We start from the raw sequence: 72,089 nt of genomic DNA on the forward strand, positions 1-72,089 counted from the left end.
CACTGTGCATCCAAACATTCTGTCACCCATGAGATGCCAATTATTTTCGTAAAAAAATAACGATCATATCTGCCTTGCAAAATGAAACGATTCATTCACGCTCTAAAGAAAGGGTGGCGAACACGGTCGCGGTACAGTCGACGCGTCCAGAGTAAAAACGCAATTCGTTGCGGCAATGGAATTATTGAACGGCGAGCTACGACCACTGCAATAACGGGGCCGGCCGCGTCCTATAGTTGCAGCACCGTGCCTGTGGGAGCAGAAGAGCGTTTGATGCGACTGGGCCCCGGAAAACCCCACTCACAGACCACCAAATCACGACCGTGGCGCGGCACACAAATACGTCTCTCGGATCCCCGCACCCCCACCGCTCCCGGAACCAAACTCGAACCCCCCCAAAACCTCCACACTTCCCTTCCTGCCCCCCTCGCCTATCCTCCTGCATCTACTCCGTACTACACTCCCGGGCACCAGGCCTCGAATGACGTCGCGCTAGTTTAAATACTATTTAAAACTGCTTCGCACACCCCCCGGGGTGGGTTCAGAGAGAATGACGACGCGTGCCAGGTGTTGGGTGCCAAGTGACGTTTGGGTGACGTCAGACGCCAATCTGTCAGAGCCTGCAGTGTCCACGTTTCTCCCCTTTGAGAAAGGCACTCTGGTGTTAAGCGATAGATAGAGTTTGTGATCGATCGCGCAGTTTGAGAAGGCCAAGGCATGCTGCGAACGTTCGTCTCTATCGCTACACGGTTTACTTGAAGAAGGAAAAGGAAGATATATGGTTCTCTCTCTTGTAGTGACAGATGGCATACTTCTTTATTCTAGGATGATTAAGAAACTTTAACATTGCTTTTCTTCTTTATCAAGTATCATTTTCATCGCGAGGCCTTATTCTGATTTGTCCTTCCTTCATCTTTATTGCAGGCCTCAAGGTTTTGCTTTCGTCGAGCGAAAAACGCGCCCTATACGCTCACTAACTTATAGTTTGCGCTTCTGTGGCCGTTATAGCCGTCGTCGTTTCTGTACAGTGAGTTCCTCTTTTTTTCTGTTTCCGAACTGTGGGCCCACTGCAGGATACAGTGACTACTACATCAACAGTGCTCTAGGTTTTTATATTTCGCGGTCCAATATAGATAATATCATCAGCTTCTTTTTTATTTCTCCAAGCGACATTTTCTTTCTTGTTTATTTGTTTTCACTCAGGAGACAACCACAATATTACCGCTGCCAAACATTGCCTTGCACTGGCTATTTACTTTTCCTCTCGGCATGACGTTTTGCATACAAAATTTTCCAGACGCCTAAAGCATTATATAGAAAAAGCACCTGGAACGACGACGTTACCGAATGTCTGCGCTTTTCTTGCTCCAGGACGGCCCAAACGGGAATGCGCCCTCTTTCCCGAGCACAAAACGCTAATGTCAGCCCTCTTTCCCGTTACCCTCACCTCAATTGGCGTCACCTGACCACCTCGCCGAAACACTGCGAAGTAATGGCGCTCCGCGCGTCTCTCCTTCATCTCCGACAGAGGGAGAACACCCGAGACCTTCTTCGATCGCTGCTCACTCGAAGAGATCCCTTGCTCCCCCCCTGCCCCCCATTCCACTCATCGCTTTCCCGAATGCACCGGGAAAGGGGGACGGAAGGGGGTCCCACATCTGATGCGAAAAACGAGCCACTCCCGGGACGGGTCGGCCGACACGAGGGGCGGGATCGCCTCGACCGATATCACTTCCCTCGCTGGAGCTACAAGGAGCCCGGCCAAGACTCCGCCCGCCGCTCCCGAGGAATAAAGGGATCCCGCGGGAGGCGTGGGCATTCCCCATTGGTTCGAGAAGGAGGCGTCCAGAAAAAAAAGGGAATCGAGACTGGGACGGACGACGTGGTGGAGTGGGGAAGAGAGGCTAGGAAAGGAATGAAGACAGAGAGGGAGATGAGCAACACTGAAACGGAGAAATCGGGAATTCGGTCTCGCCCCCTCCACACACTGCTCCCGAAGCGTCTTTTCTCTCCTGGTCGCTCATCTATTTCAGCGATAACGACAGCGCGAAGTAGATAAAGAAAGGAGAGAGGAGCCTCCGGCTGAAGAAAAAGATCAATCGGTAGTTGCCGCGTCGGCGACAAGGGGGAGGTGGGGGATGGGGGGAGGTGTACAGGGGGAAGGATGAAAGGATAAGGGGAAAATGTCAAGGAAAGCGTTTTTATTCGGCATTCCCGAAAATGACGAGATGCGTGGCGAATGAGAAAGGAAGAGAAGTCTGGTAAAGATGCAGAGGAGAAGGAAGACTTACGTAGGGAAAGAGAGGAAATCATGGCTGCTTTTTTTTAGCTGTTTGGGCCAAGCGGACAAAGCTTCGTTCCTCGAAGAGATAACTACATTAGAGAGAAAAAGAAAGCCAGCTCTGTTTATTGTGCTGCTGTTAATCACTGCGAAGTAAAAGAGGAAAAACAGACTGAGTGGGGGAAGAGCTTAGTGCTCTGTTGTCGAAGATGATCGGGGACGGTGATGAGTACCAGTGTCTTCGCAACGAAAATCCTCTAAGCCTGCCGTTCAGAAGGTCTAAATGCCGGTGCAAGTACTGTGTTGCATGCACGACTAGGCCATAAGAAACCCATATATTATTTGAAATGAAGGTACTTATCCTGATGCATCAGGACTTGGTATAATTACTACATATAGACTTATCAAACAAGGGAAGTAGTAACGTGGCAATGAACTAATGAACCGATAATAGCGCGATCTGCGTTGTGGATGGTGGCGCTCACTACACGTGTAATAACAGCACAACCACGCACTTTTACGACTAAAAAAAATGAAGCAATAAATTAGCGCACCCATCGTGAAGCCCTTGAAAAACAAGCTCCAGAGAGCACATGAGCAGCAAAATAAGAATGCCTCTTGAATGCAAATTAATAACGGCAAGTGCACATAAATGAGAATCGGAAGAGGAGAGGGCTCATCAGCCACGCTGTAGCAAATAAGGTTTTACTCTATGGGACATGGTCGGGAGTAGGGGGATCGGGAAAGAGAGTCTTAGTAAGCATGGATGAAAGGAACGCGAAAGCTATACAGAAAGAGAAGGTGAAGAGGACGCTGCTGCGTTACACAGCAGCGAAGTCAGAACAGCCTCAAAGGCAGAGACGAAGGAAAGGGAGTAGAAGCGATCATAAGTGAAACAAAAAGAAATATGAACGCGGCCGGACAGGGCTGGAAAGGGGGAGATGGAGGTTGTGCAGGATGAAGAGATAAATAACAGAAGAAAAACTGGGGGAAGGAGGGGTACAAGGGTGCACTTGCGGGGAGGTGTCAATCGGTGGGCCAGCGGCGAGGGGTTGGATCGCCCACCCCACGCCCTCTCCCCCCCCTCTCCCTCGGCTTTCCAGAGGATCCCCCAAAACTTGCCTGGTTTGCTGCTCCCGGAAAGCGCCCTTCCCAGCAGCTCCTGCGTGTTCAGTGGCGAAGTGTGAGCGACGTCGAGCTGACGTAGCGTCGCGCGGGGGCGCTGTGGTCGCGATGCCCGTGGTGAAGTGACCGGACACTTGCGACGTCGATCCTGCTGCGCGGTTTGTTTGTTAGTTTGCCGACTCGTTCTCTGCATCTTTCTTTTCGTTTTTCTTCTTCTTTGTCTTAGCGTGGTGTAAAGTGTCCCTGGATGCGGGAACAATTCAGGTTTTTAAACGATAAACGGGACAATGAGGGAAGCCCTTTTCTCTGTGCTTGAGACATCGCATCAAAGAACGACCGCGGCCACTTAGCTCCCGGTAATGAGGCGCATCATCAATAAGTGCGACGACGCCCCGTGAAGATCGCGTCATGGATCCGGCATCGAACGCCCTTGAAGTCATCCAGTTGCTTCTTGTTGTGACTGCGATACCGTGATTGAATCGATGGACTCGGCTGGTGTGCGGCTACTTCAGGAAGCTAAGCAAGACATCGAAAACAAAGCGTTCTTCCGCGATACGAGGATTTCTAGAGTGCGCCTGACAGTGTCCCGCAGCTCTTGGCCCTAGAGATTGACGACTGGTAAGTCAATTACTCATATATTTATACCGTGATTATTGTATGCGGCCTGGCGAAATCAGATAGGTAATTGTCTTAAGGATACCAGATGTTGTAGTCAAATCTTGCTAAGAGGACTTAAACCATAATTTTATCAACGTGGTTAGATTTCTTTCTTTCGAAGCCTTGGCTTCGAGCATGCTTGAAAGCAAAATGCGGTGCAAGACGATACGCAGTGCGTTTGAAAGCAGAGCTGCGGTAATAGCTTGTACAAGAAAACTTCCGTATTGAGAAGATAATCTAATCGGAAGCTGTCAAAAGCTCACTTTACTTCATGCCGAAATATTATGCTTTCTGTCATTTTACTTCAATGAGTTGTCTGCAAAACACTGCACAATGAGCTTAAAATTCTACAGTCGTTATTGTGAGAGTTTGTCTTGAAGCATAACCAGGCCTTGAAACCTAACTCACCGATGTCTAGCATTCTGTACGCACTGTATAAGTACATAAAACTGGTGTGACCTAGCAATTGACAATAAGAAGTAGTGATCTTGCTATGCGGAATGTACTTATACGCCTTGTAATGCCTTGCAGATTGACTAATCTACCTGCATCTGCAACCAGCCACGGGGACGGAAGTAGACGCTCGGCTACTTTTTCGTGATTACCACGTCTTTCCAGCAACGTAAACAACACTTCTCACAAAACACATGGTCTTTACAGTGGTTGACGCTTCGTCACAGCATCAAGTGAGGCTGAAGATGAGACGCCTATTTATGAAACAAGATATGGCTAAATGAACGGGACGGGTAAATTGTATAATGTTCGCAAGCCCAACGATGTCACGTTGTTTCCCACTGAAACCGGACTTACAAGCGAGGCCACCGGTGAAGTATGAGACAAGTACAAGCGCTACCATTGGTACACTCATGAAACCACGGTACACGTAGATGGAAGAGCAAAGGTCGAGAGCAGCCGAAGTAATTCACTGGCTGTAGTGAAACGCTGCGATCGCTGCGAGCTTGACAACAGTGTCTCGTCAGCAGTTGTCATTGAAAGGAAATGACAGGTCACATCTTGCTGGTACTTAGAAACTTCTAGGAGAGTGTGAACCTTCTGAACAAGTCTCAAATAGAAAAAAAAGAAGATTGTGGGAAATTGGTTGAGAAAATCCCTCAGATTGCAAGAAGTAGCTCAGCAATAAGAATAGTCAAAATAGCACAAGGAAGTATTCGAGACAAGTATTCTCCCCGCATAGGTATTTATTCGTCCTCACAGTTGTACTGCTTTACTGGAGCAGCAACCTTAGCGTATACTTCTACTCGGTTCAGATACTGCACGAAAAATATTGTCCTGTCTCGTTGAACGTATGATTCTAATCATTGCTGGCAGTATTTCGAAGAAGATACGTTCAGATAAACAAGAGTTATGCGGGTCGTGAAGCTGTGTTGACGTAAGTCAGTTCGGGGCTAAGTAACGATTGCTAAGATTAGAGAGGTCCTGAGAACTATTGTGGGTGCTGCGCGCTATATTTATTGTTGGCGAACCATCGTGCTTCATGTAAATTTGCAGTCAGCACCAACGCTGAATAAAAAGTCTTAACAAACAAAAATCAGTACGACTATCTCTGAACTTAGAGCGCCTGAAGAAACTGTCAACGTTCTGCAAATTATTTGCTCTTGTGTCTTGTTGAGCATCGGAAGCAACTGTAAAGACTAAACGAGGGAAGGCCAAGGCTACGAAAGTACGCGCCAGAGTACTCCCATATCCTTGCAGAGGTTGCGCCAAAGATGTTTCATTTCATTTCTTCAAGTCGTTTGAAAATTTGGGGCACACGCCGTCACTTTTTGAAAACGCTTTCTTCCTCTCATTTTTGCCGCCGTTGGTAAAGTAAATTCAAGATTTTGTCACCTCACGGTTATGCTGTAAATTTCATTGCTGCTTGTGAAAGCACGCTCGTTAGATCGTCTTCATCTATATTTTGTATACTGCGGTGGCCGTATAGATCCTGTGCGCAAAAGAACTTATCAAGTTATCGGCAACCTGATAACTTAGAGCTCATTGTTTCGTTGATCATAGACAAAACTGCTGACAATTCTGTGGTATCTTGTCAGCTTATCTTAACATATCGGCAGTCACTACTTAAGGTTTCAAATAAATGTCGTGCTCTTAACGAACTGAAAACGCCTCCAGCTTGACTCAAACACTAAATAGAACTCACTTTAGCTTTGCCATAATTACGAAGATTTGTTCAACCCATCCATACAAGTGGACATGTCGACAGTTTCGTGAAAGAAGCGTGGAATGTAAGATGACCTCCCAGCTGTGAGAAGCGTCGTCGCGAGACCATGGCCTAAGCATCGTGACCGCACAAGTGAACCTTGCTACCTGTCAATTTGTGATGCTTACAGGCATAAAACTCCGCTTCCATCGTTTCTGTCAGTCCTCTTCATCTAGGAGATCGACGGTCAGCAGATAGGTTCGTGACAACTTAGTTTGCCCAAGTGTCGCGCTTGCCAGGTAATTCTTCGATCGAAGCGACTGCAAACAGAACGCCTGCTTCGAAGAAGGCGCCGTACAGTAAAGCGCATTTAGGAACGTGTAACGTAACAACACCTTTCGCAACAACGTACTCTAAGTCTGCTGCACAAGAGAAATCCTGAGTGGTTGCACATCGGCACACAGACCGGGCTCACAGAGAGCCGGTTTTCGGACCATCGCTTCTGCCGGCAAATCTTTGGGACTGAGGTCGGTGGAGAAACAGAACCACCTGCTGCTCTTCCAGCTTCACGTCAGTTCGAACATCTTCACCGGAAGTCTACAATAGAAGACTGTCTCAAGAGCACGCGGAAGTGGCACCAGAGTTCGAAGACGTCTCGCCACAACGCCACATGGAAGCGAGCGCTGGCTTTCGCATCGGCTTCCCGTACGCCCTGCACGCTCCGGGACTTTACGGCCCGTCGTCCTTCGGCAGCCCTCTGTCCGCGGACTCCGCGACCGCCGCCGTTCTTCGAGGCAGCGGCGGTCGTGGCGGCGCCTCCCCTCCGGCCAGCGGAACGACGCGGGCCGAGGTGGCGGACCTCGGTGGGGGCGAGGATCTGCGCAGCGACGACGAGTCTCCGGGACCCGTCCACAGGATGGGTCTGCCACCGACCAGTTCCTCGTGCTTCGGCGGTGAGTGTGAAGACGTGCGCTCACGATGTTGGTCTGCCCACAGATGACGAACAAACAAAGAAAAAGTGGAGCGAGCAGCCTCAGATTGGAGTTGGAGCTGCGGCAAGGGCAGTAGTCTTGGTCAAGCACTCGTGTCCGTTGAGGGCCCTGACGAGACGTTGGAGTCAGCTTGAGGCTTCGCTCGTTCGACTACTGTCTATTAGTTCGTCTTCATCTCCCTATAGACCGTATGTGTCTTGTTGTTGAGTTCAAAAAAAAAAGATTAGCGCATGGAGGAAAAACAGAGGAAAAGAAGCAAAGACAGGAGTACGATGTCATGCATGTTTTTTGTTTGTCCGTGACATGTCGAGGTAAAATTATCATAAGAAGCCCTTGCAGCAAATGGACTTGTTGATTGGACACAATTGACTGCCTTTTTATATCATGCAGAAGGTGGAGAATTCGGTGTGGGTTCACAGTGGATTTATATTACTTGGCATCTTTCCATGTGTGAAACCTGTCAATCTTTCGAAGGTTTAAAGAAATCTTAGTGAGTCACGTAGGTACACTTTTGTGTCCATGCAAATTACCATACCAACCAATGCACTACTACCGTTGTTCCGAAAGAACCACTAGGAAATTTTCATTTTTCGTTCATATCAGCGCCGACATAACAAACTTCAATGGTGCAATTGGTGATTTTTACCGCTCATTCTCGGAAAAGCACGGTAGTGTTGAAGTGCAAGTACCACCGTGTCTCGCTTTTGTAACAACGTCAAACTCGTGCGACAAAGTTTTGATTTGTTACTGAGACAGTCACAAACATAGTAGGGTGATGTTCAATTCGAACGTCGCTTGCAAGCTTTTATATTGAGCGTCTAAGACGTGTCTCTTTCTGGCGTAGTGTCTGTACACCCATCTGCCTTGGCCGCAGAGATGTCGCCCACGCAAGGCCACCACACGCTGCAGAGGCAAATGCACCCGCACTCTCAACACCACTTGCACCCAGGTAAGTTTAAAACAGCCAGAGGTGATAGGAGAGTAGGTGTTTCGCAGATGCGCGTTTTGCTGGCGATCACAAGGTATATACATCCTACTATCTGCTCTGGTTTGTGCCAGTTTGTCTGAAGCTCCTTGTGTGTCAAATTTCTAGTTATGTAGAACACATAAATACGGAAGAAGAATTACGCAAAGTCAGTTACAGCCCTCATTCGTCAAGTACACTAAGTAAACTTTGTTAAAACAACACCTTAACAAAAAAAGAAAATGAAAAACACGTTTGCCCCACATGCCCTATACCAATTACCTTATATGATAATACGGTGATTCATTACGAAAACCCGCATGATACCACAGAAACCCACATGCCCATACGGAATCGTGGTACGGGGCACGTGAGTATTTTTTTTCATAAGGCGACAGTTACCTATTTTTAGGTTAAATGGTAAAAAATTCAGAAAATTCGGCTTGACCGGGCAGGTGGCAGTTCACGGCGTTGCCGTGCTGTTGCGGTTTCCCAGCGCATGCACCGCCCGCGCGCCGACTGCTGGAGGTCACGTGATTTGCAGCTGGTACGAGGCCGATTCGAGAAGGTTGATTACATTGACACGAGCTGCGCTCTCCCGCACCCAGTCATGAGGGTCAGACAACCTGCTGAGTACAGGAGGCACGGCACAGTGAAATCGCAAGGAAATCGACACCACGGGGTTTTAGCTTCGGTACTAACACGCGCGGTTGTCGCTGCCGGCACTCCCAATCACGGCAGCGTTGTGACCACGGTTGTCGAGTGAACTCTAGTTACACAGGCCCGCGCATAAATTGTCGATGTTTTCAGTGACCGTATTTTCACGAGCCAATCTCTGTTACCACATTATTGCTCAGCACCTGACTCGCCTTTCTGTATCGGAAGTTTCTCGAATGGTACCGCTAGTACTCACTGTTGTCTGTTGTCACCGAAGATTGCGTAATCAGACTGTGTACGTGACCCGAATTGTGTAGCACTATCTGGGAGGCACGGGGGCACAAGAGATTACAAGTGGTACCGTCGATTGGCCACGTATAAAAACCGACGCGCTTGACCCGGCGATCATATTTTCGAGGACCGACGAGTATGGCCACCGCTATCGTTGCGATAAGTGTATGGCCACCGACGAGTATGGCCACCGCTATCGTTGCGATAAGTGTCGTCCAACAGATAGTTATTTTTGTGACTTGCATATAGTGCCACTGTGCTTCTTTACTGTCAATACGACGTGACAATGTCTTCGGGCTGGGCATGGCACCACGCATGTGTACTTGGCAAACGAATGTTTATAATCATCATACTTTGGTTGTCAAGCAGTGCATTGACAAGGACAAGACGACGACACACAAGAACACACGACACTCGCTGCACTCGCAACTGTTGCGAGTGCGGCGACTAGCCCAACTTTCCCAACTATCCAACTTCCAATCCAACTAAACCCGATCACCAACTAGACCACATTTGCCACATTAGTGAATGTTTATACTGAAAGTTATTCTGCCCCTTACACTATGCGAGCGTTGCGTCTTGTGACACTCATGTGTGGGCCATTTCGGCAAAACTGCATCCGGTTCGGGGGTTGGGGTACCCGTTTCTGTTCGCAGGCTCCGTCGTCTCCGTCGGAGCACGACCCTCCCTCGCAGCCGTCACAGCGGCCGTATCGGCGGCCCCGCCCCAGCCGGCGCCCAGCCTGGCCAGTCTGCCGGGCCACCACGGTGAGCCGCAGCGGCACCACCACCCGCCGCGTGCCCCGGCGACCCCCGAGCCTCCGGCGCCGCCCGCGAGCCAGGCGGCCATGATGGCCGGGGGCCGCAAGCACCGGCACGCCAAGACCATGCGGCTGAGCATCAACGCGCGCGAGCGAAGGCGTATGCACGACTTGAACGACGCGCTCGACGAGCTGCGCTCCGTCATCCCGTACGCGCACAGCCCGTCCGTGCGCAAGCTCTCCAAGATCGCCACGCTCCTGCTCGCCAAGAACTACATTCTCATGCAGGCGAGTGTCAATGTCTGTCTGTCTGTCTGTTCGTCTGTCTGTCTGTCTGTTCGTCTGTCTGTCTGTCTGTTCGTCTGTCTGTCTGTTCATCTGTCTGTCTGTTCGTCTGTCCGTCTGTCCGTCTCTCTACTGGCACATCCGTCCATCAGTGCGTCCAAGCGTTTGCGCTTTGATGTTCTGACGCAGCGTCTATTCTCCCGTCGGCCGGGAGTATTTCCTGAAACGAATTTTTCCTGAAACGACTTTCTCCCGGAAGTCACAGCTCCTTATAGGCGCTCGGAAGTCACGTGACGAACTGTCGGTTAAAAACGTCCAGCCGGTGTGCCCGAGAGCCTGTAGGTGTCTCCCAAACCTAACCTTACCTTACCTTCCTAGAGCCAATAGGAGGGGAGTGTCGGCAGAAATTCGTTTCAGAAATTCTTGCGGCTGTCGGGAGAATAGTCACTGCTTTTTCCGTCGGTCGATCCACCCCTGTTCAGTTATTGTGATAGTTCCTCTGTGCGTTTGGTTTTCAGTCCATCCATCAGCGTCTAAATGCATCTGCTTAGTCTTGTGTGCTTTTCGGTATGCCTATTACTCCCTTGCTGAATTCGACTGGCCATTCATCTTGTTCCTATACATTGGTCAGCCTTACGGTTTGTTTGTCCGCCTGCCGGACCGTCCACCTGCATTTCCTTCATTTCCCGTTGCGTTGAATTCGGACCAATTCGGCATGCTGAACTACATTTGGAAATGTACTCGCTCAGTTGCACGGGTTCTGCAAGAATTAAGGGCGAATTAAGATTAGATTGTGCCGCAATGGCATAACATCTTTTAAATTTCACCCGCGTGTTCTAATCCAGATTCAAAACAAACACAGATCTGTGTATGTTTTGAACTTGTACATTCTAAAGAGAAACTACAAGTTTGATTCTTATTCTGCGATCCTTCGATCTGTACGTTGTTTTTGAGCCAGCCGTATGTATAAGCAGTCATTCTGCGCTTGTCACGCACGATGGCCCGTCCTCTGGTCGATCCTGGCAGTGGAGTGAGGATCTGCGCATCAGATTGCGCATTAATGAAGGGAGCGTTAAGAACGCTTGATATTTGACACAACCGAGAGAAGAAAGGAAGTAGCAGTACGCACAAATGGAGAATTGACAGTGTTAGCAAGGTAATTCTAATATCACACGAATAAATATCGAGATTCATGGGCAGCACATATTGAAGTAAGCATTTGCTTATTGATGAAATACGTGCAGTGCCACGCGTCCAAAAATGTCGAGCTTGCTCGATTACCGCGCCAGTAGCGGTAATCGAAAATGAGCGCCGACGGTTGCGAGGAGAGCACGTGCTTGTCCCAAAGCGAGCATTTTGCGTGGCCGCTCCTCGGATCACGTGACCCCAAACACGGTGTGCGGGAAGACACCGCAACGTGTCAGCCTTCTCGCCTGAACTTCCCGCTCCCGCAGGGGATCACGTGACCTCCGACACTGGGCGCGTGGACCGCTCTTGCGTCGTCGATACCAGGCCAGCATGGCGACGGAGCGAGTGCACTTCACGTGCCCGTGTAATTGCTATCTCAACGAAACGCTCCGTGGGATATCATTAAGTTATGGGGTTTTACTTGCGAAAACCACTTTCTGATTATGAGGCACGCCGTAGCGGAGGACTTCGGAAATTTTGACCACCTGGGGTTCTTTAACGTGCACCTAAATCGAAGTACACAGGTGTTTTCGCATTTCGCTTTCATCGAAATGCGGCCGCCATGGCCTGGATTTGATCCCGCGACCTCGTGCTCAGCGGCCCAACACCACAGCCACTGAGCAACGACGGCGGGTGAATATTAAAGTTAACAAAACTTATTGGAGTCTCGGGGAAGAAAGAACACTGCAAGTGGGAGCTGTTCCGATTGATCCTGCTCCGCAGGAGAGCCGCAGTTGCTGAACAGACACACCAAGTCCTGTGTCAACGCGCGGGCAGATGACTTCTGCTCAAACCCTTTCGATCATTCAATGGGAATGTCTCGCTTTAAGCAGCCTACGAGTATTTTTGTCTCTATTCATGGGAAGTGAATAATTATTTCACCGCCCCCGCTATGTTGACCTCCCATTAAAACACTGTATGATAGTGTAGAATCACTTACCTCCTACGTGCACCCTAAATGTCATTGCCCTGATGCACCAGATGACTGACGGACACCCAATTATGAACGGCATTAAACGCATGTATGAAATAATACAAATAAGCCTTTGGAATTTGGCAAAACCCGAATTAACTGCACGGAGTCTTTAAATTTCGCTTTGTTTAGAAATACTAAAATATTAGATATTTGGTTACATGTTCGGAGGTTGTTCTGAGACATTTGATCCGATCAAGAGGCTTAAATATTCGAGCACACATATAATCAGAAAGGTAACTACTGTTATCTTCCCTTTGCCAGAAACCTTGACACCACAGATATATAGCAACAGGCAGCTTGTTATAACCACCCACGTTTTAACTCGCATATGTGGTGTTAATAGCGTGGCGGCCATGCCGCATTTCTGAATCTTGATATTACTTCCGGCGCTTGCAGTCAGCGCAAGCACAGCCTTCGGTATATGTTGTACAGTGAAGCTATTCGGCTTCAGTTGGTCGGGATATTTTTTCTGTGCCCACCCAAAAATAAACCGCAGCTTGAGCGGTCTGTGTTTGAATTTCCGCGTAACACAATTGCTTTCTCGTATATTCAAATTACAATGCGATGCTAGCAATTCTGCAATTTGTGTGCAAGTTGTACCTTGCGAATTTTCTGACGCATTTTACTTGGAGAAATACAACTAGTTCAACGACACACTTGCGCTAGAGGGAAGGCCTGCGAGAGAGAGAGAGAAGTGGTTCTTGAGGGGAAGGAGGAAAGGCTAGCGCTATTTTCTGCAACCCATGCGGGAGCACGGCTCAGCGCCAGCAGGGTGGAGGGGATGGGGTTAAAAGAGAGAGAGGGTAGGAGGGAGAAAGGTAGAGGGTCGTAGAGATGGAAGCGAAGTAGTGGCCGATTAGGAAGCCCGAGGGGGGAGGATGGCCATTAGGCCATCCGTCTTTGTAGAAATGTCCTTTAGTCTCGCCGAGAGCCCCGACGAGTCGAGATACTCGACGACACTTAGGAAGGCTGGTAGCTGATTACGACAGGGGAAGAGGATATCTTCCTGTCGTGAACATGGGAGCCCCAGGCGGTGGAACTCTTGCGAATGAGATGCATGCTACAATTCCACACACGTGCATACGCGCGTGACAAAAGTGTGCACGCGATGTATCCATCACGCGTGGGCGCTCTGCCCGTTGCAGCTGTCGACGAGCACGTGATTCGACCGTAATCGACATCTCGGCAAACACTGTCCAAAAACGGTACCGCCAACTAGAGGCGGTGGGCACTCAGACAGATCTCAAGCGGCAACAGGAAAAAGGCTTCGTCTGTCAGTTTCCGCGTAACATATTTATGTTTTCTCGTATATTCCAATAACAATCCGAAGCTACCATGTCTGCAGCTTGTGCTTTACGAATTTTGTGAGGCATTTTACTTTGAGAAATTGACTCAGTTCAATAACGCACTTGTGCCACACGGAGGGCCTACAATAATGAGGAAGTATGCTGCACTTCCGCACATGTGCATGAGCGCGTGAAGAACGTGTGCGCATGATGTACCTGTCCTTGAAGCTAGGGCGCTCTGCTCTCTGCATTTGTCGCACAGCGTGTGCTGCGACCGAGACAGACATCACGGCAAGCACTGTCCAAAATCTCAGTGCCCTTCCACGCTGTGAAGAAGGATGACCAGTGAAGCTGTGTATGTGAGCCCTTAACGGTGAACTGCACTTCTGCAGCGGGTCGGCCCGGCATTGCACCATCTTCGGGATCGGCCCACGTATGGAGAGTGCTTGACGGCTGCTTCACCTCCACCACGGGTCGGTCCGGCGTTGCATTATCTTTGGTTTCGGCCAACGTATGTATGGGGCAGACAGTCTTGTGACTACACGCGGACACGATCTTGAAAGAACTAGTCCTTAACAGCTTCGCTGTAAAATAGGTTACGTGTTTATGTTTCTTAATTAATTCATAATTAGGACGACCACGAACGCGGGAGCAGTGGCACGAGCGTGTTCGCGCGGTAGCGCCAGGGGGCGCCAACGAGCTGGCTGTGGAAGACGACAGTGCTGGAGCCAACCATGATGATGATAGTTTACTGTTAACATACGTACACGATCCCAGGGGAACTAGCCTTAATGGCTTCGTTGTAAAATTTACAGTGAAGTTTCACTTCGCGAACGCTGATTACACGTAAGCGTGCGGACGCCGCTGGCACGCGCAGCGATCACACCGCAGCGTCGATGCACGTGTGTAAGAAGAACTGTATTGAATCATACATCTGAGTGGTGCGTATGGGCTCAACCCTTACGCCCGGGCCCCACTGGCCTCTGCGGCTCACCGGGCCTAGTCGAGAGTCGCCAGGCAGCTTCCCAAGTCCAGATCAGTGAGTCGCGCCTCCCACGACCAGTTAACGAGTGAGTCCGTAATTAGTGGCGAGACGGCATGTACCGGCCGCCTCGGGCATTCTTATGCGATGTGCTGGAGTGTCGATATATCTTCACAGCAGGGACAGTTGTCCTTGTGTCTGTCGGGGTACATCTTGTGTAACCTGTAGGAGTTACGAAAGGTGTTCGTCTGTAGTCGGTGCCAGTCTCTTGCCTGGGCCCTTTTGAGCTTGGGATGGGGAGGAAGCATTTGTTCGTCGGCCGTGTCTTTGCATCCCCGGTATGGAAAGGGCGTGGACGCGGTCGCGAGCGCAGTCGCAAACGCTACATTGATCTCGACGGTGTGACGCCTGGTGTGCCGCAGGTTAAGCGAATATTGCTACACATGCAAATGATACATATGCACAGCGTGGCACCATGGCGCCGAAGCGCAAACGGAAAGGGTGCGAACGCGGTGATTTACTTCTTCACCTTCAGGCGCCTTCCTCCTCTGGTGATCGCTTCCCTCGCGATTACAGACACAATTTCGTCGATTTCACACACCGGGGTCACCCGCCGTGGTTGCTCAGTGGCTATGGTGTTAGGCTGCTGAGCACGAGGTCGCGGGATCGAATCCCGGCCACGGCGGCTGATTTTCGATAGGGGCGAAAACACCCGTTTACTTAGATTTAGGTGCACGTTAAAGAACCCCAGGTGGTCGAAATTTCCGGAGTCCTCCACTACGGCGTGCCTCATAATCAGAAAGTGGTTTTGGCACGTGAAACCCCATAATTTAATTTTTAACACCGGGGTATCTACGCTTGCGCGTAAAGAGGGTACCGCCACCTAGTGGCCGCGGCCACTCTGACAGACCTCAAACGACAGCGGGAAAAGGGCTTTGTCTTTCAGTTTCCGCGTAAGAGATTTAGGTTGCCTCGTACATTTGGTCAACAATGCGAAACTATCATGTATGCAGCTCGTGTGGAAGTCGTACATAACGGATTTTCTGACGCGATTAAAACTTAAACGTTCATTTAGTTCAATAAGACCCGTGAGCTTGGCGAAGGGCCTAGAATAAGGACGTATGCTGCACTTTTTCAAACGTGTGTGCGCAAGTGATGTGTGTCGTTTGTTTAGGTGCTTGGCTTGTGTAGCTCCCTCAAGCCACGAAATCCAATGATTTTTCTCGTGACCTGGACGTGTATGTCCTGGATGGTGTCACGTGGTTCTTGTTGGGGATTTTAACTGCGTTTTAGACACACGAGCAGATGTGCAAGGCCCGGGCTGGGTTCACCCTAATTGGAACACACGGGAGTTGCGTCGCCTCGTCCAGCAGTTTTCGTTGATGGATACATATCGACTTTTTCATGGTTCTTTATTTGTCTGGACATGGCGACGCGGCACCGTCGTCAAGCAGGTTAGACCGTGCCTATGTGCCATGCAATTTAGCTCAGTATGTCTCCCAATCTGATGTCATAACTTTGCCTTCATCTCCTGTACATGTTTCCGATCACAGACCAGTTATGCTTGAAGTTTGCTTCCCGTTTCTTCATCTGCAAAACCTTGGCGCCTTGACATCCACGTTCTACACGACGCGCACTCGCGCTCTTGTTTGTCAAGAGTCTTGCGCGCTTCTCTTTCTAGATCTCACCCAGAGTCATGGGACGCGCTCAAAGTCCGGTGGCGTCTGCATTGTTCAGTTGAAGGTCGTGCACTCAGACGACGCACGTCAGAAGAACTGGCGGATACTGCCATGAAGCCCCGTATTGCCCTTCGGGTCAATCAACTGACTCCGCTGATGCAGTCATGGCAGCGTGAGCTACGGAGGCGTTTACAACGCCTCATCGCAGCGTCGTCTTTGTCAGCTGCTGCTTGGCGATGCAGACGTAATCCCACACCCTGAAGTTCTGTGCTTTGCAAGAAACTCTCTTTTTAGACAGCCGAATGTACTCGGTTCTGTGGCCCCAAGAGCACTTCCTGTTAGGTCGCCTCCCACGCGTGATTGTTCGCTCGTTGTATCGCATTCTGAAAACATGGCGCATGCGAATACGCGAACGGATCGTGATAACGTCGAAATGCTTTGTGAGTTGCTTCAAGTTCCACGTGAAATCGCTGAACGTCTTTGTGCACGAGCGTCAGCTGACGAAGTGAAAGCATCATTATCTTCCATGAAGCGCGGCTCGGCCCCAGGACCAGACGGGCTACCCGTAAAGTTTTATATAACATTCTGGGAAGATATTGGTGCCACTTTCGTGTCGTTATCAGCCGCTGCTTTGAGAACCTTGAACTCCCGTCTAGTTTTCACGATGGTCGTATTGTGCTGATACCTAAGCACGATCCATCTTCAGTTCGTCCTGAGTAATGGAGGTCAATAACGCTTCTCGACGTTGACTACAAATTTTTCACAGATGTTCTCACCCGACACTTGGGAAGCCTGATGCCTTCCTTAATAGGACACCATCAGGCATGCTCAATCCCTGACAGAGAGATACAAAATCTTTCTTTCGTTTCGCGTGACATAATGACATACACGCTGACCAGCTCAGCACGTGGTCTCCTAGTTTTCCTAGATCGTGAAAAGGCATTCGATCGCCTTGAACACGGCTACATATTTAATGTACTGACCTCGTTCGCCTTTTCATCAAATTTTGTTGAACTTATTAGGACTGCCTATTAAAGTATCCGAAGTACATTGTTTCTTGATGGTCCGGAGAGTGCGCCATTTCCCGTTACACATGGTGTTCGTCAAGGGTGCCCTCTATCCCCAGTACTCTTTGTGCTCAGCCTTGAGCCATTTCTACGCTCAGTACTGAGAGACCCTTACGTGTGTGGTCTCCCTCTGCCTGGTAGCGGCGTTGTGAAGGTTACAGCCTTCGCCAATGACACCACATTGTATGTCAAGAATGAAGATAGCTTATCCAGCGGCCTTCGAATATTCACTGTGTGCGGAAATATCTCAGGTGCTGCGCTAAACTTTTCAAAATGTCGTTATTTATTTTTATTTATTTATTTATTCCGTACTGCCAGCCTGCTTTAGAGGCCCTAGGCAGGAGTGGGATATATATATATAGGCTTTAAGAGTCAATAACATGTGAAACACAAGAAAGAAAAAAAAGAGAAAAAGAAAAAAAAGGTGGAAACAAGCAAAGCGTCATCTTGGTACAATGCAAAAGAAAGAAATAACAATAAAAAGGAAGGAAGATATCAAAGAATTCTGCAATACAGCACATGTTTACACAATGGCTTATACACACACACACAAAGAAATTAACGGTGCCCTTAACATGATATAATCTATATCACATAGTGTATGGATTAGGATAGAAATGGTGGGAAACGTTTTGGTTCATACATTAATGAGTGCGTGCATGAAGAACGATATGGTGGAGCTTTGAAGAACGTTTTCAGGCAGGGCGTTCCAGTCATGGATGGTTCGGGGGAAAAAGGACTGCTTAAATAATGTGGTATGGTGCGAATACTCGTCTAACCTGAATGAATGTGTTCATTGGTTCACCACAGACACGCCTAAGTCCCGTTTTCCGGGTTCAAAAGAGCGACTCTATTCGTATGTTAGCTCATGATTACACATATGATGGCATATAAGACTCTGTGTGGCTCTCAATTCTTGAATATGTAAGACGAAATATTCAAGATGTTCAAGGGTATGATTTGCCCGTATTAGAAAGAAGGTACTTAGCACAGCCTGTACTTTGCTGCCGAGTGTGGTACGTTTGTCACGTTGTACAGCCACCATTACGGGTTACTATAGGCCCTTGCAGTCCCTTCTTGGTTCCTTCTTCTGGTCGGGCAGTACAGAACTGGTCTGTCGTGCGCCGCTTGGGCAACCACATTCTCGCGGTGGGTTCGCGTTCCCATCCGTGTCTGACCGCTGCCGGCTGCTTACCCTGCGATTTCTGCTCCGTCTGTTACAGCATGATCAGTTTCCTGCGCGTGAACTCGCCTGCTATTTCCCTGGCACAAAAATTCGTTGTATGTTACCAGGCGTGCACTTAAATCGCGGACTACAAGTGTTAAACGCACACACATTTTACTCTACGGCCATGGCATATTATCGCCTCATACAACATGTATGTCCTGATGTAGACGGTCTCGAAAACCGTGTTGTGGATACAATGTCAGCATTAATGCTTCCTCTAGTTCCTCCAGCGCGCCTCGTACGTTCCAATAATGTGTCGTGGGATGCGATATCGGCGTCATTTTTGACTGGCCACCTACGCGACTTCATGTGGCGTCTAGGGTGGCAAATGCTTCCAACTCGGGACAGGCTTGAGCGGTGGTGCGTTGTCCCATCTTCGCTGTGTCCATATTGCCCCCTTCAGGAATCCAATAAACATATGCTGCTGCAATGCGTCGTTGCCAGGTATTTTGGATGGCCGTGCATACTGGTTTCGGTGGCCTTGGAATTAACCACTTTATCACATCTGGTCGCTGTTCACGTGGCTGCTTTGAGCGGCCACGGGGCCCTTTTGTCTATGGCGTAACCGGTGCGAGGCAGTTGCTGCGGGGCATCGTCGCCATGCTCTGTTTCCACTTCTGGGGAGGCTCTACTCTGAGCTACTATCGTTTCTGTCATAGGAGTTGTTATTCCTTCGGGAAGAAGAGTTCCTTCGACATTGGTATGCCGTTTCCTGTCGGTTGCTGATGGACGCATACTGCTTAGTATTATACCAGTCTGGTTCTCGTAGCCAGGACGTCAGAAGTGTTCACTGAATGTGCGCAGATTGTAAATGCCTGTAACTTCTGTGTGTGCGCGTTCTCTTATACATGATCCCTTTTGCATATACACATCTCATAGCATCAGTTCAAAATTATGTGAAGTGTCTGTGTCATATCACCATTGTACATCTCTCGAAGCATTTCTTTTTTTCACGTTTTCGCGCTTTGTGCCGTCGGCCATTTTCGGTACCACAATTTGATCACGCCGCCAACTAGGACGCATTTTCGTATAATGGTGTCATATGATGCTCTCGCACTAAATTAGATCCGTTCGCTCCGCCGTAGGAAATAGCAGCTGGTGCGTCTGTGAAAAGAGGAACATCATTGGAGTAAGCAGGTGCTCTCGCTTGCTGTTGCGCAGGCAAAGTGTTTGTGAAGAAATTTATTCGCCCGTTGGCCCACGTACAACAATCGCGTGTATCAATTCAGGTGCATATACACTAGGAAGTTTGGTAAGTCTCCATACCGTTTCGTTCGAGCCAGGGTGTTCGCTCAGTACTACGTATTTGCCATCTCACACATCCTACCTAGTTTCCCTAAGCGTGCGCAATAACTTTTTCTTCATCAATCGCCAAGAATTTGCACGACATCATTGCGCGAAATCACATAGTCAATAAATTCGGTGGCTACGTGTGCCTTTTATTCTAATGTCTCGAAGACGAGTTTCGTACTAAGACAAAGTGAGCTCCTGCGCTTCCAGTTCCACACCGCAGTTAGGAAAGAGGTGGCATAAACGAAGAAGGGCGTCGTTTGACGCAAAAGAAGCACGGTACCCAGCTAAAAGTCGCCACGTAGACATTGTTCGTGCTCGAAAGCGTCGATATCGAAATCGGTGAACAGTTAAAAACACGTTTTCCCGCTGATTATTGCCGTGACCAAAAACAAATTGAAATGCTAAACAGGCAGTGTTACAAAAAGCTCTGAATATGATTGTCGAAGTAGCAATAATTACATTTTCTTCCGGTTATTCGACACGCCAAAGACATGAACTAGCAATCACACCTTTTCGTTCTCATAATGACTCTTTCAAGTATTCATTTTTTTCACGAACAGCCAGACTGGAATAATCTCAACAGCTGTATCGTTCAAGCAGACTCTTTGTCAGCTTTCGCATCCCTTCTTGATGGCTGAAATATAATTGGTTATATTATAGTGACTGTCTATATGATTTATGCGTTGAGTGTTCGTTTATTTCATTTGCACATTTGATAAATGTTTTGCTTAATTTTTCTTTTATTCTTTCTTGACTGTGACCTAAGCATGTACATATATTTCGTTTGCCATTATGTTGTATTTTCTCTCATGTATTGTAACCCACCCTGCTAAAATCCCGGTGGGGATCACAGTATCAATAAATAAATAAATAAATAAATAAATAAATAAATAAATAAATAAATAAATAAATAAATATGCACCGCTTGGTGTCGGTAACGGTGCCTGACGCTCGGTACACAAATTGATCAACATGGTTTGGCGCGCGGCATGACAAATTGGCCAAGACGGATCGACAAAAACGAAATCGCAACCGCGTGACGACGACGATGACATGATAGCTGCGGGCCTGCGTTTTACACGCAAGGGTAGATGCTCTGTCTGTCAAATCATCGAGAGAGAGGGACAACTAAACTTTATCGGAGGCGTACATTAGTAGTCGAGACTCATGGCAGAGGAGCTAGCGTGGAGGTCATGTGCCCGAGACGCGGTTAGCCCACTCTTCCAGCACGACTTCGCATTCTGGGTCATCTGTCTTGATCGCCCGCTCCTAGATCTCGAGCGTGGGTGCTTGCCCAAGAACTGCCCTTGGCGTGAAGTTGGATGGGCACCCCCAAAGTACGTGATCTTGATCTGCGGTTAGTGCTTCGCAGTACCTGCAGTTATAGACGACCGCACGCCAAGTTTCATCCTAGACGCCAGCGCTCGTTTCTCCCCTGGCGGCGCGATTTCATCTCCAACGGGTGTAGGTTTCCGTCGCCGCTTCCCTTCACGGTCGCGCCCACGTCCAGTTCGCGCTGCGCGCGAAACGTCTCTTGTTTGCGACGGCGCCTCTTCGGATGACCGGAAATTATTATTGTTTTGCTAACTGTCACGACAGCAATGTAAACATGAAAAGGTTGATGCCACCAGTGAAATTCTGCCGATTCACAAGAAAATGGTACGAAAGAAGCAGACGACAGACATGGATTACTGCGGTGCGCCGAGCGAAGTAAACATCTGGCAAACGAAGCGAGCTCGTTCATTGATCACTCCTGAGTGTATGACGGTTTCTATATGTAACCCACGTGAAATTAATAATTACTCGGTACATAATCCTTTTATTCATATAAAAACTTTAAGTTCAACGAGCGCTTGTCCTGGCTTCTTTCTCGTGTTTCGTTTGTGTGTGCGCTGTCTAAGAATGGAAACCACGTCTGTTGTATGCGCTAGCAGTGGCCGAAGTTCACGCGTGCCGAGAAATTGAATATGTGCATGATGCATTGAACATGACCGGAGTTCATTCCCGCTTCACCACTGCACCGATCGATCGGGTTACTGGATGATACACACCCGCGTCTTGGTCGCGCCGGCATTGCTGAAGCAGGAATGATTAATAATACTTTCAACTTCCGTCTCTTGAGTACTGTTAAAAAATGACCAAGCTGTCTACATTGCTGCCTCTATTTCATATTGTAGGGGACGTACTAGTTAAAGTTGTGTGCGCATGTCGTACTTGTGCTATGCAGCGATATATCTTGTTTATTTCCGCACAGTGTCGATAGAAGTCCGTTGTCGCCATCAGAGACAACACGGATTTGTAGCAAACATAATGTGAGAAAGTGCAAAAATGACTTTAGCTCGTAGGTGCCGTATGTATGTGCTGACGATTTTTCCGGCAGAACATACGATGTCGTTTCCAATTACCTGCTCATGCAGCGTCCCTTCGTGGTTAAGCAGACGCTGCCCTTTCGCCGCATTGCAGCCATAAAAATAATCGTCAAGCGTACCGATCTTTTCACACTAAGGGGAAAACTCGGAACGTATTGCGTCGCGAAGCGGTAAGCAATGGAGTCGTGCGGCGGCAGCAGCTCGAGCAGGCGCACACGCTTGAGGGGCGGTGTCGTGATCTGCGTCGTTACAGTGTACTGCGTCGTTCTAGTACACTGTAGCGTCGTCTGCTACGGCGGCGCGCGCTGGCCGCATTTTCGGGAAGCGTGGTACTGTCAGGGGCAGTGCACCGATTTCATCGGTACTGCGGGAACTGAGCTGATATTCTTTACTAAACATTGTGCGTAGCCACACTCTGATCCTTCATTGGCGATAATGGAGTTCCACAAACTTCTTTTGACAACATGGTTCACTTGTTCTTTCGAAAGGCCGGAGTACTGAGCGTGTGCACGTATATTTCTTCACTGTGTGTGCTACCGTAATGAGCAGCGAGAAAACGCACCAAGATGTGCGCGCAACGTGCTCAGTCTTTGTTTGACTCGAAAGGAAAACAAAGAACTCAACAATGGGAGTCGAACACGGTGAAACAAACGGACACGATTAAATGAACGTTTTAGGTTCAGACAATGAGCTGGAAGTGATTTTTCTCGACAATCATTCGCTACACCAGACAGACCCTGCCCGCCGGTGGGGAATTGGACACGTCACGCTCGGAACTTCAGTTAGTATCTCGTCATGTTCCCAGCGGCAGCGATGACAGAGCTCATCCTGGAAGGCAGTGAAGTGTAGAATGACTTGATCAGGGATGTGTTCATTCGCTGCACGTCTCAGTCGCTGACGGTGGTGGATCGAAGCCTATCCTCGGGCGACTGATAGAGGGGATGTTGCGCCAGCGATAATTTCAACGAGCCCCAGACATTTTAAATGATGTTGGCGCCCGGGGATTGAGGCGGCCGCTCCAAGAGAGTGACTGCGCGCTCTTCTAGCAGTTCTTGCACAGCACGAGCAGTGTGGATCGGCGTCCTATCGCGTTAGAATATATAGTCGCCTTCCAAAAACGGGCCGTCAAGAATGTATGGAATCAGTACGTCGTCTATGCCATGCAGCGATGAACTTACATTCGAGGTGTATCAGTGGGCGTCGCGCAACGCTTAGCAAAGAATACCGGCTCATTTCACGTAGTAACGATGTGATCGGCGCCCTGCACCTGACAGTAGAGCGTTTCTCGACAATGCGGCCAGCGCGCGCCGCCGTAGCAGACGACGCCGTTCAAGATCCCGCCCCTCGAGCATCTGCGCGAGCTGCTGCCGCCGCCTGACTCAAGCGCTCGCCGCATCGCGATGCAATGCGCTTCGAGTTTTCCCCTGAATGTGAAACAGACTGTACACCGCCCTTCGAAGGAAATGTCCACGCGCACACACCGCGCGCGGCGCGAAACGTGCCCAAACGCGCGCAGTGCAGGAGGCAATCAAGGCGGCGCGAACGAGAGATGGGAGAGGGGTAGCACCGGCTAATAGAATTTTGCTTCGCATGCGGCGCTCTCAACGCCGGCGCAGCAGCGCCGCTCTCGGTGCCGTTCTTGTCTATAAGTTTGAACTCTTGCTTGGAAATTTCAGCCAACCTTTTGGGGCTTAGCCCGAATCGTGTCTGCACTCGCCGCTGAGTCGTGACGTGCTACCGGGGGAAAGTCGTTCTCGCGAACGGATACACGCTCTGCGCCAATCCTTGTAGAGTAGCGCGAATTCGCGATGTGTGAGGATGGCTTCAAGCCGGCCATCCGGGTCTGGCGATCCCACCTCCCGGTTATCTGCTGCTCAAGTAAAACTCTTGCTTGGGCTAGTTGGTTCAAGTTTGAAGTAGGTAAAGGCAAGGCGCAGAAGACCAGGACTTAGGAAGAAGAACACAAACCCGTCTTGTCGTTTGTGTTCTTCTTCCTAAGTCCTGGTCTTCTGCGCCTTGCCTTTACCTACTTCATATCTGCTGCTCGGGTGGCTTGGCGAGCTGCTTCGTTATCCGGGTTGCCGGCATGACCTAGTACCCACACTAGATGGATAGTGTCCTGGGGTTGGAGAAGTCTGCTTGCAAAGAGGCTGATTGCCCCGATAGAGTAGCTTCTTATGGTTGGTTTAGAGTCTGACGCAACAAATTCAATGACCAGCTTATGTTTGTCGCCGCGGTGGAAGCGAGCGTCGGAGGAGGAAGGCGCCTGGAGGTAGAGGAAAAAACGGCCGCGTTCGCGCGCTCTTTCCGTTTGCGTATCGACGTCGCGGAGCTCGTTGTACGTGTTCGCGGCGTCCATACGCTTTCGCGTAACCCGTGATCAAGAAGTGGAACGCCACTGTGACTTTTCACCTCTCTCGTTGGACCCAGTTAGCCAGCCTCTATCTATCATTCCACTAAAATATATATCTAGGGTTTTGAGGTACTACCATGCCAGACTAAGTTTCTGCTCGTGCTTTTTATGCGAAGCATATTACGAGAGCTCAACCCAGCTCCTCAGGCGCGGCGGTGTCGCCTTGAAACCACGTGACACCGTGACGTCACGACAGAGGAGAAGTGGCTTTGGCTCAACTCTTGCAAGACGGGCTGGGTGGGAATCGAACCAGGGTCTCCGGAGTGTGGGACGGAGACGCTACCACTGAGCCACGAGTACGATGCTTCAAAGCGGTACAAAAGCGCCTCTAGTGAATGCGGTGTTGCCTTAGAAACGAGCTGTTTCTAAGGCGTGCGTCTCTTGCTCAGGCGCACATTTCGTTGCCGCGCCGAACGCTGCTTTGCTCGACGCTCACCGCGTCCAATGCGGGGCGCGTAGTCGCTGCCCTGTAGCCCATTGTCTTACACCCCTTGGCGGGTCGACGGGAACGCTGTCGCGTTCCACTCTTGAAGGCGAAGCAGTAATGCATGAGTTGTTTCTTCGTCTAGCCGAACCAAATATAGCCAAGCAACAGCAGTTCACCAGGCTAAACAGTGGTTCAACAACTAAAATAAAGGCTAGTATGCTTCGCATCCTGGGCTTAACCTTACCTAAGCCACAGCCATTTTTTTTTAGTGCCTGTTTGACGGCTTCAATTTTCCCAACTTTCGCTCCGAACCTGTCCTTCCTCGCAGGCCAACGCCCTGGAGGAACTGCGTCGCATCATCGCGTACATGAACCAGGCCGGAGGCGTGGCCATCCCAGCCGCGGCGGCGGGTCCCCTGGCGGCTTGCTGCCCCATGCCAACACAGGTGGCCTCGGTCCAGAACCACGGCGGGGAAACCGGAAGAGGAAGCAAGTTCCAGGGAACCCCTAGTTCCGGTCTCTTCTCGCCATTCGCCCCCGCGCTGAACGGCGGAAGCCCAACGGACTCCGGAGGCGGGACGAGTGACGGCAAACCGTGACGTAGGCGGACGCGTCAGCGACCTTGACTGAGCCATTTGTGCGTGCGCCTCACGTGGTGGGATTCGCCGCGGCTCACGTGACGTGGTACATGCGAAGAAGAACAGTGACGCCGCCCACGGCCAAGTTCCCCGGTGGGCTCGTTGACGACTGCGCATGCGTCATTCCTCGATGCGTGTAGTATTCCAGGAGGACAAGCGTGCTTAAAGAACAGATGCTGGGACATTGGACGTTTGAGCCGTGGTATTGTTTTCCTTGGCTCACGTGACCAGTGAAAAACATGTGCGTGCAGCGTTCTTCGAAGCCGTCTTCGCAAAAATGACAGTGTTTCGCGGAGCACAGACCGGAGCTAGACAAGGCCCTTGCCGAGAAATGTACTTGTCCCGGTGTTGTTCGAAACGCGTTTCCGTCACGTTAGGGCAAGGTGTGTGGGCGCTGGAGGGCTTAGGCTTAACTATAACCGAGATGCACACAAACACACATGCACAAAAAGAACAGGCGGTTCGGCAGTGCTCTTACGACGTTCCTCGTCACGCTGTATGAGCCATGCGAGAAATATTTAAGGGCTTCTGTTTCGGATGCTATTATTCTATGAGAGCGGCTTCAAGCACGCAGCACAAAAAAATTGGTTACTGGTTGTCCTAACAAACTTCTACGTTAGTGGCCCTCTTTTCAATGCGCGAGCGGTGAGTCAGTCGCGCAAATGAACCGTCACGAAAGCGGCAATCTTTAGCCTATACTTTCGCCGACAGTGAAGTGTTTCGTGTTACTCTGTTCAGTTACATCCATTGGTAAATGCAAGTGTAACAAATGCAAGCAGTTGTTGATTTAAGCACATTGAGTAGACGAACATAGAAGAACGAGTGCATAAAATTAACGTACATGAAAATAAAATTCTAACGTGCACCAATGGCGACGTATATTATATAACGAGCGTTTGGGTTAAATGTTGGTTAAATTAGGACGTCTGCTTTAAGTAAAACGCTGAAACCATTTTATAGCCGCACATATTCTGCTCCACAACACCTGATCATAGCTTTAAGCCCGAAGCAACGTAATATGGCAAGTACATCCGCATTTTTATTGATATGTAAGCTCAGTGCGCAAAGCCAAAAAACGTCGCCATTGATTAGCACAACGTGAACGCCGTCGTACAAATTAAGCCCGGATTGCGAGGAGGTTGGCATAGATATTTCAATCGGCTTCTAATTTCCTTGACATATGTTATGTACTATTGAATGCAGGGATCGTGTTCGCGTAACCTGCCCTAAAAAGGCAGGAACATATTTTGCTAACCTGATCTCATAATGTGGTTTCGAATTCCCCGTGGTGATCCATGCAGGCAGCCTTAGCCAGATTAGAGGAGTCCACACGTCTCATTTGATAGAAGCGTGATTAATTGTCTTCTATCATAAAACTTCATCCGGTTGCAAAATCGCCGGAACAGATTACGATCAAAGAAAGCTTACTGAAGAGTTCGAGTTACACTCCCGTAACTGCTGTAGCGAAAATATCGACGGAATAATAGACGTCACGCGTAACTATTAGTGCGTTTCAATTGGTGAATGCACTAAATTAACGCGATTTGAAGGTTCCTTAAAAATCTTGTTCGTCCATTTTCCTAGCAATCACTTTCTCATCTTGTGCCAAGACTGCGATGTTTACTTTTTTTTCCATTCTTCTTCCTCGCAACCTGCCTGCTTGTATATATACGAGCCAGGGTGCCGCTTGATTCTCTTTTTTTTTCCTCGAGTGTTCATCATCGCCTAACTATTCTGAGAATAAAACTCCGCGAATGGACTTTTTTTGACACGCGGCGATCGCGATATGAGCGCGAGCGCGCGAGATTTGTGCATAAAAGACTGGAACAGTCGACAGCAACTTATCTGTGTGGGACTCAGTTTTCTGTTGCAAGTGGACCTCGGAGCTACAACCACATTTGGGGAGGACACTATGCCGCTTGGCGCGGCCTGGCGAAGTCGCTAACGTCGTGGGCAACGCGAGACATAAGGCGCTGGAATTCTTCAGGTGAATCACCCCTCACCCCACATCACCCTCATCGCCTCACGAGTGTATCACCCCTCGTCACACCACACGTGATGGCGAAAATCACCCTTATAGGTGCAAATAAAGCAGGAGCGCAATGAGCTGGGCCCGCTATCACTGCCTCCAACCTTTCCTCACCGCATCATTGCTATTTGCGAGCCTATGCTCGGTTCAATGGTGCTGTGATTGGCAGATCAGCCAACTTGTGTAGGAGAACCTGATACACCAGATACGATAATACTGTAAAGAAAAAGCCTATTTCCAGTGTTTCGCGTACCTGCTATCAGTGGTGGCCAAATCCACGTCCCAGGAAAGGGTCCCTCCGAGTAAAAGACGCCGATCTCGATGGCAATGCTTTCGACAAATGCATGCGCTGAAAGCGATTGCTGGAGCCGGAAATCGCGTCATGGCGGCCACGTTGCGGACACCTATAGTAAACACTGTTTACGAGATCGCTTGCGCGTCAGCGTGTTGTCGGCGTTGAACTTCGTATTGTTTCGGTGACAAGCTAATCGTGAAATGGCAAATGCACCATGTGGAACTCAAAAGAGCTTGTATTGATGCGCCAGCCGTTCACTCATTAGCGTGACACTATGGCGGATGCGAACTTCCTTGAATATGGTCGCCTCCCTGGGGACTACGTTGTGCAGCGCGGAGGCTAGGAAAACAAGTTCACAGCGGTTTCTCCGGTGGAGCTTGGCCTAAGGTCTCTTGCATGCAAAAAATTAATTGAATTTTATTCTTCAACAAAGTTTGCGGGGATGACCAGGCGAAAAATCTACAGGTTGCATCTTGAGTGGAACCTGACGAAGTCATGCACAGGGCAGCTTCATAGCGGTAGACAGAAAGCGTGCGTTTCACATAACGTAGCTAACAAAAACGAAATAAAAAGAAAACCATACGGAAAAAACAAGAACTGTTATCAGATTGGATAAACAAAATTTATTGTGGCAATATTTGCCAAATTATCGTGTAAAGACCACACAGGTCTACTGCACTTCTTGAAGGTGACTTAACACTACGAGCGCTGGTGACTGCGATCATGAGTGTGCGAGTGTGTCCACACTGACTCCCTATTTAGTTCTATTTTTCATTTTATTATCTATCTGTTCCCCTCTGCAAGTTTAGTGTAGCCAACCGGGCACGTCCTTGCACTGTAAAAGAGTTTACACCCTTAAAAGTTAAGAAGGGTGTAAGTGTGTCTATACCTCACCACCTTAGGGCGTGATTTATATAACTGACACCCTAGGAGTGTGAGTTATAATCACATTTTTCACCCTTGTTCGGTTTTAAGGATGTAAATTCTTTTAGTGCGGCTTACCTCCCTGGATTTACCTCCTGGTTTCTCTCCCTCTTTTGGGGGAGCTGGTACTGAATTTTTTAGGTTGTTAGCTGCTATAGGGCTGGGAACAGGACAAGACAAAGAAGCGAGTTCATGCAAACGCGGTCACGTCGGGCTTGGTCAGCTCGACTTCGGACTCGTCCCGCTCGAATCGGGTTCACGTAAACGTAGCCGTACAAAAAAGTGGTGGTGTCTAAAACACGGAGGCTATGATGTGATTCCGGTTCCGCCGTCCTTCTGGCGCATGCAGCACGCAAAAGCATTGCCTTCAAGGTCAGCATCCATTATTCAGAAGCAACCTTCGCTGGCCATGGGTTTGGACTGAAGCCTCAGTGCGTTTTCTCAACGGAGCCGTGCCACATAAGTAAAATTAAAAAAAACCCCATGCTAGCCATAATTCCCGAACTGGCCGAATGATTGCAGCAGCGGATTTCACTGGAGTGATCTTATTAAGACATTCTAATGATCGGGACTGCGCTGGATGCTCGGAAGCCCCGAATGAAATAACCACTCTTCCAAACTGACCCGTGCATTAGTGGACAGCCAAAGAAGCTTTCATTACGTTCCACCTGCTGCCGCAAACTATTGAAAAGGAACTGAAAACGTATCGATGTCAGCGTCGCCATCAAATTGGTAACTCTCCGACTCAGAAAGAGCTGATTTGTTGCCGTGTCGGGACACCTAATAATCTCCATATCGAGCTGCCTGGCTCGAAATGAAGGTTTTATTGGTTACTGTTATCACCAAGGATGACAGTTCAGCGTGTGACGGTGATTAGGCAAAAGAAAGCAACAACAAGCAAGAACAATAAAGAATGCCTTCCACCACGAGCTTCCACAAAGAGAAAGATAAAACGCCGAACAGATTACACTCAACAAATGCGCGCGCGCGCGCGTGCATTTGCTGAGCATTTGTGTGTGTGTGTGTGTGTGTGTGTGTACACACACACACACACACACACACACACACACACACACACACACACACACACACACACACACACACACACACACACACACACACACACACGCACACGCACACGCACACGCGCGCGCAGGATCATGCACGTATTTGCGCCTAATTCTGACTGCGCCTAGCTACTCGCGGTGCGACAGGCATTTCCGCAATGAAGGGCCCAGTAGAAGGTGACACGTGTTCTTGCCTGGCTTAGTCGCATCCTGCAGAAGATCGTAACTTTGTCCTTTCGTTTTCTTCGGCAACGTTCACCAATAAGTGTGGTTTGAATATACTGGTCTAAAAATGATTTTGATTGCTTGATCTTGATTGAACCTCTGTGATTTAATGGCCCGAAGCAAAGCTGGGACTACCAAAGACGTCATAATTGAGGACTCCGGAGTAGTTTTAAACATCTGTGTTCTTTTTTTTTTTTGCACGCACACAGAGAACGGTACACGAGCGTTCTTGTATATCCCATCCGAAGGCTTCCGCCGCGGCGAGAAATCGAACCTGTGGCGTCGCGCTTGGCAGCAAAACGCTACAGGGAGTATTGACATGACGTCACGCATGCAGTTTTTTTGTGCTATTCGCACACAGAGTTTGCTGTAATAATTATTAGAGGGAATTCTAGCGCTGCGATGGTTCCGCCGTAATGGGAATGACCGTTAGTACATCGATTTGTCTGATCTTCGTACTACTGGATTCAGACGTTCTTGTGGCTTTGTTATGGTACGCAGTATCTACATTGGCGTACATTTCAACGCAATTACCTTTTTCATCCGCGATGTGGCAGCAGTGCGTTCATGACCCCACAGAACTTCCGGTCAGCCATTTTCGACTGTCCAGTTAGCGAAGAAAAAAAAAAGGAGTGTTTTGTCGCGTTGTATACTGTAGGCACATATTCTTGATGTTTTCAGATATAAAACACGTGCGCCGTATGTCGAGCTCGTGTACAGGCATTTTTGTTGCATTGAATACTGCAATTCACTTGTCAAACACTCCTTCCTACTCTGCAGCAAAACTGGTGCCAGATCTAGGGTCCTATAAATTTTTAGGTTATTGTAACTTGTGCTGCTTCGGAGTGTTTAACCGAAAGTCTTCTGGGAACTATGTTTCTGGAAGTGCAGAAGGCAAGAAGATTCCTAGCACATGCATAATCGCTACTAATTGCGGCTGCGTCTCAATTAGTAGACACTATAGCGCCGCAGTTCCCTCTAGTAATTGTGATAGGAAACTGCGCTACTTACAGCTTCCACTGTGCTGCCGAAGGTAAGATGATCGAGTAAACGCGCAGCTCTTCACCATTTTGGCTGATCGGTTTTGCGATGTTTCGTTGAACGCAATGGTAACTTTCGGTCACGAAAATGTCCTCTCTTCGTCTCACCTACGACCCAGGAATGGTACAACTAACGCAGCCCGAGATATTCTCATTAGGAGGGGCTTCTTATGAAGGAAGGACAGAGCCTGGGGCGCGTCACTTCGCAGGGCACTTTTTTTTTTTATAAGTGCGACTCCGAGTACGCTTTTCCGAGACGCACGTCTGGTTTGCTACTCTACGCAGAGGTAAGGGGTAAAAAAAGATAGAAAGGAGAGGGAGGGAGGAACGATGGTACACTATCAAAGCGAACCAAGTGCGGTTCTTCATCACATCACGCTTGTACAATCGACGCCTGCAGGGGGACCATGGTTCAAGAATCCTTGGGTCTGAAAACGGTCCGCCACCTAGTCGGTTTAACACAGTTCGAAGAACGTGGCGTTCTCACAAAAAAACACGCTTTTCCGCGTTACCGCGTTTCCTGCTCATGTATGAGGCCTTATTTAGAAGTGCGAGCAGCAAGAAACAGTAGGCCCGAGCGCGCAGTTGGCGGTAGAATAAAAGCTACAACGCGAGCGCCTTTGTTTCGCGCACATCATTTTATTTTGACGTATTCGACAAGCTTTTACGCATCAATAGTGCAAAGCGAAAGACATACGAATGCGACTGTTCTATACCCGCACGTGTTTCCATCGTCTCCAGAATGCGTACGATTTAGTAAACCGCGAAGCAAAAGTTTGCCGTTTCGTTATTGGCTATTCTGTATATGAACTTGTTTTCATGTGTCGCCACGGCGTAGTTTCTGTGCGTGCTAGCCCCCAATCGTAGCGATCGCGCTGACGTGCGTGTGCCATATGATCGCCTGTGCGCATTGTCTTGCTTCTCGGAGGTGATCGCATTTCCCCCAATCATCACTGTTATCGATTCGTTATCGGCGCAAGGCGCTCCTGTCCTGCTGTCACGTTATCTCTTTACACGGCTCGCGAGGTGCCAGTAGCCGCTGCGGCTCAGGGGTAGGGCACTGCTCTTGTAAATCAGAGATCGCGCCCCATTCTACTACCCTAAGATAGCGGGAATGATGACGTCAATGCAATATATCCACATATCCAATTAAATGTCCTCTTATAGCCGATAAAGTTTTAAAGTATAAAGATAAATCAAGAATCTGACTTTTTTGCTTGTTCTCACCTTCTCCGCAATAATTCTCCAGCCATCTTTTACTTTTGTCCACCACCTGCTTCATTCATCTCTCCCCCCATCGCTCAAACCCAAGGCAACGAGCCGGATTATTGAACTTATTATGCCAGCATTTGGAGGAACATTATGCTACAGGCATTTTATTTTCTTCTAGAAGTTTGCCGATTGGAGCAGATGCTTACCACATCTAGTCTAACGTGTTTTTTTTCGGCGTATTCTACACGGGTGCTGTATAATTACTGATCCCGTGAAGTCTTCTGTTTTCATGACATCTTTATGGTGTGAAATAATTTTTTTTCTTGGGTAGCATTCATATTTTTACGCCAGCACTAACGACACTAGCACAAGCGCGCAAGCACGCACTGGAACATATTTATGTATTGAGGTCTGGCTGTTCCTTTGTTCGTTCATAGGGCAGCGTTGGCAAAGAAATACACTAAAGCAAAAATTGCAATATTCGGACAATTGCAATATTTTCATGCGTTCAGAATTAGAGGAATCCACTGCAGATGCACGCGTAGAAAATGAAACGAAGTAGTTTGCAGTTCGGCTGTGTAAGCATCCCGACGTTGAAAGAATTCGACGCGACCGGAGCATGACGACGGTGGCATTGGTCTCGAATGTCGACTGTTTTCATATACGTCACAAAAGAAGACAAAAAGGACGACAACGAAACAAAACTTGTAGGGCAACGCGGTTGGTTCTCCTGATCAAATTAGCTAAATGGACGCTTTCCCATCGCCACTGCCGCATACGCAATCGATAGCTGTAAGCCGGGAGATCATCGCCCAGCTTATCGGTAACCCCTCTTGATGGACGATGCTCGCTCTAGGGGGCCGAATTAAGTGGCGGGGTCGCGCGTCTGCTCTACAGAGCCTGGCATATAGCCGGATTCACGAGCTGTAAAGATGCCGCAATGAGAGTAACAATGCCGCAGGTATTTGCGGACTCCGATAGAAAACAGGCGCGTGAGTGCGTCTGGTATCCGAAGCTATGGTGTTCCCGTTCTCTTTATTTTTTTGCCGCTTGTTTTGTTAAATGTCTATATGACGGGAGAATATGGGACTATATACTTCAGCTGAACCCGATTAAAGCCCAACAGGCTCGTGCACTAAAGATGCACAATGGGGTATACAAAGTAATTCGATATAACTAAAATCGCTTATAGCGACATTTAAAAGAAAGTGCTATGTTGCGTTAGCTATATACGGATTGATTATCTCCAGTGGAGGAAAGAAGAAAATAGACAATTGTTGCTTATTGAAAGCAAAACTACGCGCACTGGGTAGTTATTCTTGCCTGCGCCTTGAACCGTCTCTCACCCTGCCTAAGAACCAAGTTCTCGACGCGCGAGATTGCGCAGGCCGGCTCCAGTCAACTCAAGAAAGAAAATGTGACAAAACACGAAACAAAAACAGACCAATAACAATAACTCCCCAGAACGCTGCGTTCGCTGTATGCAAGCAAGTGTGCAGCGCTCTCAGAGCTTATGCCGCATTACTAAGTACTTATGGATGTATTACTAAGTACTTATGCATGTATTGCTAGTACTTATGTAAGTACTTATGCCGAATGTGCCCTTCGTTATGAGGGAGTTATTTTACCCGAGTGTCGGTCAACAAAGCTGCGCGTGCTCGATATGAGAAATCGTTTTATCCGAGTTCGTTATATCCGGGATCGACTGCACGGGCAAGCGCAGTTAGAAGCTCGCAACTGAGTTTTGATAAGCCTGTCTATCCATTCCTTTAAGCCGTCGATCGTCATCCTCAAGTTTTCCTTGACCATAGGGCGACGAGAAAGGTTATTCCGTGATTGGCAACAGGAAGCACGGCACCTACCTGTCTAATCCTCAGCACATACCCGCGAGTTGCCTATACTGTTGGGCCTATAAGCTTTGTTGCACCGTGTTCGAACTATTCTTATTGTTTAAAGTGAAGCTGTCCTAGCATCTCCCTCGCTCTCCCGCACCCCTGGCTTGTCGGCTATCACGTAGCACTGTACAGTACGAGGACTCAAGTTCGATTGCAGGCCATGGCGGCCGCATAAAGGGGGGGGGGGGGTAGTGGAAATAAATCAAATAAAACATTATGTTATCGGTGGTCAAAATTAATCTTCAGTCCCCCATATACGGCTTAACCCATTATGATATCGTGGTTTCGGCACCTGAGAATGCCGCGTACGCAGAACCCGAGAAGTCGCAGGTTCGAGTTTCAGCCACATCCGCCTCGTTGAAATGGGCTAGGTATGTTTTAAAAGCCTAGAAGCGCGTCGACGAAAACACACCGGTCGAGATTTGTCCTGAACACATCCCTCGATCTTGGAAAACTTTGGAAGCAAAATACAATAGCTTCCTCAAAGAAAGTTTGTTGAATACTATAGAAACTCGAAAGGAAATCATCCATGTTTCAACGAAGGGTTTTTGTGAGCCGCGACCCTTACGAACAACGTGAGTTGGTTCGGGACAGCTGTGTACCCAGCAAGAGGCGCTACAGACGGAGTTATTGCCAGCCTCATCTGCTAGGCTAAAACTATCTAACATTCTCAGCACCACCACCGCAATAACTTCCCTCAGGAAATTCATTTCGCACCCGTTCATAGTAGCCTTGGGGCGCTGTCTGTGGAACCCGGATAAGGGGAGAGAGGGAGAGAGAGATAAAAAGCTTTTTAACGAAGAGCAAAGATTCCTGCCAGCTTGTGTTTAGTCGCCTACGTGCTGCTCTGTATTGAAAGGAGATGAAGGATTGAAAGGGCCCTAAGAGAGAGAGAGAGAGAGAGGAGCAATTTAAAAGGGGGGGGGGGAGCTTGAGAATGGCTGACTTGGTGGCCTCATAAAATAAAATTCATTGCATTAGATTCAAAATGAATGCGATGTAAAAACGAAGTTCAGTCATGCTAATAGCATTTCCTAAAGCTTGCCAAGCGAGCTCACGAAAGTAAGAAAACAGCAATTTCAAAGCTTGCCGCTAGCCAGGAGGACAACGTACTGGACCTGATGTGCCTCTCAGTGTCAGTGGCGCCCGACTAAATTTGTGCATCTGGCTTTCATTAAAGGTTTTTCCTTTTTTCTATAGACTGGTGCATTGTAAGAAGCTGTAGATAACTTGCAAGCATAATCTCGTATGTGGGACATATTCCTTTCACTTAAGCAATGCTTCTTGTTAATGGAATCCGCAATCAAGCAAGCCTAGTCTATCGAAAGGCTGCCATCACCGATTCCGGCAGCTATAACGAACACCCAGCTCTACATGCGAGGCTTCGCGAGCTTTAGCCAACCAGTGCCGCACACGTCGTCGTCGAAGCCACTTAAACACTCCTCAGCAATAATAATAAAAAAAGCTCGGTTAATCTCCCTGCGGAAACCACAAGAGAATGAATCGGTCACCATGTTTTACAAGGGAGCAGCTACACTGCGATAACACGAACATTAACCGGGCCAGCTGAAGAGAGTTCGGAGAGAACAGGGTGCTAATACACCGCAAGCAAAACACTGAAAAGGGTGGCACCGGGCATAGAATGTTGGAGGAAGTGGGGGGCTATACCACTTAAGAAAATGAGAGGCCCCCGAGATGCGAGGAGACGAAGAAGCAAAACGACGCGACATGCTAAAGCCAAGTAACGATCTGCAACGGAGAAGAAAACGTGGCTGAAAAAGGCACTGTCGTGCGCGGGAAAGAAAGTAACAACTGAAACGAACAGTGAAAGTACAACTATCGGCGAACAAGAAGAAGGGAGAAACGCCGCGGAATCCCAAGGGGGTGGGGGGGGGGAGTCAGTCATCGGGGTGCGTATATCAGGCAGCTTGCGAAGCACACCCCGAGGATGGCGCAGTAGGGGGGGGGGGTGGCGTACACTGGATGTGGGGTCGGGGGTACGAGGTGGTGTAGGAGCGGCGAAAAGACAGAGAGAGATGGAGTGATAAAAAAGCCGGAGAAGAAGTCATTTCGCGGCTTTGTACGCGGGAGGCATGCTCCGCTGGCGGGCGCAAAGTGATTCGACTAACGTTTATGATCAATAATGGACAAGTGGATTTTTGTTCCCACAGAATTCGCCCGCCCGCAGACGCCGTCTGTATGTGTGTTTCGTCTTTCTCTCTGTGTGTGGCGACGGAAGAATGGGTGTTGGAGTGCTCAGGAACATAGAGGAAAACGAAGTAAACAAAGAAAAAAAAGAAGGAGGAGTGAGTATCGCCGTCTTCGTCATCGGGAAGGGATTTTCCCATCATCGCTAGAGACGCCTCGGGCTTGACGCTGAACGGGAACGCAGAAAGGCTTTCGGGAAAATGGGGATGCCGTGGAGTAGGGGTCTCCGGGAAGAGGGTTTGTCGGCGAGAAATATAAGCTTGCCCGAGGGAAGGAAAGGAGGAAAAAAGGACTTTGAAGGGTGGATAAATAAATAGAGGGGGGAGGGGTCAGTGTCTTCTTTTCCGTCCCATTTTCGCCACTTCGATGGCACTAAATGAAGGGCGAGATCAGTTCTTTCTCCCTTTTCTCTTGAGCGTTCTGTTTGTAGTAATGCATGTGCTCAGCGGAAAGAAAAAGAAAACAAACAGTCGACCACCACGGTACTGCTCCACGCCCGTAGATTGTTTACCGCAAGCTGATAAGTCTCTGAATGGTTGTGGTTAGGGTTACTGACGCTGTCAATGGCATTCTGATGAGCGATTGAATTATCTTGCTAGCCAAGCAGTGTATCTGGAAATACGGAAGCCGGTGCCAGTGGGTTGATCCCGCATTTTAATATTATTCGGGAAAGAAAAATAACTTAAAAAAAAGATCGACCGTTATGAATCTGCTCAACACTGGTAGATTCTTTACCGCAAGCCTAAAAGTCTCCGAATAGTTGTGGTTAGGTTTACTAGTGCTGTCGCAGGTGTTCTGATAAACGAGTGAATTATCTTGCTCAGCCACGCAACGTACTTATACATACGGAAGTCAGTGCTACTGTGTTGATCCCGCGTTTTATATTGTGAGATGGATAAGACTGAAGAAATAAACGAAGTGAAAGGTACGTCAGTACACACATTAAGTGGCCGAAAAGTCCGGCACACGAGATAATTTCAGTGTGAAAGAGGACGTGTTCTGGACAGAACACGTCTGCTCGAGTGGCGCATTTTCAATTGAGGGAAAGGCTGAGTATTATACACGAGTCATTCCGCAAGACGCGTACGAGAGATATATCAGACTCTCGCAAACACCATTCAGGGAACCGGGGTTGCGTGTATGTGTGTGTGGTACGCAGGAATCTCGTGGTAAGCTGATTTTCGCGAACTGCCTGATCGTTCTGTAAAAGAAAAAAGATTTCCCCTTAGAAGCAAGAGAAGGTTACGTTGCCATTTGGCGCGTGAAAGCGAGCGCATACTGGCATTTTCGTATCGTTTGAAGAGTTGTTACAAGACGTGTCTGCATTTCGAGGGGAACTCTGTTCGTAGATTTATCATAATTTTGTACGTGCCTTTCTTGAGGGCGACTGGCCTGTGTGAACGCCTTTGACTCGCTCAGGCCCTTCGCGCGCGTGCGGGAGCTCACCGCTGCTTTCCTCCCCCTCCCCTCCCTCTCTTTCTATTCCCTCTTTCCCATACTTCAGAGTTGGGTACAGCCAACCAGAGGCATTTTTGGTTAACATTCCTGCCTTCTCTCTTTATCTCCTCCTCCACCTGCACGTGCGAAGGATCACTGACATTGTTTCGGTGATGTCAGCACTAATCAGTGGTTGGATGGGTGTAGCATATCCGAGTGCCACTATGTGCGTGCTGGACTTAGTCAATGATAATTTTCGGCAACCTAGATCTCATGATTTTAGCGAATAGCAGTACAAGTCCCATTCACACAATCACATTCGTTGTCGGTTTACATGCCTTTCTCACTGAGCGCTTGAGCACCTTCGATAATTTTAGTTAAAAATTTTACGAATTCCTTGTGCTGTCACCTGTCAAAGACGTAATTGAATAAATTTGGAGGAGGCAATCAGCCAATGACCCTCCAGTACACATTGGAACTGGATGAACATGAAGATGTCCGCAAAACACACTGTGGGGATGTGCATAAAAGAGACTGAAAAGTATGAGGCCTAGCGTGCCAGTCCTGACATTTCCCTGCAATTGTCATGATTTTCGCGTTGTGTTTTAGCACACGTGTGCTTTTCAGAAAAATTATTGCGCAGCTTCCGCAGCGCCGCGAAAGACAGCTTGCCAGGGTTGCACATACTGAAGAGCAAGCTCTTGGATTCTATTTAAACAGTGCACCCAAAAGGCAACGTGCACGTTTTTGCCTTGTCCTCTTTTTCTTAGAAAACTCTCCTGTTTACGTGCATCTCTTTTGCTTGCTGCAGCAATAGTTCCATTTTAGTAGCTTTTGGTCTCACATACGTTATTGGCTGAAAGGGCCGAGCTTGAATTACACTATGCCCGGGTCATAGCATACGCTGATGAAGCGAGAAAAATTCAGAGCATCGACAGGACCCGAACTTGTTACCCTCCATAGCGCAGTTGTTGTTGTTGTTGTTGTTGTTATTAACCGACAACCACCAAATGGCTGAGCTATATAGTGTCATTCAATGACAGCTCTTCAAGCTATCCTGTCAGCTGTGCGTCGAGGCCCAAATGAGCAAATGTTGTCAGAGTCTACAATTACATTACGATCAAGTGGTTGATAGAGGCTACAACATTATATTTCAGGGGCTACCGGGCCACTGCGACATCATCGGCAATGAAAGTGCTGACAAAGATGCTCGTGAGGCGCATGGAGAAACTTAAACCACCTTGATCTCACTGTCGAGAACGGACGCAGTGCGCCACCCCAGCCCCGGTTTCGCCAATATATCATCAAATTACTGAAATTGAATACAGCTGAGTTCATTAACCAGCGGCTATACTAGCCATGCATCCGTGTAGTACGATATTACAGCTTTTACCCGGTATCACCCGACTTCAAAGACGCCTTACTATGGCAGATGTGAGTACGCGAATTTTTTATGGACACCTAGTCATTCCAAGTTGGAATGGCGAACACTGACAATTATAACGCATACGACAAAAAAAAATACGAGAACACCTCAGCACATTTCATGAGTTGCGAATGCGAAAGCATTAATATCCAATTGAATGCCACTGATCTGACCTTCGAGTTCTGAACTCCTCGTGGGCAAGCGAGCGGGTCGAGACGCTTGGCGCGTTTTGATTTGGCGTTACCGAGGCGCAGTTATAACGCAGGCGAGAGCTTGGGCGGACAAGGAACGCGCGGATAACGCAAGCTTGCGAGAGCGAGGGTGACGTGGCGTCGCGGTGAGGCCCTCTCCCCTCACGTGACACCTGGAGCGCTACTCCAGCAATACGTGCTCCCTTTCGCCTGCTCTCCTCCGTGGAGGCGCCCCCGTGACGTGGCGTCGCAGCCAATGGGAATTTAGCTGCCGTTTCGCTGCTGCAGGCGCCGGACGCTGGCTTTCACATCAAAATTTAACACACCCCTTGTGCGGCTGCCGAGCGCACAAAGATGAGAGGCTTGCCCTTCGGCAAGCTTTGGGGTACTCGGACGGGCCTATTTCCGTACTGAAGAACCTGGGACGTGGCCCCGTGAGCGTGTGATATGCAAAACCACAGACGGCAGCTTCACGTTTTAAGTACTAACCTATGTGACTGCTTGTAATGAACTGAACGATGAAGGCTTCATTGCGTGTGTGTGCGAGCATACTGTGAACGTCCCTGCTCATACTTCACTCCCTTTTATCCCTACTACAGCGCACGGCAGCCAACGGGGATCAGCCTGGTTCACCTCGCTAACTTTCCCTTGCGGTTTCTCGTTCTCTCTCGCAGCAAGGAAATGTGTGGGTGAGAAGCAGACAGCCCCGACAAATCCCTATCTTCCGTGGTAGCTACACGACGACGTGAATTGGCTCTGTTACAAGCTGAAAAGGGGGAATGGCTGCAGAGTGTCAAGCGAGGAACGGGCACATTGCAGGTTTGCCAAAAGCCTTTGTTCCCCAGATAAAAGCTTGCGATTGCGGTAACCCGTTCTCGAAGCTCCTTTTGTGTCCTCTGAGAGGGGTTGGCGCCGCGGGAGCGTTGGAGACACGTTTCCATCGACACTCGAACAAAAAGGGTGTCGTCGAGAGATTTCCCCCGTCACAGGAATAAATAAGACAAAATGCAGGAGGAGATTGCGTTCCCCCTCTCTTCTGTAAGGAATCGAAAGGGTTGGGGAAAAAAGGGTTGTCGTTTGCGAATGGCATCGAGATCGAGAGATTCCTCTGTAATCACTCAGTACCGAGCGAAACGACAATCAAAAAGAAAGGTTGTGTCAGAATCTCGCAGTAATACTTGATTTTGGACAACTAAAGAACAAAAATCTAAATAAAGCGTTCAGAAGAAAGATCGGGCCTGCCTAATTACTATGGCGCTTTACTGCCACTATGTCTTTCGGTGACATTGGATTTCAATTTGAGCCAGCATGACGCGCCAACGACTGCGGGTTGGGCATGAACGGACCAAAAGAGTTGATGGAGTGTATTGACTGTGGAGACGAACGGCTATGTCATTTACGCCATCGTTTATTTGACGAGTACTGGCTGCTGAAAATTTTTCATTCAGTTTTCGCACATGGAATACGAGGCGTTGACAGGGCCAAACGGTGGCGTGTCAAAAGCCTTGGTACGTCACTTTCGTGTTCACCTGCCGAGATCGTACGACTACATGAGGTTCTGCATCGTCTAGCTATCTAAAAAAAAAAAAAAACCCGTGTGTTAACTGTGGCAAGCTTTGAACATATAAAGCGAGTGGGTCAAAACGAGAATCTGTTCGGTTAGACAGGGAGTAAGAAGGAACTACCAAGAACTGATTTTCAAGTGGGTCACAGTCATAAAAAAAAATCGAAGCCCCTTTTTTAAACAAATATGGTTAAACGTGAAGCCTTCCCCCAATGCAAATTGAATCAAACTGAAAGCCCAAAGCTATCGATCACGCAACGAACCTATGAAGTGCTGAGCGATCCGATGCTATGCATGTGATTATATTGCTTCTCTTGGAGTCTACTTGAATTAGGACACATTTCGTTAAATTACATAGCCTTTATTTTAGACCATGTAGCCGTTGATTATACGCACACACTCACACTTTCACGGACGACTGCACGCTTGCACAGTATTGTCTTGTGATCGATGTGGTAGACGGTCAGAGGCTCTGCCACCGTAACGTGCCACAGCCTGCTCGCAAACGTGAGATCAATGCAGGAACGGTGCTGTGTCGTGGGTCTTCAGTGTCTTCAGTTTCAACGAGTGGCGATCTAGCATGAAACTCTCGATCCATTTGCCATGCTCTTTCGTCATTTCTATGTTGAAGTAACCGCAAACGAGGATCGGCGTACTACTTGGCTTTAAGGTCTTCATCGTTTCTACCAGGAACGTTTCCGAATCACAGCGAGACGTGTTCGGTCTGATGTACACGCTGGCGATCACAAGACCAGTAGGCATCTCGAGCGCACAAGCGTCTGCAACATGGCTACTGCGTGCCATTACCGATACACGGGATCGACCTTACGGGTACGATCGCCCTTGCGTTTACGTTTGCGTACGGCAGCCTCTCTGCCATGCGCTGCACCCACGGCCTGCCCATGGTGATGGCCGGGAATGCATTGCGTGACGCGCGTAATGCAATGCATCTAATCCATCTAGTCCATCGCGCTTATCAAAGCTGAGGTCGAGTTTGCCAGGGCGAACGGGTGCCAGTGAACGACGTATGCCCGACCCGAACTATGATCACATTCCGTGAACTCGTCATATCTTTTATACACCCCCCCCCCCCCACCCCGCGCCATATCTCCTTGTATATAAGCGCGTTATTTAACAGTAATAAACAGTTGGTAGTTTGCACTACGTCCGTCCACGTCCTGTCCTTCCTTAATATCGTCTGTGTAAAACTGAGCGCAATATAACCATGATCAATGCATCTAAAAACAGGGTAGTGTGGCGTTCAACCATCTTTCTTTAAGGAAGGGGGCTCTGATATTTTTTTTCCAGATCCTAAGACGAACCCGTGTTCACGCGCACTGCCTGTCTCCGATAAGCAGGGAAGCTCGGGCAGTGGCGATATGGGTGTTGTCAAGCATAGCAGACGCAACTTGCGCTTTTTTATGAACTTGGCGCGCATGCGCTACTCTTGCTGAGTTCGTCGCTACGCGCCGCTATCAGTCACTAACTGGCCGGCCAGTCGACGCTGGCGCGGTATTGCGAATGTAAACTGTCTTGTTCTACGCAGAAGTGTAAGTTGGCTTTCCTGCAGTGCGTTTTTGGCGGCCCCCGGACGGATCAGTGAGAAACAGTAAGCTTCGCTTTAATACATTCTTGAGGCTGCTCACTTAAAAGCGGCCCGAACTCTCATTTCCCTCGTAACTAAGTTACACTCTTCACGCTGCTTCCGCTTGGCTCTTGACGTTATCAGAGATTCCGGCTCGAGAACCACGTCGTCATCGCCAGGTTTCGGACATAATCTATAAGTTAAACTTTCTCCGCATCTTACAACAAGCCCCGCATTCGTCAGAAAATCAAATCACCCTCGTCTGGATCCCAGCACAAGCCGGCGATGTTCACCGCAAGACCTCGACGCCTCATCGCCTCATCGTGGGAGGCCTACGCCCAGCCGACTAAACTTCTGGTTCACATTAAAGTTCACCCTTTCTCTGTCGATAGGAAAACATGGTTTCGTGGTGGGTAGACGTAGACCTATATACACGAGCTGCATAGGGCAGGCGCTTTACAACTGACTTTACTGCACCAGTGCTTACATGCACGAGTAGCGCACTCACATCGAAATATGGAGATTACACGCAATATTCTTCAAAATCGTCCCTCCTCCGCACGCATCACCCATGCTCTTGGCCAAGTAATCAATTTATTTAATGACGATAGCGATAGAAGGCGTGCTGACGCAGTCATCGGTTTCTTCGAATGCAATATACCTGGCATATCTTAGACAGAGGCGAGCCTTGATCCTCCGAAATTCGTATCACCGATTCGACTGCGCGGGATACGCGTCTCGTCGTTCGGCGGCTCGCAGCCTCGATAGCTGCGTGTGCACAACGACCTTATCACGTCAGCGGCTTAGACCAACAGCACCTAGATAGCACGAGGCCTGTTCACTCCGATCCATGACGCCATGCTACTGGCCCCACATTTCCATTGCCAAGGCTGGCGTGACGAAAGCGGTGACGCCAAAATCACCGCTGCTTACTCTGGAGTATATATATTTTATTTATTTATTTATTTATTTATTTATTTATTTACACATACTGCAGCCTTGGTGAGGCTATTGCAGGAGTGGGCAGTGAGGGAATGAAGAAAAAAAAAGCGAGAAAACAAAATACAGGCACAAAAAATATGAATATCAAGTAAATGGAATTGTTTTCACAAATTCTTGCATAGGTAAAGAGCGTATGCTACCAGGTAGTGAATTCCAGAGTTCAATGGCCAATGGAAAGAAGCTGTGCTTGAACAACTCCGTACGGCGAAATGAAAGGGGTGAGGTTGAGATTATGAGAACTCCTAGTGATAGAAGGTCGACTAAAGTTCAAATAATTACTTAGTGTAACAAATAATTGGTAGGGCAGTCGGGCCAGTAGCATGACGTCGTGGATGGGAGTGAACAGGCCTTGTGCTATCCAGTTGGTGCTGCTTAGACACTGCCAATAGTAACCCCATAAGAAAGTTATCTTGCTTGTCCTCGAAACGCTACTCCAATGAGACGAGTACCAGGACGTCAACAGGAAGATCGGGGCGCGGAAAGGAGGCGGCGGGGAGAGGCAAGCGTCCGAGGTGGCAGGGTAAGATTGATTGGAACGCTAAGGGGTGGAACATGCTGTCACGCGAGACCTCCCTACGCGTCACCAGCCCTCGCGGCTCGGCGTTTCCCTTCGTTGGCAACACTTCTCGATGAACCTAAGGCACAGTAGGAGACCAGAGTTGCATGCGGCATCAACGAGAAGTTTCGTCTGGGCGAAGTTTTTTGTTTTACTATGTGCGGTTTCTTCTAGTGTAGGTGTTCCGAAGTGGCAGATTCAAAATCGGCGGATGACATCGGCCCCGCGTGCAAGAATCTGGGTTCCACGTGTGGCGCAGCGTCGACGACGTTTGTTTGCGATAAGTTACCCGAGGCTGCGCAAGCTTCTTCCGACCGTCACGGAGCGGTCACGAACGCATGGATATTTTTATGTGTGGAAAATGGGTTATGTTATGTATAGCAACATGTTATAGACATTGTTGCATGGGCTTGTTTATATATGTCATCAGGAAGGCGTTCATTGTATCGCCGGCAGCACGCGTACACAAAAGAGAGAGAGAGAGAGAGGTAGAGAGAGAGAGAGAGAGAGAGAGAGAGAGAGGGGTAGAGGAAGCAGAGGGCACACACAAAGCGCTGTGGGCGCACCGTGTTCTTCCTCTGTCTCCACGTATACTACTGTCAACACATAGGACGCTACTGCCCTTTCTTTGGCTCTTTATCTGCACATTTTCGTTTTTTTGTATGCAGACATAGCACGGTTAGGCGTTGGTGGTATGCGTGGGCAAGGAAATACGTAGTTTTAAATCCATAACTGTGCATCGGGATAGCAGGCTTTAATGCAGCCTACCACGTACCCCTTTAGTTTGCAATGATTAAACAACAACAACAACAACAACAAACACCGAATGCCTTAGCGGTACAGTCAGACGGACACGCTGGCGCTCGTTATCTCGTGCCCTCATGCACACACTCTCATTCTCTCTCTCTCGAACACAGGCACATGCACACATGCACCGACACGTGCACACTTTTGTGCTGAACCGTCAACTTTCATTCCCCGTACCAAGGTCTACAGGGGCAGTCCTGGCAACTTAAAACGAGACCACGGGCGTCACACGATCCCGCAAGGCGTGTCGCAGCGCTTGCGGCGTCGAGCGGGAGTTTGCGCACGTGTTCGAGCTCTGTCACGTGCCGGAGCCATTCATTCGGCCATGGCGCCCGGTCTCCCTCCCTCCCCCTCAACGTCGCTGCTCGTTTCGACGCAGTTCCGTTCCCTGCCCGCCCTGGGGGAATCGACACATCTGTGGTTAATCCGGAAAAACTGCCGCCGTGGCGAGTTTTAGTTTACAAAGCTGGCGCGACCGAGATAGGCGGAATGAATGGCACCGTTCGTTCGCATGCATCTATAGCGCCGCTTGTGTCCAGCGAGCGAAAAACCGCAAGCGTGGAATGGATAGGCAGCGGAGCGAAATATCGGGCGCCATAATCTGGAGCGACAGGTGTGCGGGGAAGATAGCGCCCGATAGCGATCGGCGAAGTTACGTGCTTTGGGGTTCACATATAGTTCAAAGAGAAAGTGCCTCCGGGGTCAATTCAAACAGAAAAGAGGCAAAAAAGAACAGAACAGACACAAAAAATGCTGGCGTGCGCAACTAGGCATACAAAGCCGGGGCGTTAGAGTGCTATTCTTCCTCGTCGGTGAGCATTACATGAGCGCTGTTTTATCGGCATACAGCAGTTCGAGAAAGCGTTTCTCTTGTAAGTACTACTCCTCCGAGACTTACGAGCGTGATCAAAGTCATTTAATAGCACCTGGTGCGACTTATTGCTGTTTCCATTTCGGCCATCCAGTAGACGTCCAGTGCATGCGGTATCTTAGCATATCCGCGTCTGCGCTAAAATTTTATATTACAAGTGTACAGGCTACCCATATTCATACATTGGGTACCAGACTGCCCTTATGCAGTTGTCACTTTTTAAAGCCCGGCGGTAAGTTTAAACTTTGGATTTGCACTATTCGTTGACAGCGTTTTCTTTGTTCTGAACGACGCAATGTGACACCAAGTGTGAGGTCTGGCTAAAAAGCTCATGCACCGAGTTTGCAACGATTGGGGAGGGTGTAGCTGCGCCGTCCTTTCCTTCTTTGCACTCGAATGGCCCGTCGATCTCTACAGTACGAGCCGGACTGCTGTATAACAGGACAGAATTTTATGTGCACAGTTTTTAACGCTGAAACGCTAAAGGCCCCGTGCCGCAAGAATTCCGGTGTCGGCGCCTTGCGTCAGACTGCGTTCAGCGAAAAGTTATTCCGAACCACAACCACACAGGCACACTTTGTGGCACAGAGGCGTCACTGAAATAACTGAATTCATCAAAGTCAAATGCAAAAAATCGTGAAGTATGACCTAAACACAACCTACAGACATGACAGTGTCGTAGTGTAATTTGAATATGCCAGAAAACATAATTCTGTTAGGTGGAAACTTAAACACAAACTCCTTTTTCATAGTTCCTACCATTCACAGATTGGCGCGGCCTGCTCGGTTCTTAGGATATTTAATGGATATTAGGATATTTTAATGCTATCGCTTTCCAATCTTAAAGACGAAGCTTAAGCGTCCTCCTAATTTTTGTGCAACCCATCTTTAGCCTGCCGAAATGGAGATCAAAGAACAGACGTAACAAAGGATCAATAACAATCACTAACAAACCTCTTGTGGAATTGGACAAGGATTGAGCAGCAGTTCATCAAATGATACAAGAAACCTACGGAAAGGATGCCCTAAAGGAACTGTGTTCAAGTGTGGGTACAGTGTTTTCGGCAAGGCCGCAAAGAGCCCAGAGACGATGCAAGAGGAGGGCCCTCCACATCGTGGGAATATGAAAACATCGATCATGGGCGTTTGCTTGTGCTCTGGCGGCGGAATGACTGATAGAATGATAGCAGAAGCTCTTGCTTTAGAAAAACTTCGTCCGTTCACCGGATCTTAAAAAGCAAAAATGTAAATGAAACAGGTATGCACCAAGATGGTGACTAAACTTCTGACTCTTGAGTAAAAGATGCGACAAAAAGAATGGGGATTGGAAAACTTAAAGGACATCGATGAAATTTTGCGAAGGATCGACATCGATGACGAAACTCGGATTTAAGATTTCGACATCGAGCTGAAGTTGCAGAGCAATGAAAAAAAAAAGAAAGGTGAGCCAATGCCGAAAAAAGGACGCAAGAACAGAAGCAATGATAATTAATATTGGTTTCTTTTTGATTGCCATGTAATTGTGAGCCCCGAATTCATACCTGAAGGTCGCACTCTTAACGAAACCTTCTACGTGGAAGTCCTGAAGCGTCCGAAGGATTGCGTGTGCCGTATGCAACCGAATCTGTCAAATGATGGGCGTTGGGTTCTGCACCACTTTAATACCCCTGCGGACTCTTCGTTGAAATTTCACGAGCATTTCTTTTTCTTTTTTTTTTGGCATGCGATTACACAACTGTGCTGAAACACCCTCCCTACTCACCGGACTAAGTCCACTGCGGCTCTTTTTTTTGTTTTTTGCTTCCCATATGCCATCTGGCGCTGCGGGAGTGGCATTTCGGGAATGTGACAATTCAAAAAGGAAGCGACATCACTTCTGAAGCGCTTCACAGAAGAGGACGTCGAATTTAGGGTGCTTCCAGCAATGGAGAGGTGCAACGAGAGCATTGTTTTTAAAGGCGAGTATCCTGAAGGTGACCCCATTGACGCATCTGAAAGTTAGCGAAAACAACTTTCTTTTTCTAAACGTTCTGCGTCATCTTTTGGGACAAGCCTCTATGCTATTAGCAATTCACAGAATGTGAGCATGAAAGCCGACCCATTGACTAGGAAGTGCAAGTTCCAATATATGCATATTTTTTTCATGGCACAAAATCTGACACAGTACGACAAACATGCGAGTGGCAGTGTCAAATCCCGTTAACCATAGGCAAGGCTTTTACTCAACTATCTTACACGTAAAAAAAGAAAAAAAAGAAAAAGAAGTTTGCGAGAAAAATGAAAAACGTAGACGCGATGTTTCTTTCTCTTCTCAAATTTGTTGCGGGTGACAGGTTAGGATTTGAATCTCGCTACAGCGCGGCAATGCCCATGTATCAACAGCGCACAGCTTCGTAGAGGCGCAGTGATTTGTCGCTTTTGTTTTGAGCAAAACTGTATATATTTTTTATCCGTATGGTAATGAGGTTGCGTTTCCTGTCAACGCTAGTAAAGGCACACACAAACGTAGTCACCACCAAGTGTCGCGTTACCAGCGCGCGATTTCACGCGCGCTCTGTACCAAATTCGTGCGACCTAAAACACTTGAGCGGATGCTACCGGACGTTTTTGCCAAACTTTGCCTTACTTAACAGAATAGCAGCTTGGTCTTGTTGATTTTCCATCCTGGTGTTAACAGCGAAAGATGTAGAAGGCACACGAGACGAGAATACGACACCACGAGTGCTGTTTACTTTTTTCAATGTTTATTTGAAAGAAAAACGGCTCCTTATGTATTAGGCCACACCTGTCAGAGACACGTCATAGCACCTCGTGTGAAACACGCACTTTTTGTTAATTAACGGTCCGTAATTACGTTACTGTACGACCCACTTCATTCCTCTGGCTCTTTTAATATTTCGCAAACCTCCATTTGTTGCCGTCGCTGAAATTAAAGTGCCGCGAACTCTCTTCAGTCAAATTTGTGCCCGCGTTACGGTCGTGCATCGAGCCACACCCGTGTTTGCCGTCTGCCACGTTTGTTTGCCGTCTGCCAAGCAGACAGCCGAAAAACGAGGGCGCGCGTGTGTGTGTGTGTGCGACAGGCTTGCGAAGGCAATGCACTCTCCACGAATGTAACTGGTGCCTACGCAATACACACAAAAAGAATAAACCGACGTTGTAGAACGAAGAAGTACAATAAACAAAAAAAAAACAAGAAAATGGCGCTCGTCGCCCAACGCACATGCCTCGAAACGTAGTCGGGGGGGTCTCAATAAAACGTGGCGAAATCGTATATGACACACAGGCGACGTGCCCCCTCCCATCTTCCATAACCGCGTCGAAATCGCGCGCGTTAAATCTTCGCGCCCGGGGCCGGAACGCCGCGGTGGCTCGGCGCGGGTTTCAGTATCCATGGCTGGGAGAGGCGTGGGAAGAAGAAGAAGAAAAAATAGGGCGAGACCCTCTCGGATTTCGTCGCCTTTGAGTTAGCGAGCATTGAAGAAGGAATACGCGGCTGCCCGAGGAAGCGCGAGGGAAGTGTCGTGTCGGTGTGTGTATATGCGTATCAAGGGGGGTGGGGGGGAGGTTGGTCGCGCATGGGCGGCTGCGATCCGAGTGCTAGCTCAGACCCGGTTTTGATTTGATTAAGGTCGTTCGCCGGCCGCGAACGCCTGTGTTCGAGATTAAGCGGACAGCCCGGATCGCCCCCCCTCCCCCGTCACGGCCTTGTAGCGCGGGCGATGAGCGCGTCGGTTCGGAAAACGAGATTAGTGGAAGAAAAGAGGCGTCCGGACGGCAGGAGATTACGGTTGCCGGAGCGGATTACGCCCTAAGACGAGAGCGCGAGCGCGCGCTTTCAAGCGGCTGGGTTTGTCGAGGAAGACCGCGCGGTTATGGATATGCGCGAGTGATTTTTTCTGGGGCGTGCGGATGGGTCCGAGATTGTCGCCAGCCGAAGCTCGCGGGATGCGACGAGGCGACGAATGTGGCAGCACGCTCTCTGAATGTGCGTTGTGATTGCGTTACCGAATGGAGATGTATAGTGCGAGAAAAAAAAAAAAAAAACCTTCGTAATCATCCCAATTTGTACTGTGTGCCGCAGTGCCCTTGCATTGAGGGGGTTAAACTGGGGTAAGCGGCAGCGGATTGCTGCGTCGTGTGTGTCCAACTGTACTTGGCGAAGCTGATTATTTGCGCAGCGGAGGCTTAGCCTATGCTCATAACAGGATCATCGTGAGTAGGCGTCGAAGCTTAGCAGCGGACACAGATGTGGTTTCTCAACTCGTAAATACTGGATCGTTAGGATTTATGGCAATTAATCTGGTAAATGTGGGTGTGAGGATGGCGGGGGCGCTAGGGAAAAGGTTGCTGATCCTGTTCGAGCTTCTGAAGTGCAAGAATATGAGATTTAATTGGGCTATGTGGTTTCTATGGAGGTGTCTAGTTCTCTTAGTTGATTCAGTGAACGTTTAGTAAAGCCACAACGAAGGCCCGTAATTGGTGAATTTCCATCGCTTTCATCGTATACGTAAGTGCAAGTGAACGAACTTGTTTACCGCTTGAATAACAGAATCATTTGTCTGTTGCTCCATAGATCTTACTTCGTAATACATGAAAGACGTGTACATAGCGTGATTCATTTGCTTTTAACAAGCAAGAAAATAATCAAACAGCTCTTTACAAAAATTAACCATTCTTGTAGAATCCTTACTCCACGATTGTATAGGCACAATTTTGCCATACCAGCAGCTTCGCTGCTTATTAAGGAAGCTGTGGTTCTGCAACGACGCGCAATTCTGCCGAATTTTGGCTGGACCGCAGCATTTATCATTACCGTTGACATCTTAGAGATACTTTCTTTTTTGTCTCTAAAAGTCCTTCCAAGTTGTTTTCAATCGCTACAACTTCAAACAGGCAAATGTTTTAAAGCTTTCTGTGCTCAAAATAAATCGAGGTACTTGTATGTCATGCAAAATCACACTTTTGGCCAGAATTCCAGCGACAATTTCGATGGGGATTATAGTATACTAGAAACAAACAATGCTTTTTAACTGAGAAGCGAAAAGTTCGGTGAATACCGCTTCGCTGCTCGTTCACATTGATTTCGCTTTGTCAGTATCAACAACGTTACACAATATTCAATGAAACGTTTTTTAAACAGATCAAGAATGTTACATAACATGTGGCGTTGCTTAAACTCCCGATTTAGCTTCGGCACCGTAAACTTCATTGTGAATTCATACTAACCCTACGTTCGGAAAAACTGCGCTTAGACTCCCGCAAGTTGTTTTCGTGCACTCTTGTGAACGAACATGTGGTGTACTTACTTCAAATTCAAGTAGATCAAGACGCTAAGCGCTAGACATTGTACGCACGTTTGTATGTGTGTGTGCGCATGCTTGTTCTTGCTAGTTCTTTCACTGCTTTTTTGTATGTTCACTGGACCGTCTGATTTGATGAAAAAAGTTGTGGACCAAAGTTACAACCATTCCCCCCAATATTAAAAAAAAATCAAATCTTTTCAAGCTTCCTGCTCTTCCTTTCCTTCCATTTCAACCGTTCTGTTATCGCTTAATTATTGTCTTCATTGTACCTTGTCTTTCTCGCGCCCCTTCATTTATTTCTCTTCCGAGCAGAGTACACACCACGCTCAATCCATCCCCGATTGCCTTCTAACTAGATCTCTCCCTCGCTCCCCATTTCCCCGCGTTCATCCCTCTCCCCGGCGCGCTCGCAGTCGCTTCCCGAATTCTCCCGCGGGACAGCGCGCGGTTAACCACCGGAGGCAAAGCGAGCCGCGCTGACTGACACATTTATCGTCCCGAAAGCGAGCCCGACAGCACCTCCCAGGTGGGCTGTTAAGACCGGAGTGATCGCAGGCCGGCGAAAAAGTAAGGCGGGGGCGCTATAGGGAAAGGCTCCCTACGCCGCCGCGAGAGAGGGACGGTGTGGAGAGGGTGACATCGAGAAATGGGGAAAAGGAGGGGGAAACGAGGAGCGGCGGGGAGGGTTCGGCGAAGCTGGGGCTGGCAAGAGTCCCGGTGCGTAGAGAGAGAGAGGGAGGCGACGAGGAAGGCAGGAAGATGAAGCGCTCTGCCGTGAGACTCAATCTCGGGCCCGGACTCTTCGACGCGTGTAGCGGTCTGGATGCTCGCGCGCGCCTCTTTCTGGATTTCTTTGTCTTGTTTTTCGGTTTCGTTCCTTACAGAGGAGAGTCGGTGCCGGAACGCCGCGTTCGGGCACGACAGCGACTGGGAGGAACGTACACAGACCTCGGGTGATGGCCCGCACGCGACGTGGGCTCAAAGCTCGTGCGCACCCTTCGACAAACGAGACACTGTATAGTTCTGGCACGCGGCGTTTCATCGTGCATCCTGCATCGCGGTAAAGAGCGTTTGACCCGCCGTTGTCGTTTAGGCCCCCTGGTACGCTCACTGGCCGCCCTGCTTCCAGCTTTGATCCCACCCGTACCACTTGGGTGGCCTGAAGATCCTGCGCCACCTGCTTTATAATAACCTCAGCTGCTCTCCTGAGGCCTCCGTTTGCCGGATACACGTACCCGCCTGGAGCAGTGCTTGTAAAGAAACGCTGGGTATTTTCGCGACGAAAAAAAACGACCCGCGCAACGCCAGTCAGAATATCGCACCTTCAGACACAGCGATCACCAAATTGGGCGTCCGTGCTCGCTACCTCACCGCGCGGGCAACCAGCGGCGAAGCGTATAAAAAAAAGAAAAAAAAAAACCCTCGACCGCACTCCGCGATGCGAAAAGACGGACGCTAGCACGGAGCGTACCGTCAAATCTGCGCATGCGCGCCTGGTAAGCGACCTAGCGCACACAATCGTACGAGATAAGGGATTGGCGCCACGCACGCGGCAGCTAGCAGATACCGCGCACAAAGAAGCGCCGCCGGTTCTCGCTCGTGATTGCTGTACAAAAGCACCCATACGCACATTGCAGCAAATCGTAATGAGTCGACACATTGTAATGCTATGTTCAGACTACGTTCGTAAGGCGCCGATTTTTCGTAACATACGTAAGCGGAAGCGCAACAAGCGTATGCGTCTAGTTCAGACTGCGAACGTAAAGGTGCCAACGTGCGCAATTCTCGCAAAAATCGTGGGTGAGAGTGTTAAAGGGTCGGCAACATTTACGACTGTAATGTTACGACCGTTGCGACACATCCAATGACCGATAAGCTTTCGGCTTTCAACAACCGGTGACGACACTTCCGTCCTCCCGTCTGCAGACAGCTCCGGGCGCGGGAAGTGCCATTCCGTCATTCCGTGCGCACGATTGGCTGTGTTCGTGAAAATTTTTGCAGTGCGCCTTGCGAGACTGTTTTCAGTTCATCTGGTTTATCCGCCAAGGAAATCGATGGCCGCAGATGCCTGCTCCGAACTTCGATGAGTGGTCTCATTAGGTTTTCAAGGAAGCGGAACTGCTGGGGCGACATGCGCATGATGTTATGAAACATCGCAGCGTAACCAACTCGGAGCTTGGCGAAAAGGTTGTGAAAATCGCCGTCCACGGCCCTGTCGAGAAATACTTGCCGCACCCAAACCCTTCTGCGTCGCCTTCGTCGTCTTTGGGCGATTGAATGCATGACTACAAGTTTGTTTTGAGCGTGAATTTCTTCGATCTCGGCCAGCAATCGCATGTTGGCAGAAGCCATATTGGACCGCTGGTGACGTCGATTCTGCAGCTCCAAATTTGATTGGCCTGTTGTAAAAGCCGTAATTTAAGCAGCAGTAAATGTGAACAAACTATTAACAAACTGTTAACTGCCGTAACGTTTTTTACAGCCGTTACGTTCGATACGCCAAAAGAGCTGTTACGCGCGTTACGACCGTAGTGTGAACATAGCATTAGGCCGCGGTTGCGCGGCGTGCTTAGCTCACCCCGCATTGCACGTAACTTCACTGCGGGGTATAGTGGGTTGCGCTTCGGGAAACAAACGCTCACAGCCATCCAATTCACAGACCTCAAAGACGTGGCAAAGTTCCTAATCATCTGAAATCATGATTTCTAACTACTCTGGCTTCACACTAAGCACTGAACAACTCGCCTCTAATAAGACAAAGCCCGCACAAATGCAGCGATCGTGCAAAATGGTTCTGGACGGCCGACTGTTGCACTGAGGCCTTCCAGTGACTCATGTCAGCGCGTCTGTTCACTTAGAACACACACACACTCGCAGAACGGGCAATGGTCGTTGAAAAATGACTTGCCGTGGAGTCTAAATAACGGTAGAGTCATAAATAACTCTACCGAGATTGTCGCTCGGGCTGACAGCCGTGTTGGTCACGGCTCAATTATTGCTATCCCTGTATGGTTCCCATCCGATATGGGCGCATTTCAACACTCCCAGTCTACCCTACGCCACCGTTCTTCTTGAAAACCCGGATTTTACAATCGCAATGGCCCTTAAATGAGGTCGGGGGTAAAATAATCGTTCTAGATTAGTTTACTTCGCTACATCGGGATGACGTCACGCCAGCGTACGGCAACAGTTATCGCCGCTGATCTTCCTCCTCACACTCCCTTTCTAACCGTCTCGCGCAAAGCCCATATTAACATGCATCAAAGTAATAAACGTTGTCTTGGCCCAGCCACCGCTGTGTTGGTGCGGATTCTTCAGTGGCGACGAGGAATGCGGGACAACAGGCCACCCTTTTAGTACGACGCAGTCTTCGCCACCATGGGAGGATATGCCAGTCCGCCGTGGTTTGACGAGACGGGCGACAAGTGGCCAGCTTACCACGTTCGACTGGAGGCCTTCCTTGAAGGCAATGGCGTCACGGACTACAAGAAGAAGCGGGTCCTGTTCGTTGCAGCACTGACGACCCACACCGTGGGTGTACTATCAGCGTCAAATGAAACGTGAACAGAGGAGCGCGTGGCACAAGCCTAAGTGAAGGTATAGTAGGCGCCGTCTAGTCATCACCATTGACAGGCGCGCACATCCGACGCCACACGGCGCTCGTTTTGGGAGTCAAACGAACGGCCAAACGCGCAGGGCAAGCCCATGCCGTCCATCGTCGCCGCTGCCAAGCGATACCGCGCTGCGCAAGTTTGCCGATTGAAGGAATGAATGTGGCGCACAAGCGGCAAACTACATGAGCGGATCTATAACGATGATGGTGCAAACTGCCCCACGCGCGCTGATGTTCGCGCTGATAGCACTTGTGCTTTCGGCGAACTGGGCGACAATACTCGCCATGAACTGCAAATTTTAGCTTCTGTTTTATCTTTGTTTTCTCTATTTCGAATGCAAGAACTAGAACAGAAACAAAAACATGTCACCATAGGGGGATCGCACGGTGCGGCCAAACAGGATGAGCGTGCCTGTCAATGGTGATGGCTGGGCGGCATGCACTATACTTTCACTTATGCTTGGGCGACGCACTCCGCTGTTCACGTTTCATTTGACGCTGATAGTACTTAGTGGTCGATGCGCGCCACACAAGGCGAACGAACTTTCTAACGCCCAAGTGGTAGCTTTGTTGAATCAGCACTTTTCGCCGCAACTAAATGAGATAGCACAGTTTTACAGGTTCTCTACACGCGACCAGCTGCCAGGCGAACCTGTCAAAGATTTCATAGTGTCGTTCGTCAAATAGCGGACACATCCTATTTTGGCGCAACGTTGGATCGAATGCTGCAAGATCGTATCGTCCGTGGGCTGCAAAGCGCAGGAGCGCGTCGACAGTTGCTCGCGAAGTCGCAGCTGACGAGGAGGGAAGCAGAAGAAATTGTGCTATCAGTCAAAATGTCAGAAGGGAGCGCGCTGCAGATAATGAGCCGCGCCGCTGAAGGAAGCGTAGCACATGCGATGGGAGGACAGTCTTATCGCCCAAGAAACCGGCCACGGATTATTTCGTACAACCACTGCGGAGCGAAAGGGCACGAACCAGGGGATCGCCGGTTCCGTTCGGCAACATTCTTGAAGTGCCAACAGCGGGGTCATATCGTCCGAGCCTATTTCCGTCGGGAGAGAGAGTTCATTCTAGGGCCACCAAGGCTGTCGTGTCAGGTAAAAACCCTATCGTCTCAGGAGGAGGGCACATCTGTGGGCACGGACGGTATATTCGCGTTGGAAGCAGCGGAGTCATGTCAGCCACGCCGGTATCACGCAACCCATTGTACGCACATTGAACTGTGGGGGCATTCCAGTGGACATGCAGGTCGATACAGGGTCACTGGTGTCGGTCGTCACGTGGCCCACCTATGAGCAAGACAAAACAGTGTGGCCCAAGCTGCGTGGTTCGCCATTGAAACTGACTTGCTTCCTGGGAGAGCTTCCCGTTCGTGGACAACTCAAGCTCAAGGTTTCGTGAGGAAATCGGTCGACGGACGGATCCCTGACAGTCCTCGGTTGCTCGGGCGCCAACTTGTGCAGACGTGACCTGACCCAGGCGTTCAACATGCTCGAGGCGTCAGTAATGAACGTGAACACGACAGGTGAGCGAATGCTTTTCGTTGGGACGGACGATGTTAACGTGAACCGTTTGGTAACAGAATTCGCTGACGTGTTTGCGCCAGGCCTAGGTCTTGTGGTGGCCTCGCGGTCGCACAGCAGCAGCCAGACTTGGTAAAATATTATCGCGGAGTGTGCAGGAAAGGGAAGTGGTGCGAGGGTGCGCAACCGACCCGTAGAGGCTGGACAGACAGACAAACAGACAGACAAGAAACCTTAATTGGTCCCAAAGGGCTACGTGGTTGTGTAAAGGCTGAACGAACACAAAATAGTAGGTTGTTGCTTGTTCTTCAGGAACGCATTACTCGCTTCTTTCTGCTGATTTCCAGCCGCGCTCGCGTCCCGCACAAGTCTCACTTTGAGATGTGGGACAACGTGTTACCGAAATTCTGGACAGGACGCGAAGTTCCGTACACCTTTCGACAAGGATAGACGCTGAACTTCAGTGCCTTTGGCCGCGGGCATTATTGTCCCTGTGTCTCATTCTAAGTGGGTCGCACCGGTGGTGCCGGTAGTAAAGCGTAACGGCCGCATTAGCCTCTGCGGTGATTTTCACCTCACTGGGGTAAACAAAGCTTGTCACACTGAGCAATATCCGTTGCCCCGGGTGGAAGATATCATGAGAACGTTGAACGACGCTCAGGTTTTCGCCATGACCAATTTGCAGGAGGCTTACAATAAGCTACCATTGAACGAGGAAGCCCTGTTACTTACGACCATAACCCCACATAAGTTACTGCTTAGTTTCACTCGCCTGCCATTTGGAGTGGCTTCCGCGCCGACAGTGTTCCAACTCTGCATGGAGACCATCTTGCGAGGACTTCCTGGGGTTCAGATCTACTTAGACGACGTCATCATCGCAGAGCAACAAAGTGACTGCACCGCACTGCTCGAAGTATTGCAGTGGTTTCAGGAAAAATGGCGTGCGCTTAAAATGCGGACAAGTGCAAGTTCCGTCGAGCACAGGTGGATTTCCTGTGACATCAAATTAGCGCTCAGGGACGTCAACCAAAGTCGGAAAACGTGGATGCCATTCTTCAGATGAAGGGGCCGCGGAGCCTCGCAGAACTGAAGTTATATCTGGGCATGGTTACATACTACCACAAGTTCCGTCCCAATGCATCTATGGTCATGGCGCCACTGTATCAAGTGCTTCGCCAGGAAGCTAAGTGGAAGTGGGGTCCTAGTTAACAACGGGCGTTCAGCAAGGTAAAGGACCTCCCCGTGTCCGCTGACTTCCTGGTGCATTTAGACCCACGCAAGCCTCTAGTTCCGATATGCAATGATTCCCCGGAAGGAGTCGGTGCAGTGCTTTCTCACGCTGTCGGGGAAGGGGTGCGTCGGCCCATAGGCTTTGGTTCTCGAGTACTGACGGAAGCCGATCGAAATTATTCACAGCTGGAGCGCGAAGCTCTGGCTCTAGTTTTTGGCGTCTCGAAATTCCGACAATACCTACTCGGTAAGCCATTGACATTGTTGACTGACCACAAGCCGGTTGCGGGACTTTTTCATCCAGATAGGGCTGTACCAGTGATGGCCGCCACCTGAATCCAGGGATGGGTCCTGCTGCTGAGTGCATACGACTACGTCATCAAACACCAGCCGGGAAAGGACAACGTTTTAGCAGATGCCCTCAGCCGACTCCCGACGCCCGCAATGTCTCACACAGAGACCATGGAAAAAAAAAACTGGGGATGGTGAAAACCTCAGAAAACCTCAGTGACGGTGCTATGTCTGCGAAACAACTGGCCGCTCTCACCTCGCACGATGATGACTTGGCAAAGGTGCGAACATGGCTGCGGGAAGGATGGCCGAGAAACTTGAGGCCCAAGGACCTGCATTTGCGAGCATACTTCAACCGGAAGGCTGAGATAACGTGGAGTCATGGGCTTCTATCTGGGGCCATCGCGCAATCGTGCCTAACAGTGCAAGAGTGGGAGTGTTACGCCTGCTGCATGATACCCGTCAAGGTATTTGCTCAAGGAACTAGGCCGCTCCCTGCTGTGGTATCCGGGGATTGATAACGACATTGAGAACATGGTTAAGTCTTGTCCCTGCAGCGTACAAGCAGCGCCTATGCCCCCCCCCCCCCCCCCCCCCCCCCGAGCAAACCCCTGTCGCATGGCCAGAAACGGGCGAGCGTTGGTCCAGGCTGCTTATTGACTTTGCGGGGACGATCAATGGACACATGCTACACTCTAATGCTATCTTCGGCTGGTCGTTTCTGAGTGCTCTAGAGCGCTCTCGCGAGCGGCGTTGTCTTCGGCTGGTTGAAAGAGGGTGCGCGCCCTGCGTTCGGCTTGTTCTTCTCGATTGCTCTCCTCCATCTTGGAGCGCTCTGAGGCGCTCCGAGCCCTGTCGTCGGAGCAGTCATCGAGAATGAAACGTCATCGCAGCGCCGCGTCGCTGCTGTTGGCGACGGCCCACCGTAACCTTGGCAACCTAGGCCACTGCATGCTGGCGTCTCGACGAACGCTCGTCCCGCCGGCACGTCCACCGGTTTTTCCGGCAGCGCCGCGAGCTTTGGATAGGCGAATCATCGGACGTTGGCAGTAGTCGCGTGGTTTCGCATCGGCAATTTCCTCCTCGGAGATTGAGTCGCACGTTCGGCTTGCGCGCTTGTCCTCTGCCCTTGAGCTCGGGAAACGCGCCATCTACCCGACTCTGCTTCGGGGCATACAGGCGACGAGTCGAAGATACCATAAGAACAGTTTACACCCTTTGACGTGCCCCTTCTGCCACACAACGATAATCGTCATCTGCCTTGATGCGTTTCGTTTATTTAACGCTGCGAGCCCGGAACTTTCCAGTAACGAACGGTACGCGCGTTATCAGCATAGAACAGTTTACACCCTTTGGAGTGCCCCTTCTGATCGACGGGCGAAACTGTGTTAAACGTGTTTAGAAGCATGAACTTGCGGTCGCCACTGCGGCCGCTTTTTGTCGAGTCACGAGCGCTGACGCATAGGGCCGGCGGTGGCAAACGCAACAAGTCATTTTTTTTTTTCTGGGCTACACCTTCCCTGGGCCAATCTTCCTTGTTTCTTTCTTTTTACGAACGGTGCGTTATACCGCAGAGGAGCGTGGCAGAAGACGCGCTCTATAGAAGGAGACCGGCAAGATGAAAATGGGACAATTGATTTCCGTTGTATAAACGCAGTTCTGCCCGTCGAAGTCGCCACGGCGCATATCGCAAGAGGGCTAGCTCGCGGCTACATTCGGATATCACCGGCGTGCAAAGCGCAAGCGCGGAAACATGCACGCTTGCAGTTTCGGAGGGACGCGCATGCGTGCAGGCGTCGGTCTCGACACCAGGGGTTCACCGCTAGAAGGGGAGGAGGGTCGCTTTGCCACGCGCTCGCGCATCCCGCAAACTTTTGCTGTTGACTGTACGTGTAACGAAAGCTGTCTAGTAGTGTGAACAAATTATTGGCGCTTTTTTGCGTTTACGCTTACGATCCGTGCGAGCCATCCGTACGTAGCGCACTTAGTCTGAACGCGGCATAATTTCGAGTTTCGGTGACTCGGTGGAGCGATACGCAGTCGCTCCTCGCTGCCAGCACATCCCCGATAGCGTCGTCGCAATGTGGGCGACGCTGTCAGTCGCGGGGGGCGGAGTGCGCGCGAAATCGTGGCCGGCTTCGCCAAGTTGGTACCGCCGATGTGAAGATATTGAAGATATAACTTTGTTTAATATCGTTAATAAACAAACAAAAATGGATCCCGACATATACATCAATTTCAACAAAACAAGAGAAACTAGACGCAAGCACAGCAAAACGATTGTGATGCCACCGACTAAAACTACTGCTTATCGCTTCTCGTTTTTCCCTCGAACTATAGCAGAGTGCAATGCTCTACCGCAAGAAGTCGCTTGTATGTCCTTGGTTGATTCATTTGTGGCTGCCGTACAATCTTTGCAATGAAGCGTGTTCGTTTTAGAATCACCATTTTCCTATTTTTGTAATTTTGTACATGCTGCCTTTCCCGACGCAATAGTCTGTATCATTAAGCATTCTTTTTTTATGGTTCCTCGTAACCTAAGTTTTTGTTATTTTTGACTTGCAGTGCCGACTTTGTATACACTCACTCCTGCCTGGACTGCCAAGAGGCAGTTGGCAGTATGTAATAAATAAATAAATATGGTCGACGTACGTGGCATGAAACTATCGTTCGTCGCCAGTTCCCAAATTTATCGAAACGAATTGTTTTCTCAATCAAATTCGCGTTTTTTCGTTTGCCCGGTAGTTGGGAAAATTCTGCGGCCCCTTTCCATTCGAGAAAAATCGATCGGGGAGTGTACTTTGCATAAAAGGCCGAATTTCATTAAAAGGAAGTTGCGATATAACGAAGTGAATGGCCGATTTTACTGACTTCGCTATATCGAGGTTTAACTGACTCTGATTTGCAACCGATAAAACTCCCGCTGGGACCTGCAGAACCGCCCCTTCAAACGGGGGTACAGTGGGCATATTGCTGTACTCCCGTGGTGTGCCGAAGAAACGTCTACCTAAATGGCCTTTAACGGCCACTCAATGGGGAGCAAAGGCATGTAAACAGGGTGACGTGCTAGAGGACAAGCGAAATATGCTCATCTGGGTGTTTTTATGTTTAGTGTGCATAATTAAATCCTGGTTTTGGCGCGTGAAGCCGCAGAATTCATTCGTCCAGCTACGCAGTGCGCTCTCTCTGGCGTATTTCACTGCCTGTCGTGCGGCCTTCAGCCGGTTTTTTCTAACTGGGCAGCGTCCATATGGACTGGTGAACAGTATGGCGGGGTGTGGTGTGGGGTGTGCCGTTGCAAACATGCATTGCACCATATTTTCAATATGGTGACTAGTATCGCCTCCAACCTGCCTTGCCGGTTGCCATTTCATGATTACATCTATCTCGATTACGAGAGAGCCATAAATTTTTGTTACTGACGCTGTTTATTGCGCTACATCTTTCGAAACTTCCGCACACTTACCGTCTTATAAACACATACGTAATCATTGGGAATCGCGACGTTGGGGCTGGCGCCTGGATTTGGACACCACCTGTTACCGCGTGAGCTCCTTAGAAAAACTCCCCCGTGCATATGGACCTTGGAGGAGCGCTGGTGGTGCGTTTTACATGCCTTGTGCCTTTTAGCCGACATTGAAAGAAAAAAAAAGGAGGCACATATATAAAAGCGTCTATCTTGACTGTGTATATATTTCTTCCTGCACGGATATGCATAGCCTTTGTGTTTCTTGTTCGTCGTGGTCGCAATTTTTTTCTTTCTTGCTATGCCTCGGTTTATGAGATTTTACAATTGAGCAAAGAGTCGGTGAATTCATCAACATATGTTAACCTTGTTTCCACTTGTTCGGAATGAGATTGTGTTTATATAACATGCATTACGTAAAAAAAAGTTGGCCTTTTCTGACCAACATTTGCTGGGTTCTGGCCTTAAGCTGTCAACCAAGCAGCAGACGTTATAAAGCACATCACCGTCTGGACAATAAATGAAATTACTTGCTCTGTATACTAATCACCCTTTGCTTATGTAGCTTTTCTTATAACGTCTTTCTTTCCTGAAGAAAAAAAAAACAATCAAAATACTTTTTTTTTTGTAGCAGGTGAAGTTTATTTTTTTCAGCTGAGATGTCTCATGACGCGGCAGAAAACAAATTTGCTTAATTTGTTAACTCGCGTCAGCAGGTTGAATGAACGAAATGTGGATTAGTATAAATGCTGGTATTGCTCGGATGCACAATTATTTGCGAAAAAAAAGCTTTTTTTTTAAACCCGCACGTCGAAACGGTCTCATAGTTAAGTACAGTTATCGGTATCAGTTGCATTGAATATTTTATATGAATTCTACAAAGAAACAGCCCCATGCGGTATAGATGTGTAAACATATATATATATATATATATATATATATATATATATATATATATATATATATATATATATATATATATATATATATATATCTATATGTGTGAAATGTACAAAAAAAATTGTTCGAAGGCAACGACCGCAATAATGCTAAAACTTCCAACCAGCATCTTAAACATATGGGGGCCAGAAATTGCCGTCTTGCTGCAAGTTGCAACTCTCGTGTTGATGCCGCTTTGACATACCGGCGATTCTACCTGCAACTACAGTGCCCACGACCCACAATCCTGACGTTCCGAGTCCACTGTGTATTCTCGTTCCGCCATATTGCGCTTTTGAATGAGAAGTTTCGGAACCCCACGTTGCCCCGGTATGTGAGAACACGCGTGCGCAGACGCGTGGAGAACAGGGTTACTTTTGTTTGTGTTTTGTTGCTTCATTGCGCCCCTGCTTGGCATGATTCTGTGCTTGAAACAGGCAAAAAAGGAATTAACGCTAAATTTCAAACGAAGCTGGATTGACAAAAAAGAAAAGAAATCGATTCCTGTTTAAATGGTAGACAAGAAACATCGGCGGCGTGCACTATAGAATGAGCCTTACGGTGGTGGGGATGGTGGCAATGGTGATGACGTTAGAGGTGATTATAGTCTGGTTGATGAGGCCGGCCGCCATGGTATGCTTAGTGGCGCTATGCTGTTTGCCTGCTAAGCACGAGGTCGCCGGGTCGAATCCCGCCCATGGCAGCCATATTTCGATGGGGGCGAAATGGGAAAACGCCCGTGTACTTAGATTTAGGTGCACGTTAAAGAAAGCCCAGGTGGTCGGAATTCCTGGAGACCCCCCCCCCCCCCCCCCCTACGGCGTGCCTCATAACCGTATCGTAGTTTTGGCACGTAAAACACCAGAACTTATTTTAATATTTTAATTTCTTTTGAGGCCGGCGATTGCTCCACCTGTTGGGCCACTTCCTCGATAACCATTTCTTTACATCATACACAATTTTAAAACATGCTTGTGACAGATAGCGTAATTGTAGTCATTGAGCTAGATTGATTACTCGACGTGCCGGACACTATTCACACGAGAAATCGAAATGGATAATCGACTAATTTGCTGAAATTCGCTAATAAAGATTGCCAAATAATTTACGGCATATTGTAAGTTACGAATTGTCGCCGGTGAGATTGCAAGGCGTATCCACTCAGAACGACATCTAAGGATCGGATGGTTGTCGAGATGTGCGCCATGAAGCCCAGGCGCAGTGTTAACAGGCTAGAACGTGGACCCCGAGATTGCGCCGGCGCACCTTTGATGCGCCGTCTGAGATCTTTGAGACCGCGAATGCAGCATAAAGCTTCCTGTCAACATTACCCGAGGTAAATCTGGGCCGGTATTTTGTAGCGATTCCTTTTCCGATTCTATGCCTTTTCAGGCTTTTCGCGCTTGGCCAGTGGTCAGAGCGACGGTCTGCCCACATTATCAACGGGATCAGGCGGCCGTGTGTGGTGGATGATAAGAACAGCATAGAATAAGGCATAAGGCATCGCTACAAAATAGCGGCCCTGGTGCCGCCATCCTTTATATACATTGAAAAGGCTGGCGAGTAGATGAATTCTTAATCTTCACGTCTGTGGCTTCATACGTTCTTGTGGCGTAATATGTTTTAATTTTTCAACTTCTCTTTTTCTAAACGCACGAAGGCAATAATACTTGGGCCCATATGCATAATGAGGCCGAATTGTGGCGTTTTTAACCTGTCATTCTGATGAAAACGATAAATTTACAATTTCAGGAAGTCGTTTGAAGCCATATTGAAGAAGCTTGTGCAAGCCCATGTACTACCGATCAGCTCCACGCTGGCTGAACCGCAACATACCCCGGCGCGGTTATTTGCGACTTACTTCCAGTGCGTGGTGTGTTGTCAACCTCCCTTTCCAACGCAAGGTCAATATATCTAGCCGTTACTGGGCGATTTGTTTCATACACGTTCTTCCGTAATACGACGCATTTCTCCGTGCCACTCTTGTTTCGCATCCTAGTACACCAAACCAAGGTCGTCATCATCATCATCATCATCTTCATCATCTTCATCATCGTCACCATCATCATCCTACTCATCGGCCTATTTTATGTCCCTTGCAGGCTGATTACCCTGATTACCCAGGCTGATTACCCTCCAATCGCCCCGGCCTAAGCCAACCGAACCAAGATCGTCAATAACCAAAGATTGCTAACGTTCTTGACGGCACCGTTCTATATTTAAACATCCAAGAGCCAGGGCTACGGTTACAGAAAAATGTAGGCTTGTTCACACCCATAAGTACTTGTATGTTTCTCAAGCATTCCTCTTTTCGGACGAGCGTTCACGCGTGTGGGCCGCGCGTTACGAATTTGCCAAACTCGGGCTAGGACGCACGGGAGCTCTGGGAGCCCAGATCTCGTGCCACGTGGGGTGTCCCCCTGCGCCGCGGGCGACTCCAGGCGGGCTGTCCTGCAGACCCACGAGACAAATCGGGAAGAAGACGCGTTGAAGAAGAGGGCGTCGAGCCCGGAGGCGGACAGCCGAGCAGCGGTTCAGCGTTGGGCGGTGGGTGGGTCGTCGTGGAGTGCGCAGTCACCCCTGAACCACAATCCATCAAGATCTCTCTCTCTCTCTCTCTCCCCATACCCCGAACTCCTCCACCCGGGGTTAGGAGCTATTCCCTCTAGCTTTCGTACAACCCTGTATAAGAAAGCGGAGTGGGGGGGGGGGGGGGGTAGGGGAAGGAGGGGACGTCCCAGCGTGGCGGTCGGCAAGAAACGGGGGGCGAGACTTGGTGCTACGTAAAGCGGAACCGATGACTGTGAGCAGCCAGCCAACGATGTTCTTTCCATATTCGCCCGCTGCGCCGGCGTTGTTGTGAGCAGTACGCGTGGCCGATGCAGTTCTGATCCACCGGCCACGTCTGGCCACGTGGAGAGCCGACTGTATTTGACTCGTTTGCGATGTCGGTTGGGTCACTTGTGAACGCGGAGATTTTGGCAACTCTTCGAAGGTGTCTCGTAGGCAGCAGAAGTATTTTCGGCGCTATATCTGGCGTCAACGATTAGCCCGGGGAATGCGTCCATACGTTGTCGATCATTTCTAATAGATGCTATCTTGCGTAGGAGAGCAATGTTTTGTAATTGTTGGAGCCTGTTCTTTGTCACTTGCCGTTGCAGTCCAACTGGGTCGCCATCAGGAAAGCTCGCATACAGAACTCTGCAAGTAAGTTCCTACTTGGCTTTGTTTCTGCGACACAGAACCGCCTTTAAACTCTCATGATTGCAACTTGAAAGATGCTGTAGGTTAAACGCGCAATTCGGGCATTCAAAAACAGACAGGCGCATGCAGTTCTCGGACTAATAACCAAACGACCTCTTCCGGTTAACTTTTCTAGCTTTGACACAGCTGGCAAAAGTAGACGTTCATCTGCACGAACTCGATCTGATAATTAAAAAGAAGCACACTTACTGTCTCTCTTGGTATGAGTGTCTTGTTAGAAACGCCTTATTAAGAAAATATTGTGTTATGTGTTACAATAGCCTTCAGGCCTTCAGCAAGTTTCGTTTTGGGGTGCTCGCGTGGTCTCGTTGGTAGGGTCGAAAACATCGACGCGGGAACGCGCAAACCCTTCGCCCTAGAAATCTGAACGATGAAAAGCTTGCATTTACTAAGAAGTACTGATTCTACCTGATTGTGAGGAATTCGGTTGAGTTTGCCACAACACTTACCCGATCAACAACTTTGTCATGACGTTACTCGCTTCAGTATGAAAAGAACAGCAAGGACATTACAACAGCGTTGCACTTGCAGAAATGAAATCAAGAGTTCGTCGACAACGCGTCTAGTCGGGATTGCTCATAGCCAAGGGTAAAAACGGTCGCCGACCAAAAACACATTGAAAAAAAAAAGACCCAAGACATTTCGACTCTCATACGGGGGCCTTGTTCCCGATCTAACACTTACTACACTCGCTTAACGCTTTATCAAAGCATGGGTGTACGAGTGCTTTAAATTGAATGTTTGTTTTTAGCGAAGTATCTTCCTGTTCGCGTGGGCGCTTCAAGAACGACCAGTTACAAAGGAAATGTATTTGCCTTCATGACACAATGTGGACGCGACAGCGACGATTGACGTAGAAACTCAAAGTGGCCAGTCCAGTTTATTTGCTTCCCTTCGTTTCGCTTCACGCTGCATTGCGAAATTATGTTGTACCGGCTCGCACAAACCACATGCCCTGTGAAAAATTTTTTCTTTTCGAGCGCTCCAACAAACTACATGTACGCAGCAAAGCCGTCGTACGAGAAAGCTTCGATCGTTCGTGCTGTTACACGTGGTCGCCTGCATTAAGTTTCCCTTGGCCGAACTGGGTGCACTGCACCGTACTACGACCGCCAAGTGCAACTCGGGCGTATTTCCCAACAGCATTTTTCCCCGCTCGGCTTGTGCATCGAGATGCCGAAGACTGTGGGAGCGCGCGTTCGTGCGTGTTGTACATGTAGGTGTGAGTACAAAGCACTGACGCAGCGTTGCCAACTGAAAGCGGCAACCATAACTCATTAGCAAGTCAGATTTTGGTTGCCGATAGAGCGAGTCGCTTCTAGAGAGACGTGGAAAGAGCGGCATTGCGTACAGAGAAATGCCGAATTTCTAAGAGAGAAAATCTAAAAAAAAGAATAGTATGAGAAAACGAACAAAATACACACTTTAAAGTTCATTAAGATCGACGAGTCGTCGAAAGGAACATGAGCGAGAATGCTATAACCTAATGCTTTGCATCGTAGAGATTCATTTACGTGCGTTCACCGAACGGTTGTGCTAGAGAAAGCAGGATGGGTACAAATCGGCGTCAATAATTTCGATTTAGGTAATTTGCGTTGACCCTAACGGAACAGCCGCTGAATGAGCTCGACAAGCAAAAAAAAGTTTGCTGACTTTACGCCTATAAAGTTTGAGGGAGTGATCACCACAGGGCGCGGCCACGCTTGCGGTTTTTTCAATAGCCGGCCGTTCGTCTTCTGCTTGCAAATGTTGGCAGTCCACACAATTTTTGTACGTTTTACAAGCAAACTTGTTTTCCTACTGACTCGCTGTTTTGTCTACGTAAATTCTCCATACTGTGCCGTCCCTCCGTTTCCAGTTCTCTCTGTTCCGCTTTGAAGTCTTTTACGACTGTATACTTCCCGTTATACTTGTGGTCCGATACGTGCAGCGGCGGTTTGTTGACCTATCATGACTCAATGTTCAAGAGTCATTGAGGGTCCGGAGCCCGGGAGTACATTCCAAGTCGCTCGCCTGGTAGCTTCGGTGAGTCGAACGATGTTCACACAAATCGTAAATGATGCGGGGGTGTCTAGCACAAAATCCTTGAGCGTCGGTAGAATTTCGGCCCTCCGCTTTGGCGTTGTTTCTCTTATCACTGCCGAAGCACGGCTATGCCCTGTGTTCCATTACGCACCCGCCGTGGTTGCTCAGTGCCTATGGTGTTGCGCTGCTAAGCACGAGATCGCAGGACCCAATCCCGGCCGCGGCGGCCGCATTTCGATGAGGGTGAAGAAAAAAATCCCTTGCTCAGCGCTTTGGGGCCACGTTAAAGATCCGGAGTCCCTCACTACGTTGTGCATCATAAGCAAATCGGGATATTGGCACGTAAAACCTCAGAATTCAATTAGAAACCGGTCTCCGCCTCGGCACTCCATATCTACTATATATATATATATATATATATATATATATATATATATATATATATATATATATATATATATATATTATGTGAAGCGGATGTAAGCTCCGTGCCTCGACAGAAGCGGTCACTATCCTCATCATTGACATTCTTCGGCAATTCTTGCAAAACATAGCGTTTTCTTTAGCAGATAGGCGATGCTCGTTCTCAACTCAGTGGTGTCGATCGAACATCTTTGAGTCGATGATCGTTTGGGAATACGGAGGGCAATAGTGCAGTTGAATAGCGACACGAAATTGGCAAGCAGGGTCGTGCATATTGACGCTTATCAGCTGACATGCAAGAGAGAGAGAGAGAGATAGAGAGAAAGGCAACGGAAAGACAGGGAGGTTAACCAGAGATTATCTCCGGTTGGCCATGTACTGGGGGAAGGGCAAGGGGATGCGATAGGTGCGAGAAAATTATCAAAAAATAAAATTCAAAGAGCTTACACACACACACACGTACACGAGATACACACGAACTGTTTCTGTGGGCACAGTCACGCAGCCTGAAGAGGCGTCCCTAGTGTTACGCAGCGTGACCGGACAACCTAACGTCATACGGTGTACAGTCACAATTTGTCAGAAAGTCCCGTGTCTTCTACGAACCGCAGCAGCGCCTTCATAGCAGATCGCGCTGATGTTCGCGTAGGGAAGTTGCCAAGCTTCACCGTTAAGTCAGCTTGCAGCTTAGCCTAGTAACTACAACACCATGCGCATTGCAACTGCGTGATTTCTGTTCCCTCTGTATCCGGCATGGAACACACGCAATCAGGACGAAGATGCTTAGAAAGTCTGGACTGTGAAGCCGGGTGTACCAGATAATTAGTCTGCTTTATTTTTACTATTTCTAAAAGCAGGACGAGTTCGTTACGGGCATTTCTAAGTGTAGTTAACAGTTCTAAGAAAGAGGGAGCACAAAATGCACAGAACCGGCATTGGCGATCTGTGCATCTTGTGTTTGCGTTTCAGTTTTCTTATCGTTGTTGTTACGTTTCATAATGCATTTAGCTTACTTGAAGTTTCTGTGAGCAATGTGTGAACGCGATAGGAATTTTAGTTTTATTTCATATTGTTGCTTGTCTGTTTCTTTTGTTCTGTTTACGCCTGAGCCGGCCTAACATTGATGTGTAGTTTTTCTCTAACCAAGAAGTAGCAGTCGTCGACATTGCCTACAACGCCAAGCTCTCCTGCGCGCACAAGTAATCATAATAATCGATCAATCACTCACTCACTCATGTTTAATAATAATAATAATAATAATAATAATAATAATAATATAATAATAATAATAATAATAATAATAATAATAATCATAATAATAATAATAGACATTATTAATAATGTCCCCAAACCCGCCGTGGTTGCTCAGTGGCTATGGTGTTACGCTGCTGAGCACGAGGTCACGGGATCGAATCCCGGCCACGGTGGCCGCGTTTCGGTAGGGGCGAAATGCGAAAACACCCGTGTACTTAGATTTAGGTGCACGTTAAAGAACCCCAGGTGGTTGAAATTTTCCGAGTCCTCCACTACGGCGTGCCTCATAATCAGAAAGTGGTTTTGGCACGTAAAAGCCCATAATTTAATAATGCCCCCAACAACAAGATACTTGAAGCGTTGAACAAATTCCCGCATGACCCACGTGTGTTCCAGAGGTTTGGCGTCCCAATGCAAGCGCAGTGTCCCGAATGGCTTAGGAGTTTCGTTCCATGGTAGGAACACTTGAGTTTCACTGACGAGTGTGAGATCCAGGCTGTAATTTGCGGGCGCGGCGGCCGGATTTTCCTGATGCCACACAGAAAAGATAATGTGCTTACTATAGGCGAACGTTAAAGCGCCGCTCTATGTTGTAATAACACCAAAGAAAAAAAATAGCTGTGTCTATCCGCAGCTCACTGTTAATCATTGAAAAGTGAAGGCGTATTATTACTGTACTATGCACTACTTACTGATACATAAAATACCACAAAAAAGAAGAAAAGAACTTGTGGGTGTACATAAAAAACAGGCATGCCTTCTGAGACAGGCTTTGAAAGCACTCAGGCAAGCCTTAAAATATATATGCATAGTATTTGAGCGTACTTGAACCGAAATGGTACTGGTAGCAGCAGAAAGTCAATATAAATGCAACTGAATTTTCGTAGCAGTGGTTTGTAAAGGATACCGCCCCTGCGTAAATAGTACAATGTGGACCAAACAAAGCCAAGACTAGTGACTGGGGTCACAAAAAAATACTGCGTGTCAGCCGAAATAGTACCGATGTCAATGCTACGTCAACAGAAATGCAAATGAATTGCTGTAGCAATTTTTTAAGGGTACGTAAAGCCCCTGCGTAAATTGTACAACGTCGATGAAACAAAGGCAACGCATGCACATGCACGCACACGCACACACACACACACACACACAAAAAAAGATGCGCGTCATTTCTCGCTGTTACTTTCACGGAAGAGAAACCTAAGCGAAGAGCGCTTGGAAAACAAAAAATGACAAATGGGGGAAGGGGGCGGCGTTTCTTTGCGTGAGAACTAGGAAGGGCGCGGGAGCGAGAGGAAGTTATTCATTGGCAAGTATAATTTGATAACGGGGTGGGGATGCGGTTGCTTCTCTGCATAGCTTTAGAGCGCCGAAGGGACGGGGTTGGCGGGGGGTGGGTGAACCGGAATAGAGATGAGATCTTTGCACTTAATAAATCTGTGGCGGTTGGCCCCGGTCAGAGTCGCCGCATGTGAAAGGGCGAACAAGGGAGAATGCCCTCGAGGCACAGACAAAATAAAAAGCGACTCAAGTTGGTTACTTTTTCAATACATATGATCGTGCAATTTTTGTTAATTTTTTCGTTGAAGAAATGTTGCTCCTTAGTCACTTAAAAAAATATCTGTCGCTTTGAACACCCCTTTGTTCGTTCACTTTTCATTTACTCTGCCAGAAAGACAGTGATCTTTGTTCCCGTTTTCTTTTGTTCTCTTCCCGAATTTATTGGTTTATTTTTTCTGTTTAGAGACCTCACGCTTTATTTTGTTTACAAGGTGTCGGTTGTTGTGGGACGTTAAGCCGTTAGGTTCACTTGTTTAATTTGCGTCGTGAATGAAAGAAAAGAGAACTCAGTACAATGAACAAAAGTTGATAGAGCTCCTAAATAATGGGCCCACTGGGAAACTTACACATATAACCCAAACATGAAAAGTGTAATAATCCCGCGCACACACTTTCTTCGTTGCAATTCAGTGAAATCAGTGATGCGGGTTGGTTTAGTTTTGAGTCAGATGTTTGTAATCTGTGTCATACTGGGCGTTTTGCTACTAACGGGTATTACTTAAAATATGACCTCCGCGGCCACAAACCTTCGCCCGTAAGAAATTTTAAAAGTGAAATGTTCACCTTAGCGCGGCTGGGTTTACCGTGGAGAAAGGAATCTTAGAATTCTCAAGACATCTATGAAAGACTCAAAACAATTCTAGTTCATTGGCGCTTTCAATTCATATGTGATATTTTTGACTTGTGATTCATCTGTTTTGAAAAAGACAGACTGTATTCCTCTATTTTCAAAAGGACCTCTGTTTTGCCATGCTGTAGTATCGTTGCGTTGAAGGTTTGATGCCAGATGCATCCGCGTCATCAGTTTTCTCTTTGCTGTGACATTGCTTAAGAGCTTGCAACTGGGTTTGTTTTGCCTGTCCTACTTGTCACGCCATCTCCGTGTCGTTGCCGTGGCAGTAAGGCCACTTCTTGATTATCATATTTACCTTATACAAGGAGCAAAAAGAAAAGAAAGAACGAAGCTTTGCCCAACCATTGCTTCGGTTTTTTGATAGGGTGGGTGGTGAGCGTACGCTAACTTCGGCTGCGTTACTTCTAACACTCCCTATTTGGAGTGAACACACTCCCCTAATACCATAAATACTTGTGAAAATAAACTTTGACTTTACACAACTAGAAACTCCATCAAAAACCATGGAA

The 72,089-nt window shown here is 48.6% G+C and overlaps 2 protein-coding genes across 2 annotated transcripts in view; both read left to right on the top strand.

Moving 5' to 3' along the window:
• Positions 1–8,062: 8,062 nt before the first annotated feature.
• Positions 8,063–27,783, top strand: LOC135905141 (class E basic helix-loop-helix protein 23-like). The gene is made up of 3 exons (XM_065436161.1): positions 8,063–8,162; positions 9,782–10,173; positions 25,407–27,783. The coding sequence occupies exons 1-3, from the start codon at positions 8,090–8,092 to the stop codon at positions 25,674–25,676; spliced, it is 735 nt and encodes a 244-aa protein (XP_065292233.1). The 5' UTR covers positions 8,063–8,089; the 3' UTR covers positions 25,677–27,783.
• Positions 27,784–55,764: 27,981 nt separating this feature from the next.
• The window catches only part of LOC135905109 (GILT-like protein 1), a 213,445-nt gene continuing 197,120 nt past the window's right edge, over positions 55,765–72,089 (top strand). The window contains exon 1 of the mRNA XM_065436099.1: positions 55,765–56,496. The gene's annotated coding sequence lies outside the window, so the exon portion shown is untranslated. The remainder of the gene's footprint in view (positions 56,497–72,089) is intronic.

The sequence above is a fragment of the Dermacentor albipictus genome, chromosome 6, assembly GCF_038994185.2.
Source record: "Dermacentor albipictus isolate Rhodes 1998 colony chromosome 6, USDA_Dalb.pri_finalv2, whole genome shotgun sequence".
Classification (NCBI taxonomy): domain Eukaryota; kingdom Metazoa; phylum Arthropoda; class Arachnida; order Ixodida; family Ixodidae; genus Dermacentor; species Dermacentor albipictus.

Bases quoted from the DNA above. Each gene is read 5' to 3' on its own strand.
- LOC135905141 (XM_065436161.1), top strand. From the start codon at position 8,090: ATGTCGCCCACGCAAGGCCACCACACGCTGCAGAGGCAAATGCACCCG. The intron at 8,163-9,781 runs GTAAGTTTAAAA...TTCTGTTCGCAG, and splicing joins TCAACACCACTTGCACCCAG to GCTCCGTCGTCTCCGTCGGA. The intron at 10,174-25,406 runs GCGAGTGTCAAT...CCTTCCTCGCAG, and splicing joins AGAACTACATTCTCATGCAG to GCCAACGCCCTGGAGGAACT.